This window comes from Triticum aestivum, chromosome 7B (genome assembly GCF_018294505.1).
Source record: "Triticum aestivum cultivar Chinese Spring chromosome 7B, IWGSC CS RefSeq v2.1, whole genome shotgun sequence".
Classification (NCBI taxonomy): Eukaryota; Viridiplantae; Streptophyta; class Magnoliopsida; order Poales; family Poaceae; genus Triticum; species Triticum aestivum.
In genome coordinates, this window is record NC_057813.1 from 687,878,751 (window position 1) to 687,950,839 (window position 72,089).

The 72,089-nt window shown below is 47.7% G+C and overlaps 3 protein-coding genes, 1 non-coding gene and 2 pseudogenes across 4 annotated transcripts; 2 read left to right on the top strand and 4 right to left on the bottom strand.

The window, feature by feature from the left end:
• Positions 1-1,351: 1,351 nt before the first annotated feature.
• Positions 1,352-5,803, bottom strand: LOC123162333 (ent-kaurenoic acid oxidase 1-like; annotated as a pseudogene).
• Positions 5,804-13,509: 7,706 nt separating this feature from the next.
• Positions 13,510-13,582, bottom strand: TRNAA-AGC (transfer RNA alanine (anticodon AGC)). Its single transcript has one exon. It is a non-coding gene; the product is annotated as a tRNA-Ala (tRNA).
• Positions 13,583-19,745: 6,163 nt separating this feature from the next.
• Positions 19,746-20,206, bottom strand: LOC123161286 (uncharacterized). The gene has a single exon (XM_044579134.1). The coding sequence runs from the start codon at positions 20,143-20,145 to the stop codon at positions 19,897-19,899; it is 249 nt and encodes an 82-aa protein (XP_044435069.1). The 5' UTR covers positions 20,146-20,206; the 3' UTR covers positions 19,746-19,896.
• Positions 20,207-34,195: 13,989 nt separating this feature from the next.
• On the bottom strand, positions 34,196-38,775 carry LOC123162221 (ent-kaurenoic acid oxidase 1-like). Its single transcript, XM_044580002.1, has 5 exons — positions 38,182-38,775; positions 35,969-36,118; positions 35,225-35,758; positions 34,525-34,643; positions 34,196-34,435 (listed from the first exon to the last, which is right to left on the bottom strand). Exons 1-5 carry the CDS (start codon positions 38,773-38,775, stop codon positions 34,339-34,341), a joined length of 1,494 nt encoding a protein of 497 aa, XP_044435937.1. The 3' UTR covers positions 34,196-34,338.
• A 7,615-nt stretch (positions 38,776-46,390) lies between these two features.
• LOC123159145 (vestitone reductase-like) lies at positions 46,391-48,052 on the top strand (annotated as a pseudogene).
• A 777-nt stretch (positions 48,053-48,829) lies between these two features.
• On the top strand, positions 48,830-51,077 carry LOC123159144 (putative anthocyanidin reductase). The gene is made up of 5 exons (XM_044576962.1): positions 48,830-49,139; positions 49,263-49,441; positions 49,826-50,050; positions 50,205-50,584; positions 50,761-51,077. The coding sequence occupies exons 1-5, from the start codon at positions 48,995-48,997 to the stop codon at positions 50,918-50,920; spliced, it is 1,089 nt and encodes a 362-aa protein (XP_044432897.1). The 5' UTR covers positions 48,830-48,994; the 3' UTR covers positions 50,921-51,077.
• Positions 51,078-72,089: the final 21,012 nt, after the last annotated feature.

Here is a 72,089-nt window from a genome sequence, read left to right on the forward strand (position 1 = left end):
GAAATTTTCAAGATACCCATCCCGAGAACGGACACAAAAGATTGCACTGCTTGGCATTGGAAGACAAATGGAGTGTTCTTAGTCAGGAGTGCTTACAAATTGGCAACATCCTTAACCCGAAACGAACATCAAAACCCCTCGAGCTCGTCTATGGATGCGGGCGACAGAAGTATTTGGGATCCCGTTTGGAAAGCTAAGGTGCCTGTGAAAATGATAATTTTTGGGTGCAGAGTAGCAACAAATACCCTGGCCACAAAAAGCAACAAATTCACAAGACACTCGACGTGGACTCTGACTTGCAATATTTGCAGAAATGGTGTGGAGGATAAAACATCACTCTGTGGTCACAATGCTCCAAGAGCAGGGCCCTCCAAGATGCCATGATGAAGGAGTGGACTCTACCATCAGAGAAGTCCTTTAGAAACATAGGAAGTGACCGGTTGCATGTGCTTCTGGACAAGGAACCTGAGGAAATGCAGGCAAAGATTTTAGTGCTGCTGTGGAGGTGTGACACCTTGAGCGGGGAGCAGACGACTGTTGGGATTGCTGGTCTGGCAGGGCAGAATATTGCACGGGCTGCCGGACGGATGTTCTTTTGGATTCGGGCATGTAGAAACTAAGCATACTTGCCTCTTTTTGGTTGTGATCAGGCATGATATTCGGTGCTGGTGTGATCCGGCACGCTGTGTGGATCGGACTAAATTTGAATTTCAAATTGCCCTTTACTAGCGGACATATACAACATAGCGTTGGATGGCCGCCTTCTACATCCGAATCCACGGATTGGTCCCCCCCCCCCCCCCCCCCCCCGGTCCGCAGATGGATGCAGAGGAACTTTGCGGGTTGGTTTTGGAGATGCCATTAGCACCATTTTTTACTGCTAAAACAAGTAAATAGGTTTTTTCCAACACTTGCCATTACACCCCAAATGACAATTGTGGTTTCAAGAGCTTAGAGATGCCTCGTGATGGGATCTCTATGACTATGCACAAAGGATGTGCTTCCAACTCTGAAGTTCATTGTGTGCTTACTTTGGATCCTGTATACCATTTCTCTCCATGATCTTGCTATTGTACCTTCACATTGCTATAGATTGCTACAGTATTTTGCAATCAAAGATGGTTGAGGACGCCCCCCATTTCAGGGGTAAATTGTGGTATAAGCACAAATTTCCTTAGAAAAGAAACATAGATAATGCAGAACATAAAGTCCGAACAACAACCTCACGTTCAGAGAAAAGACAGGCTAACTGCAGATCCGATATGATCGTACATTATTGCCAATATTAACATACACACATGCACTACAATAGACTGGTTTATTTTGATCTGATTTCAATTGATTGCGTCGATCATGTGCTAAGCTTACGAAAGGCCATGGCTGCACCATCCGCTGGCCTTGGGTGTGGAAGGTAATTGATCTCTGCATCAGGATTGAGCAACTCCCATCTAAAACAATTAGTAAATATCAATATCTTCTTTGTATCCTGATTATCGAAGGTAATTACTTAAGCTAAACAGAGCTAGTATTCTACTCACTCGTAGCCGACGCAGAGATGATGCAGGATGATGGTGACCTGTAGCCTGGCAAGCATGTTGCCTGCGCAGACCTAGGGCCACCTCCAAACACCTGGTATGTTCCTGCCTTAGCCGGTTCCTGCATACATACATTCATCATTTGATTTCTTCCTAGCCATTACCTCATACACTATTAGTTTGCTTTTCTTTTACTCAAATATTTGTTGGGCTTGCATATTCCTCTTAGAGTATCACATAGTTGAGCACTTCATCCCTAGATAGTTTCTGTAATTCAAAAAAAAAACTGCTTCTATTTTTTTTCTACGAAGTAAAAAATAATAATATATGCAGGACATGTGGTGTGAATTTTATGCACACAACCCTTTTGTTTGGACATAAGCCCATTTATGGAAATTGTGTAAAAAAGGTAATGTAGCTAATTTCTTTAGTTTTACTTAAATAGTCAATGGTCGTATTTTGTAACCACAATTCACAAGCACATACTACATACTGTAACTTGTATGAAGTTTTAAATTTCTAAATATCTTTTTGTGGGATAATATTTTTAGAATCTCGTAGGCATGATTTTGTCTTTCTAGGGACTTGCCCAGAGGAAAAACTGCTCCAAAATGTAGTTGCTTAGGTGATTAAGTGAGCTCAAATAACTAAATAAGAAGAAGAAAATTGAAGCAAGCTACCATTTTAGATAGTTCTACTTACATCCCATCTGTTAGGATTGAAGGAGAGGGGATCCTCGTAGTAATTGGATCAGTGTGCAAGGATCTCAACCACACCAGCCACCAGCCCAACCCTTCGGTATGGTATAGCCGCGGTACTCCACGTCTCTGTTTGCCACGCGGTGGACCATGGGGGCGATGTTTGGCCATCCGGATTGTCTCCTCCACCACCTTGGCCGTGTACTTCATCTTTGGGATGTCGGTGTGGGGTGATCATCAAACTCGTTGACGTCGACCCGCCTTTGCTTTTGCTCATCGCTATATTCTCCTCTCGAAGCTTGGCAAGGACGACGGGGGATTTTGCGAGGGTGGTAGACAGCCCACATGATGGCGATGGTAGTGGACTCGTAGCCGGCGATGACAAGGGAAACAATGTTATCCACCACCTCCCTCATTACTCAACTTCTTTCCCTGCTCGTCCTTCATCTGCATCAGACCGCCCATTAGATCATCGCATTGCCTGTCCACCTTCTTCCTTGCCTCCAGCTCCTCTCGGAAGATCGCGTCTAGCTTCCGGCGACTCTGGCATACCATTAAATTCCTCAGAGGAATGATATAGTTGCACATTTCTCATATCAAAGTTACACATATTTTTGAAAACATGACCTACCCAGCTTGTACTGGTGAAATAATGACAGCCAGAATTCTGAACTTACAAATAAGTATGTATTTGTTTGGTTGGAATCAGAGATATACACTTCCAGAAACATGCAAAAAGGAGCAAACAAAATACCTTTCGAGCGCCGTGAGACGCTGTCCCTGGAAAATCAAAGGGGTATGCCCTTAGACCATCAAGCAAGTCGCCGAACCACCGATCGATCTTGTCTGTCAAAGGGCGATGGCTCCATGCTTATGAACATCTTGCAGATGTTGGCAAACGTCACCTGCACCCCCATTTATTTATCAAACTTGGATTTAGTGTTGCACTGGATTAATTATGATAATATTATATGCCCAAATAGTTTTTTAAATATGCAAATGCGTTTCCCTTTTACAACTAATTAATATATATAATGATATATATGATAATATATATATATATATATATATTATGATATATATAAAATGACACGTATTGTCCCTCCGAAGAATAAGTAGTACGTCTCCCTCCCGAGCCGCCCCCGCGTGGGCGACCGGGAGGCCCCAGATCCCATCGCCGCCGAACCTCCCCCATTCCTCCTCCTCCTCCCACGTCGCCTCCCAAGGGCGCGGCCAAGGCGAAGCCTAGCCGTCGCCGGCGGCGGCGGGGACTCGGGCCTCTCGCTCGGGTGGGGCTGGCGCGGGCCGGCCCCGCCGGGCCGGAGCGTGGCGGCGGGCCGGTCGCCACGGCGGGTGGTGGCAGCGCCTCGGCGACGTCGATTCCCGCGGCAGGAGGCCTTGCGATCTGGTGCGTTGCGGCCGCCAGGGACGGCGGCGGCGTGACCGGATCGGTTCACGGCGGCGCGGCCGGATTGATCGCTGGTCCGGCTGTCGGCCCGGTGGTGGGTGCGACTCGTCGGCAGCTGGGCAGATCCGCGGGATTCTACCCTTGTCTGGCCCTTGACAGCGCGGGCAACTACGGGGAAAACCCTAGATCTCCTTGGGATCGAGCGATGGCGGCGCTTTTGCGTCGTAGTCCCTCTTTAGGGCATTGTTTGGAGTTTGCTCCGGTTGAAGGGACCAGCAACGTCGGCGGCGCACGTCTGGTGGAGCAACTGCCGATGAAAATCGCGCCGACTACGGTCATGGCGGACGATGACGGCGTCTTAGATGTCGTTCCCTTGTTGAGGCATCGTCGTTGCAGTCTATGTCATCAGGCTCGGGATGCTCCTGGGGGAAACCCTAGATCTGCGTCTTCCGGATCGGACGATAATGGACGTTTTATCGCTTTCCCTCCTGGGGCATCGTTTTGGAGTAAGTGCTGGCTGGGGGGATGGTGGAGCGGTGCTTCATCTCACACATCGATGGACGGCGAATATCGGCGGCATGGACACTGTGGAGGCTCAGGCGTCCGATGCACGGAGATGGACTCGCGCAGGAGGAGGTTGCTGTCTGTCGTCATGGTGACGTCGATGGCAGAGTGGCCAGACAAGGTAGAAGCCTCAATATGATCTGAAGACGGACCTGTGGAAGATGGCGGCGACGACACACGACTGCGTCTGACCGGATTGTGCCCCAGACCCGGTATGTGGCTCGGCTGGGGCTTTCGAATATGTTTCGGGTTCCGGCTTTTGATGTTAGGTTTAGGTGAGTGGTTTGGGTAGTGGCCAGCTAGCACCCCTTCATTATTTTGGATAGGAGTAGCGGCATGTGTTGCCAAGATGGTGGATTCAGACATATTGTTGTAATACTTTGTAAGGTCCTCGAGAATAATCAATAAAGTGGCCTATGCATCTCCCCAGATGCAGAGGCCGGGAGTCATCCTCCTTTTCTAAAAAAAAACTAATTATAAAATAAACAAAACTAACATAGTTCAGAAAAGGTAAATTGTGCCTAAATTAACTATGCGAGTGTCTAGAGAACAGGCGAATAACAATATTCAAATTTTTAGACAGTTTTTGCACCTCCTCAAAAGTACAGTTACACTAATAAAAAAAATTGTTGCACAGGCAAAAGTGCAATTACACTTAAAAAATGTATGAGTTGCACAAAAAAGTGCAATTTCAACAAACAAAATACTTAAAGGTGAAAGTGCAAATGCGGCAAAAAGAACAAAGTGCATTTGCACAAAATAAAAGTGCAACTGCATAAAAAACTGACCAACTGAAACAAATACATATCGAACAAAAAAATGTGACTGAAACTTGACCGAAATTCCTAGACGTTATTACTATGAACACCACTAAACAAATACTAAGTGATCTGGAAAGTAGAAAATTTAGGCGGCTATGTTTTGGCAATTCTGAAAAAAGTATTGTGAATTGAGATGAAACAAACACGCATGCATGGCTTAATTTTGTCTAGAAATTACCTTTTTAATCTCTGTGGCGGCGACGATGGTACCCTTATCCGCCCACGTTCGCAGCGCCGCTACGACGCGCGGTTGCACAACGGTTGGCGATGGTCTGGAGCGAGCTGGGCCGGTTGATGGCGGCGAGGATGAACCCACGGAGTCTGGCGTGGCTGCTGCCCTCCACGTTCACCACCGACGTGATTGCCGACGAGCTCCGGCACCGGCCACCTGATGCCGAAGCTTTCGGGTGACTGCAGCACGAACTTGTTCGCGGCCGGCGAGCAGGCGATGATGCTGGGGGAGCCGAACAGATGCGTCCCTGTACATCCCTGCCGCGCTGCCGTACGCGCTCTTCTTGGCGCCGATGAAGTCGTCCGGGCGGCGTGCCAGCTTGAAGTACCAGAGCAGCGAGAGCGTCTCTCCCAGAAAGGGGACACCCATGTGGCCCGGCGGGAGGCGCCGCCCGGATGCCATTGCTCCCATGGCCGCGGTATTTGAGAGCGAACGCGGCGCAGTACCATGCGTCGGTGGAGTGCCCACACGGCGAGGCAGAGCAGCGGGACGGCGCCGAACAGGAGGCCCAGCCACCATGCCCACGCACCCACAGCTCCTTCCATTGCCACCATCTCTCCTAGCTTACCTGCTAATTCTACAGTTCTACTCGATCTATCTTACTTCTCCAGGAATTGAGATGAATAAACGAGCAGTCGAAGGCGATGTATATATAAACGAGTGTGGATACCGAGTGCGCCGATCCGTTGGTGTGCGGAGACAGATGGGTACAAAATCAAGGTAGCTAGCTAGAGAAATAGCTCAGGAGTTGCATGGCTGGTTAGTTAATTAATATGCATCAGCATAATATATGGATAACGTATGTTGATGCTTACACAAGTGATGCTATGAGTACTATGATGTGTGTATATGTGACTGATTTAGCAGTGTTTGGTGGCCCTAGCTCAATTATTCCAGCTGGTGGGTGCCCGTATATAGAATTATAGAGTCTCCGACTCGCCTGCTAAGTTCCAATGCAGCGTCTTGACACTTAATTAGGGGCATCTCTGATGAATATGCTGATGTGACAAACTTAGTTTAGCTGCATGCATGTCATCTCATGGACTATTGTTCGCTGTACAGTATATATCGTCAAGGCAAGCCCGGCCTTGATGCGATGTTTGCGGCGTAATAAAAGAATCCAAACTTTCAATGGGTATCTCTACGGAAAGGTTAGTTTAAGTAAAGAGATTGCAAACCAGAAACACCAAACGGAGTAGTCAGGGTGCACGTGTGTTGTTGTCAAATTTCGCATTACAAGGGAATTTGGCAATCGGCATCAATTTGACAGCATCTCCACAGTGTGTGTGATTCCAAATTTGTGTATATATAGGGGCCCCACCACACCGAATAGAAAGGGTAAAAAACTGGTGACCTCTCTTTATTCGCTCGTGCTAGTTCGCTCTCAAAACATGCAGCATGGATAAAAAAAACTGGCCACCTTTCTCCTGCCAGAATTTTGTGCCTCTCCTTTATGGTGATAGTTGATTTGATGTTACTGAAAACAGAAACTTTGTACTCATTGCAGAATTTAGAAAATCACAGAGGCGTGCTTTAGATCTGAATTTTTTACACAAGATTGATATATAAATAGTCCAGATTGTCTTATTTTTTTCCAGATTTTTTGGAGTTACAGAAGTATACGATATTTCCAGATTAATACAAACTCTTCTGTTTTTGACAGATTCCGCTTTCTATCTGCTGTTTGCTTATTTTGATGAATCTATGGGTAGTATGGGGGGGGGGAGGTATGAACCATGGAGAAGTTGGAATACAGTAGATATAACACAAATATAAATAAAGTGGTGATTTATTTTATTATACTAATGGATCTTACGAGTTTTCTGTTGAATTTTGTGTTGTGGAGTTTACAGCTTTTGGGTAAAGTTTTGATGGACAACGGAATAAGGAGTGACAAGAGACTAAGGCCAACTCCAACGCGCGACCCCATCCTATCCGCTCGCGTCCGATTGGGCTAAATGGACAGATGAGCAGACCCAACGCGCGTCCCCATCCACAAAAACGACCGATTTTCGTCCGGTTCGCCCCATTTCGTGCACATGTTTGAGCCAGCTTTGCGGTCAAGCGGACACTAAACGGACGGTTCGTGTGTCCTCCGCTCCCCTGCAGGTAATGTCCTGGGCTCCTGGCCCATCTATCATCGGACCAGCGGACACACATACCCACCCACCCCCTCCCTCTCCTCTTTTCCTGTATTGCTTCTACCCACCATGCCGGCCATGGATGGACCGCTATTGCTATCACTACCGGACTCGCGGTCTATGCCTACGGCCACGGGCCGTCGGCATAGGCCCCCAGGCCGTCGGCATAGATCTATGCGACGGCAGCCATCGGCATAGAGCTGTCAGTCTAGATTACGTCAGCGTACTCCTGTCAGACCGTCGGCATAATAATGCCGTCGCATAGGGGGGTATGCCGACGGCCCTGGCGCAGCCGTCAGCATAGTTTAGCCGTCGGCGTAGTTTTCCGTCTGACGGAACGGACGGCGCCGTCAAACTGCTGGCGGGTCAGGAGGCGACACGTGGCAGGGCTATGCCTACGGCAAAGCCGTCGGCATAGGTTAAATCTATGCCGACGGCTTGGCCGTAGGCATAGCCCTGTCACGTGTCGCCTCCTGGTGGCTCCTGAGCGTATCTATGCCGACGGCTTTGCCGTAGGCATAGTTTTTTTTATATTCCCTGTTTTCTCTTTTCCAATTCATTTGACAACATTTCAAAACAGAATAATATGAAATATGACAGTTCATCAACATCATTTAAACATAGTCAAGTTCATCATCTAAAGATCATCACCGGCGAAAGTCCACGAACATAAGAGTAGTGCAAGACATGAAACATCATAAAAGTTGAAACATGAAAGACATGGCACAACGGCCGCATACACGGAATCATCATCGACATCAAGCACCACCGAGTCCACCTCCTCCAAAACCACCACCACCACCGAGTCCACCTCCGCCAAAACCACCACCAAGTCCACCTCTGCCAAAACCGCCACCGCCAAGTCCTCCTTCGCCAAAACCGCCACCGCGACCACCATCACTCTGCCAAATCGGAGTGACTGGGGTCGACGGAGCAGGAGTCGAGCCACCGGTCCCTACGGTTCATTCGTTGTATTTGAACGTAGAGCTTATCACACCCGATCATCACGTGTGTCTCAGCACGAAGAACTATCTCAATGGTGCATACTCAGGGAGAACACTTATACCTTGAAATTTTAGTAAGGGGTCATCTTATAAAGCTACCGCCGAACTAAGCAAAATAAGATGTATAAAAGACATCATATGCAATCAAAATATGTGACATGATATGGCCATGATCATCTTGCGCCTTTGATCTCCATCTCCAAAGTACTGTCATGATCTCTATCGTCACTGACACGACACCATGATCCCCATCATCTTGATCTATATCAATGTGTCGTCACATGGTCGTCTCGCCAACTATTGCTCTTGCAACTATTGCTATCGTTATAGCGATAAAGTAAAGCAATTATTTGGCGCTTGCATCTTATGCAATAAAGAGACAACCATAAGGCTACTACCAGTTGCCGATAACTTTAAGAAAACATGATCATCTCATACAACAACTTATATCTCATCATGTCTTGACCATATCACATCACAACAAGCCCTGCAAAAACAAGTTAGACGTCCTCTACTTTATTGTTGCAAGTTTTACGTGGCTGCTACGGGCTGAGCAAGAACCGTTCTTACCTACGCATCAAAACCACAACGATATTTCGTCAAGTTAGTGTTGTTTGAACCTTCAACAAGGACCTGGCGTAGCACACTGGATTCAACTAAAGTTGGAGAAAGTGACACCCGCCAGCCACCTGTGTGCAAAGCACGTCGGTAGAACCAGTCTCGCGTAAGCGTACGCGTAATGTCGGTCCGGGCCGCTTCATCCAACAATACCGCCAAACAAAAGTATTGCAGGTAAGCAGTATGACTTGTATGGCCCACAACTCACTTGTGTTCTACTCGTGCATATAACATCTATGCATAAACCTGGCTCTGATACCACTGTTGGGGAACGTAGTAATTTCAAAAAAATTCCTATGCACATGCAAGATCATGGTGATGCATAACAACGAGAGGGGAGAGTGTTGTCCTTGTACCATCGTAGACCTTAAGTCGAAGCATTAGCACAAGCGGTTGATGTAGTCATACGTTCCTCACGATCCGACCGATCGCAAGTACCGAACATACGACACCTTCGAGTCAGCACATGTTCAGCTCAGATGACGTCCACGAACTCCGATCCAGCAGAGCTTTGCGGGAGAGTTTCGTCAGCACGATGCATGATGCAGTGTTGATGATGCTTACCGACGCAGGGGCTCCGCTAAGCACCGCCACGATATTACCAAAGTGGAATATGGTGAAGGGGGCACCGCACACGGCTAAGAGATCAAGAGATCAATTGTTGTGTCCTTGAGGTCCCCCCTGCCCCCGTATATAAAGGATCAAGGGGGAGGGGTGGCCCGACCAGGAGGAGGCGCGCAGGGAGGAGTCCTACTCCCACCGGGAGAGGACTCCCTCCTTTCCTAGTTGGAGTAGGAGGGGGGAGGAAGGGAGAGAGGAGAGGAAGGAAAAGGGGGGGGGTGCCCCCTCCTTGTCCTATTCGGACTAGAGGGGGAGGGGGCGCGCGGCCTGCCCTGGCCGCCCCTCCTCTTCTCCACTAAGGCCCATTAGGCCCACTAAATCCCCTGGGGGGGTTCCGGTAACCCCCGGTACTTCGATATATGTCTGAAACCTCCCGAAACACTTCCGGTGTCCGAACATAGTCATCCAATATATTGATCTTTACGTCTCGACCATTTCGTGACTCCTCGTCATGTCCGTGGTCATATCCGGGACTCCGAACTACCTTCAGTACATCAAAACACAAAAACTCATAATACCAATCGTCATCGAACTTTAGCGTGCGGACCTACGGGTTCGAAACTATGTAGACATGACCGAGACACGTCTCCGGTCAATAACCAATAGCGGAACCTGAATGCTCATATTGGCTCCTACATATTCTACGAAGATCTTTATCGTCAAACCGCATAACAACATATGTTGTTCCCTTTGTCATCGATATGTTTACTTGCCCGAGATTCGATCGATAGTATCTCACATACCTAGTTCAATCTCATTACCAGCAAGTCTCTTTACTTGTTATGTAAGTGCATCATCCCACAACTAACTCATTAGTCACATGCTTGCAAGGTTATAGTGATGTGCATTACCGAAGGGCCCAGAGATACCTCTCGACAATCGGAGTGACAAGTCCTAATCTCGAAATACGCCCAACTCAACAAGTACCTTCGGGGACACCTGTAGAGCACCTTTATAATCACCCAGTTACGTTGATGACGTCTGGTAGCACACAAAGTGTTCCTCCGGGTAAACGGGAGTTGCATATCTCATAGTCATAGGAACATGTATAAGTCATGAAGAAATCAATGGCAACATACTAAATGACCCAAGTGCTAAGCTAACGGAATGGGTCAAATCAATCACATCATTCTTTTAATGATGTGATCCCGTTAATCAAATGACAACTCATGTCTATGGCTAGGAAACTTAACCATCTTTGATTCAACGAGCTAGTCAAGTAGAGGCATACTAGTGACACTTTGTTTTGTCTATGTATTCTCACATGTACTAAGTTTCTGGTTAATACAATTCTAGCATGAATAATAAATATTTATCATGAAATAAGGAATAAATAATGACTTCATTATTGCCTCTAGGGCATATTCCTTCAGTGCATGCATTCTATGCTACCAAGCATCCCTGGGAAGCCCCTGCTGGCATTCATCACCAATAAACGGGCTGTATCTTCAGCAGTCGGCTCTCTCAAGTACTCAGGGCCAAACACAGCAATAGCAGCCTTGCAGAACTTATACAGGGACTCTAGGCATGTAGACTCGCTCATACGGACGTACTCATTAGTGAGATCACCGGGCACTCCATATGCAAGCATTCAGATGGCGGCAGTGCATTTCTGATAAGAGGAGAAACCAATCTTGCCAAAGACATCCTCTTTGCACTCGAAATAGTCATCATAGTCGACCACCCCCTCTCTAATACAGTTTAAAAGATGCTACTCATACGGAAACAACGGCGGAATTTTTATGTTTGAACAACGGATTTGTTGTATCAAAGTAGTCATTCCAAAGAAGGAAATACCCCGCTCTCTCGGTTGCGATTCAACACCGGAAGGTGTCCCGGAATGGAGCCATGAAACAACAACCGCGGGGTTGTGAGGTGATGATGGACCAACACAGCAGCCAATATCTCCTCCTCGTCAGTCGAACGACGAATCGTCAGAGGTCGCAAAGGAAATTGTGGAAAAAAGAACTTGTCGACGGAGTCCATTTTGTACCTTGGCAAACTGTCGAACAGCTTGCGGGCGTCGACGAAGGAGTCACGGCACGCACGGACCAGCTAGCTGCCTTGCGGCGTCCAACGAGCGTGCCGGTGAGGATCTGGCCGGGGCGGGTGAGGCGGCTTCTTGGTCGGTGGCGGTTGTGTCTTGGTGGTGGTGGTGGTGGGGGGGGGGAAGCAGTCGGCTCCCGGCGACAAGACAACGGTGGCAGGCGACGTGGGAGTGGGCGGTATTGCTGGGCGGATGTGGAGGCGCCGGCAGCTGGCAGAGTCGCCGAAAAAATGGGCGACGACGTCGGCGACGAAGAAGGCGGGCGAGGGTTGCTCTTCGATGGGGAAGGCCAATGTGCCACCGACCAGCAGGCCAGAGGGAGGAGAAGGCGAGCGTGCGTGCGTCCGTCGTGTGTCCGCGCCGACGCAAATCCGGCTCAAAAATGAGCTGGGAATGGGTCGCCCGTGAAAGAAAAACGGACGCACGTCCATTTGGGTCGGCACGTTGGGCCACCTTTTGTGTCCGCCTCGACCCAAACGGACGGCGGCGGACGAAATGGGTCGCCCCATTGGAGTTGCTCTAAGTACTCCCTCCGTCCGGAAATAGTCATCATCAAAATGGATATAAGGGGGTGTATCTAGATGTATTTTAGTTCTAAATACATCTTTTTTATCCATTTTGAAGACAAATATTTTCGGACGGAGGGAGTAGCTTGTTCCACTTCTTATTGTTTATAAAACCAACAGGAAGCATCTGATCCATGATTTTGAGTTTTGCGATGGCATGACGATGTTTTGCAGGGAGACAACCCAGCTTGGAGCTCTCTTTTACCCTGATTGATAAAAATTATGAGAAAAGAGGGTAGTTGCTACTTGCTTCTTGATCTCGATGTTAAGCCCTAGCATCTAAAGAAAAAAAAACTTCAGCCTAGCAAAACAGAAAAAAACACGTCCATTTGGGTCGGCACGTTGGGCCACCTTTTGTGTCCGCCTCGACCCAAACGGACGGCGGCGGACGAAATGGGTCGCCCCATTGGAGTTGCTCTAAGTACTCCCTCCGTCCGGAAATAGTCATCATCAAAATGGATATAAGGGGGTGTATCTAGATGTATTTTAGTTCTAAATACATCTTTTTTATCCATTTTGAAGACAAATATTTTCGGACGGAGGGAGTAGCTTGTTCCACTTCTTATTGTTTATAAAACCAACAGGAAGCATCTGATCCATGATTTTGAGTTTTGCGATGGCATGACGATGTTTTGCAGGGAGACAACCCAGCTTGGAGCTCTCTTTTACCCTGATTGATAAAAATTATGAGAAAAGAGGGTAGTTGCTACTTGCTTCTTGATCTCGATGTTAAGCCCTAGCATCTAAAGAAAAAAAAACTTCAGCCTAGCAAAACAGAAAAAAACACGTCCATTTGGGTCGGCACGTTGGGCCACCTTTTGTGTCCGCCTCGACCCAAACGGACGGCGGCGGACGAAATGGGTCGCCCCATTGGAGTTGCTCTAAGTACTCCCTCCGTCCGGAAATAGTCATCATCAAAATGGATATAAGGGGGTGTATCTAGATGTATTTTAGTTCTAAATACATCTTTTTTTATCCATTTTGAAGACAAATATTTTCGGACGGAGGGAGTAGCTTGTTCCACTTCTTATTGTTTATAAAACCAACAGGAAGCATCTGATCCATGATTTTGAGTTTTGCGATGGCATGACGATGTTTTGCAGGGAGACAACCCAGCTTGGAGCTCTCTTTTACCCTGATTGATAAAAATTATGAGAAAAGAGGGTAGTTGCTACTTGCTTCTTGATCTCGATGTCAAGCCCTAGCATCTAAAGAAAAAAAAACTTCAGCCTAGCAAAACAGAAAAAAAATGTTTGGAGAAGTGGGGTATCGATCCCCATACCTCTCGCATGCTAAGCGAGCGCTCTACCATCTGAGCTACATCCCCAAGTGTTATACTTTTCAAAACATGCTCATATATATACACCGTCTAGAGACCTATTTCTGTGGAAAGAAAAAATATTCTTCTGCTTCCCGTCATTCCGTGATATGTTCAGTCCAGTTTCTGAAACTGAATCCTGTTTGGTTCATTCGATAAGGAACGATGCCAGGCTCTCCTCTTGGCATCAACTGAAGATGCCAATGTCTATCTATCAGCATGAACAAGTTAGCTTTCTGTAGAAATAATATGGCTGAGTGAATAGCCTCCATTCTACAACTACAGAAGAAGTAAACCAAGTCGCCGATCAAACTGACGACCAAAGAGGGGATCGAGAGCGTGCATTGGATGCAGACAAGTCTGGTAAAATACGTTCGTACTCGGTCGGTACTGCTGTATGATAGGTACCCTGGGTATCTTCCTGTGGATCTTGTGAATGTTACACAGCAGAGGTGCTGAACTGACTAATTTTGGAATTTTTTAAAGTTCTTTTATTAGTTGTCAGGTCTCAGGTTTACTTCTGCAGATGTGTGTCATGTGGGGCGCTGCGTACATGCGCGGGTCGCGCGCCCAGGGGCAGCAGCCGACGGCCACAGCTGGCGAGGCATGATCAGGACAAGGAGTCCTGATCCTACGTTGGTTCCTAGAGTCCAGGAATAGTTAGTTTCCTAGTTTGTTAGGAGTCCAGGAGTAGTTAGTTTCCTAGTTTGTTAGAAGCCCATAAGGCCTTTATATATCCTGTAATCTGCACCCTTGGACGCAGGCAATAAATCATTATCTCCTACCTCCTCCTCTACTTCTAATCTCTTCTCCTGCACCATTGAGCAGTTAGGCAAAAACCCTAGTGCTCCTATCAACCGAGACTACGAACTACGTAGTCGAGGTCCTGCTGTCTTGGGCACCGAGGTCCTTGACAACTTGGTATCAGGTTCCAGGCGATCCTCTTCCTCGTCCGCGCTCCATCCGCAGCCCGCCGCCACCCCTGCGTCCGCGCCAAGCACACCTCCATCGCCACCATCCGCCGCCGCCTCGGTCACTTCCGGCATGGCAGAACCAACCACCGCTGATCTGGCCACGATGATCGAGGCCTTGACTGCAACGGTGGCGTCCCTGCAGACGTCCGTCGCCGCGCTCCAGAAGGACAAGTCTACCTCCTCGTCGAGCGCTGCCGGCGCCCACGATGGGCAGCACCACAATGATCGCCCGCCCCGGTTTCAGAAGATGGACTTCCCCAAGTTCGACGGCAAGTCAGATCCGCTCGCTTTCCTCCACAGATGCGAGTCCTTCTTCCATCAACAACGGATCGCCGAGGAGGAAAAAGTCTGGATGGCGTCCTACAACCTTGAGGGTTCTGCCCAGCTGTGGTACATGCAGGTCCAGCGTGACGAGGGCACTCCGCCGTGGCGCCGCTTCTCCGAGCTGCTCAACCTCCGCTTCGGGCCACCTCTACGCGCTAACCCGCTGGGCGAACTAATGGCGTGCAAGCGCACAACGTCCGTAGTCAACTTCCAGGAGCGGTTTGAGGCGCTCCTCCCCCGGGCAGGCATCTTATCAGAGACACAGAAGGTTCAGATCTTCACCGCGGGACTCCAGCCACCCCTCAGCCTCGACGTGGAAATCCACAACCCGCAGTCCCTCGCCGTCGCCATGAGCCTCGCCCGCAAGTTGGAGCTGCGCGACCAGTGCGCGCTCACCTCTGCACCACCGGTGCGTTTTCAGCAGAAGGGCATCCTGCCGGCGCCCGTACCACGCCTCGCGCCCCCCGTACCGGCTCTACTAGCCGCACCCCCTGCACCTAGTCTGCCGGAAGGGCGCCCAATCAAACGCTTGTCACAGACAGAGATGGAGGAACGCCGTCGCCTGGGCCTATGCTTCAATTGTAATGAGAAGTTTGGCAGGGGCCACAACCGCGTCTGCCAGCGCATCTTCCTCCTCGACCTGGCGCCGGACGACGACGACGACGACACGGCCTCCGCCACCGCTGATGCCTCGCCGGCCGACCCTCGGATCTCGCTCCACGCGATCTCCGGCGTGCGCACGAGCGAGACCATGCAGATGCATGTCACCCTCGGGGGTGTCTCCCTCCTCGCCCTGATCGACTCAGGCTCCACCCACAACTTCATCGCTGAGGAGGCGGCCGCTCGTGCTACACTGCCATCCCCCACCACCGAGAAGATGCGTGTCACGGTGGCCAACGGCGAGCGTGTTCCGTGCCAGGGCGCATACCGCGCCGTCTCCTTCCGCATCGACCAGGAGGCGTTCTCGGAGGATTTCCTCGCCTTGCCGCTCGCAGGCTACGACGTCATCTTGGGCACGCAATGGCTGGCGACGCTTGGACCGATCCTGTGGGATTTCCGCGCCCTCTCCATGACGTTCTGGCGGAGGGGCCATCGGGTCTACTGGCGCGGCCTTGCCGGACAGGACGGGCCAGCCCTGCAATCATGCAATGGCCACGATTTCCTCGACGCCATCCTCACCGAGTTTGACGGCATCTTCGCCGAACCCTCCGGCGTACCACCACTCCGCAGCCGCGACCACGGCATCACCCTGCTGCCAGGCTCCGCCCCGGTGGCCGTCCGTCTGTATCGCTACCCGGCCGCGCACAAGGACGAGCTGGAGCGTCAGTGCGCCGCCATGCTCGCCCAGGGCATCATCCGAGCAAGTCGTTCCGCATTCTCATCGCCGGTACTGCTGGTCCGCAAGCCCGACGGGTCCTGGCGCTTCTGCATCGACTACCGCGCCCTGAACGCCATCACCATCAAGGATGCGTTTCCAATTCCGGTGGTGGACGAACTCCTCGACGAGCTCCGGCGCGCTCGTTTCTTCACCAAGCTCGACTTACGCTCCGGCTACCACCAGGCGCGGATGCGTGCGGAGGACATCCCAAAGACTGCCTTCCGTACCCACGACGGCCTCTACGAGTTCCTGGTGATGCCGTTCGGCCTCTGCAACGCGCCGGCGACGTTCCAGGCACTCATGAACGATCTGCTGCGGCCGTACCTGCGCCATTTCGTTCTCGTCTTCTTCGACGACATCCTCATATTCAGCGAGTCGTGGGCCGATCATCTTCGCCATGTGCGCACCATCTTTACCGTACTGCGCCAGCACCGGCTCTTCGTCAAGAGGTCCAAATGCTCGTTCGCCGTCGAGTCGATCTCCTACCTGGGTCACACCATCTCCGCGGCCGGAGTGGCCATGGATCCGGAAAAAGTGCAGGCCGTGGCCGACTGGCCGCAGCCTCGCTCGGCGCGCGCGGTCCGGGGGTTTCTCGGTCTTGCAGGGTACTACCGCAAGTTTGTCAAGGAGTTTGGCGTGGTCGCCGCGCCCCTGACGGCCCTGCTTCGCAAGGACGGCTTCTCATGGTCGCCGGAGGCGGCAGCAGCTTTTACCGCCCTCAAGACGGCGGTCACCACGGCTCCCGTGCTCGCATTGCCCGATTTCACACGGCCGTTCATCGTCGAGTGTGACGCGTCTACATACGGTTTCGGGGCCGTCCTTCTCCAGGATCAGCACCCGGTGGCTTTCTTCAGCCGGCCGGCCGCGCCTCGTCACCGTTCTCTGGCGGCATATGAACGGGAACTCATTGGCCTGGTGCTCGCTATTCGCCATTGGCGACCGTACCTCTGGGGGCGCCAATTTGTGGTAAAAACTGACCACTACAGTCTCAAATTCCTCCTTGACCAGCGCTTGGCAACCATTCCGCAGCACCACTGGGTCGGCAAACTACTGGGGTTCGATTTCACTGTGGAGTACAAGGCCGGTAGTACAAACACGGTGGCGGATGCCCTTTCCCGCCGCGACACGGAAGAGACGGGGGTCATGGTTATATCTGGTCCTCACTTCGACTTCATCGACCGCCTACGGCACGCTTCGTCCACCGACCCAGCACTCGTCGCGTTGCGCGAGGATATCACGGCAGGCGCTCGGCAGCTGCCATGGGCGCTCTCCGACGGCCTCGTCACTTTTAACGGCCGCCTCTACATCCCGCCAACGTCTCCACTACTCCAGGAGCTTCTCACCGCAGTGCACGATGACGGACACGAAGGCGTCCTGCGCACGCTGCATCGTCTCCGCCGCGACTTCCACGCACCTAACCTTCGCAAGACGGTGCAGGAGTATGTCCGCGCCTGTGGTACTTGCCAGCGGTACAAGTCCGAGCACTTGCACCCCGCCGGTCTGCTGCTGCCACTGCCGGTGCCCACTGCCGTGTGGACTGACGTCGGCATCGATTTCGTAGAAGCGCTCCCTCGTGTGGGCGGGAAGTCTGTTATCCTCACCGTGGTGGATCGCTTCAGCAAGTACTGCCACTTTGTGGCGCTGGCCCACCCGTACACGGCGGAATCAGTGGCGCAGGTGTTCTTCGCTGAGATTGTGCGTCTCCATGGCGTCCCGCAGTCCATGGTCTCTGACCGCGACCCCGTCTTCACCTCGGCTTTTTGGCGGGAGCTCATGCGCCTCACCGGGACCAAGCTGCACATGACGACGGCGTTTCATCCACAGTCGGATGGCCAAACAGAGGCTGCTAACAAGATCATTGTGATGTATCTCCGTTGTCTCACCGGGGATCGTCCCAGGCAGTGGCTCCGATGGCTTCCCTGGGCCGAGTACATATACAACACCGCCTACCAGACATCAACCCAAGAAACTCCGTTCAAGCTTGTGTATGGCCGTGACCCTCCCACTATTCGCTCTTACGAGCCGGGCGATACACGGGTGGCCGCAGTGGCCAGGAGCATGGCGGAGTGCGACGAGTTACTCGCAGACGTCCGCTATCGTCTACAGCAGGCACAAGCGGTCTACAAGTCCTACTACGACAGACGCCATCGGGACATTCGGCATGACGTGGGCGATTGGGTCTAGCTTCGTCTTCGCCAGCGCGCCGCGTCCTCTCCCAACCTGCCAACCAGGGGCAAGCTCAAGCCACGCTTCTATGGGCCGTACCGCATTTCAGAGGTCGTCAACGACGTGGCCTACCGCCTTGAGCTTCCGGCACGCTCGCGCCTCCATGACGTGTTCCACGTGGGCCTCCTCAAGAAGTTCTTCGGCACGCCTCCAACTGCACCACCGGGATTGCCTCCGATCCACAACAGGGCGGCTGTTCCAGAACCGGAGCGCGTGACTCGTGCACGACTAGCACGCGGCGTTCGCCAGCTGCTCGTCCACTGGAAGGGTGAAGCAGCATCATCAGCTACATGGGAGGATCTTGACAGTTTTGTCGAGCGCTACCCCGCTTTTCAGCTCGAGGACGAGCTGCTCGTCGAGGGGGGGAGAGATGTCATGTGGGGCGCTGCGTACATGCGCGGGTCGCGCGCCCAGGGGCAGCAGCCGACGGCCACAGCTGGCGAGGCATGATCAGGACAAGGAGTCCTGATCCTACGTTGGTTCCTAGAGTCCAGGAATAGTTAGTTTCCTAGTTTGTTAGGAGTCCAGGAGTAGTTAGTTTCCTAGTTTGTTAGAAGCCCATAAGGCCTTTATATATCCTGTAATCTGCACCCTTGGACGCAGGCAATAAATCATTATCTCCTACCTCCTCCTCTACTCCTAATCTCTTCTCCTGCACCATTGAGCAGTTAGGCAAAAACCCTAGTGCTCCTATCAACCGAGACTACGAACTACGTAGTCGAGGTCCTGCTGTCTTGGGCACCGAGGTCCTTGACAATGTGACTCGTGAGATATTTGGTCCTGAAATCTTGCATTTATGTATAATATTTGGTCCTGAAATCTCGCGCTAGGCCGGTGACTTGAGAATTCCACACCGGCTGCGGTCTCTCTTTAACGCGTCTGGTATATGCAATTCCAGTTAATTTTGACTGATCTACATATGAACTAACGTGCATAACATAAAAGGAATTTGCTGGTTGACACTGGTCTGGATAACCAATACATATTGATCTGCAAAATAAGGATCCACGAATGTGCAATGGAGTATCCACTGCATGTTTGTTAAACTTGGGACTTCCCTGTGAATGTCGATGGTTGCTCGTGCTAGGCACGCCGCTTCTGAATTTCAGACTGGCCACGCTCTCTTTTGAACGCGTCGGATATATGCAATGTCAGGCAATTTTGACTGAAGTAATTTGCCTGCTGACATTGGTCTGGATCAGTACATACTGACAAAGATAAAGGATGCAGTTTCAGTGCAGATACGCGTGCAAAGCTAGCCTCGCAGAGGTAAACAAACCACACTTCTTAACATTGACTGGAGTAACAAATTTCAGATGGAATTATTACAAAAACAAAAATGGCCAGAAGTCCAGAACCTACCAAAATGCAATGCATATAGCCTAGCAATCTTGCACGCAATTAAGCCGCGGTGACCTGGATCAACCGGCGAGGTGCTTCTTCTTGGCCTCGGCCTCGTCGGTGGCCTCCACCTGCGCCTTGGCCGCGCGCAGGTCCGCCTGCGCCGCCTCCTCCTCGCTCCCCGCCATCGCCTGCTGCACCGAGCCGACCACGCTGGCCTTGGCGTGCTGCAGCCCCTCCTGCACGGACACGCCCAACGACGCCGCGCCCCTGTAAATCTGCGCCGCCGCCGCCGTTGTCTCGCGCTCCTTCCTCCCGTCGGCCTCCATCTGTCACTCGTGAGAAGAGAGAGAAGGAAGAGGACAAGAGAAGAAGCGTGTGCGTACACTACACTAAATTGACCAGATCGGGACATTCGCCGGTGACGTGCTGTCCCGGTAGCAGCATCTAGACGGGCCACGTGGCTTGGGAATATGCTCTGCTGGCGCTCTCTGGGGCCTCCACGTTGCCGCCTTGCCGGCCGACGCACGCCTCTGCTTTAGGGCCAGTTTTTTTTTGTCAATTCTTTCCGAATTTACCCTTCCAAAATTGTCACTTCATTTTTTTACAATTCCTAGTTAGTTAAGGTCTAATTAGTTAGGAATTGTAAATAAAATTTGAGTGGCAATTCTAGAAGAAGCTAGGAAGGGGGTCAATTCTGGGATTGCCCAAAAGAACTGGCCCTTGGGGCGAAGCAAAGGAGGGGCGCCGCTGCATCGAAAATGCTGTGCGTCGAAAGGCTGCTGAGGACTGTCGGCGTCGGCCGCACGAACGAGATGTCATGCACCGCCGTATGTCGTCTCGACGCTACGCAGGTGAGCACACATTCCTGCTCTCGTGTCCATCTTCCGAGCCGGTCGATATCTTGTCACTTCACTCACGTGTTTGTTCTCCCCGCTACCTGGCACCTCTGCCGGGGGCTTCCTTCTCGTCCTATAGATGTCTGGGTGATGGAGGACAATGTGGCGAAAATATGAGACCTGAAGTACTGCATTGACGTGTCATCAATACAGGCATCACCGCCACTTAGACTTAGTTAAGATTCCTCAAGAAGGAAAATAAAAGGCAAAAGAAGATGGGAACCCATGTTGCTCCAACCACGACATTTCTCAGTGGGATTGCTATGGTCAGCGAGTGTGAGTTGCTGGCCAGGTTTCATAAACACCTCTCGTCTTGCAACACTGATGGCCAGTGGTTGGGAATGACAAACATTAAGGGATAACATTATGTTGAGCTTACCCCGCATCGCTTCAAACACAACATTTACCAATGCCTTCAAGCGAGATGCAAGAAGATAGGAACTATGCGAGTCATCACATGTGGACCTTGCTGCGGAGAATAAATGATTCATCTAATATGCCTGATTGGTGATTTCAAGGAAACTATGTGGCAGTCCGAACATCTCTCTGCCTCAAAAAGATGGAAGAAGAATATGGAGAATTTTTGCACGGTTCTTGTTGACTGTAACATGTTTGATCTGGGATTCAGAGGGCCGGTGTGGAATTACAACAACAAACAGGAGGGGAGAAAAAAATGTTCTGGCCCTCTCCGGATTGGACTGATCACTTCAGGAACGCCTTGGTGCTTATCCCAAAAGGAGAAGACCCTCAATCCCTGAAAGATTACCAGTCGATTAATTTGCACAATGTCATCTACAAATTTGTGTCGAGGTGCCCAGTAAATCGGTTACGACCTATCTTGGATGAAATCATATCAGAGACCCAGAGTGCGTTCATTCCAGACGGACTGATTACAAATAACGCGACCATTGCTTTTGAGTGCTTTCATAAGATCCGACATAGCAGAAATCCCCGAGATACCAATTCTGCGTACAAGTCGGATCTGGCCAAAGCCTAAGACAGGGTGGATTGGGGTTTTCTGGAAGGCGTGCTGTGTAAGAGTGGTTTCTGTATCAAATAGAAAAATTAGGTGACGCAGTGTGTCCAATTGGTGAGATACTCAGTTAGACACAATGACGAATTATTGGAACCGTTCGACCCCTTCAGAGGACTTCGGCAAGGGGATCCACTCAGCCCTAACCTTTTTCAGTTTGTGGGCCAAAGGGTTGGTAAACCTCATAAATCATGAGATCTCAGCCGGTAGGGTGAATCCCATCAAGATTGCTCGCAACAGTCCAGAAGTCTCTAATCTTCTATCCGCTGATGACAACTTAATCTTCTTCAAGGCTTCCATAGACCAGGCCGGGAACAATCAAGAAGGCAGTGGACACTTTCCAGAAATGCACGGGACAATAGCTAAGTGCAAGCAAGTGCTCGATCCTCTTTAGCGAACAATGCCCAACCGAAACAAGAGAGGGAATCAAGACTATTCTTGGGATACAGTCGGATGTTTTCAGGAGCAAGTACTTAGGATTGCCCACACCTGAAGGGAGGATGAAGGATGAACACTTCCAACCCATCATGGATAGGTTTGGAAAACTCTGTAACGACTGGTCTAAGAGGTTCATGTCTTATGCGCCTAAGGAAGTTCATGTCAAATCAGTAGTCCAAGCCCTCCCAACCTTCACGGTGAGTGTTTTTATGCTCTTGAAAGGATTTATGCGAGAAGTACGAGAGAAGGATTAGAGACTTCTGGTGGGGGATAAGGAAGGACCTAGAAGGGTACATGATACGTCCATTTTGCATGACGTTTTCCTACTATTATTTATAATATTTTGGTCATTATTTAACTTTAATATACAATTCTAATTGTTGGGGAACGTAGTAATTTCAAAAAATTTCCTACGCACACGCAAGATCATGGTGATGGTATAGCAACGAGAGGGGAGAGTGTTGTCCATGTACCCTCGTAGACCGTAAGCGGAAGCGTTATGACAACGCGGTTGATGTAGTCGTACGTCTTCATGATCCAACCGATCCAAGCACCGAACGTACGGCACCTCCGTGTTCAGCACACGTTCAGCTCGATGACGTTCCCCGAGCTCCAATCCAGCAAAGCGTCGGGGATGAGTTCCGTCAGCACGACGGCGTGGTGACGATGATGATGTTCTTCCGGCGCAGGGCTTCGCCTAAACTCCGCGACAATATGACCGAGGTGGAATATGATGGAGGGGCACCGCACACGGCTAAGGAACGATCCGTAGATCAACTTGTGTGTCATGGGGTGCCCCCCTGCCCCCGTATATAAAGGAGCAAGGGGGGAGGAGGCCGGCCCTAGGAGGGGGCGCGCCAAGTGTGGAGTCCTACTAGGACTCCCTAGTCCCAGTAGGATTCCACCTCCCTTGTTGGAGTAGGAGAAGGGGAAAGAGGGGGAGAGGAAGAAGGAAAGGGGGGCTGCGCCCCTTGTCCAATTCGGACCAGAGGGGGGGCGCAGGCCTCCTTCCTTTTGGCCTCTCTCCTCTATTCCCGTATGGCCCAATAGGGCCCATATACTCCCCGGCGAATTCCCGTAACTCTCCGGTACTCCGAAAAATACCCGAATCACTCGGAACCTTTCCGAACTCCGAATATAGTCGTCCAATATATCGATCTTTACGTCTCGACCATTTCAAGACTCCTCGTCATGCCCCCGATCTCATCCGGGACTCCGAACTCCTTCGGTACATCAAAACTCATAAACTCATAATATAACTGTCATCGAAACCTTAAGCGTGCGGACCCTACGGGTTCGAGAACAATGTAGACATGACCGAAACACGATTCCGATCAATAACCAATAGCGGAACCTGGTTGCTCATATTGACTACCACATATTCTTCGAAGATCTTTATCGGTCAAACCGCATAACAACATACATTGTTCCCTTTGTCATCGGTATGTTACTTGCCCGAGATTCGATCGTCGGTATCCAATACCTAGTTCAATCTCGTTACTGGCAAGTCTCTTTACTCGTTACTTAATGCATCATTCCGTAACTAACTCATTAGCTACATTGCTTGCAAAGCTTATAGTGATGTGCATTACCGAGAGGGCCCAGAGATACCTCTCCGACAATCGGAGTGACAAAACCTAATCTCGAAATACACCAACTCAACATGTACCTTTGGAGACACCTGTAGTACTCCTTTATAATCACCCAGTTACGTTATGATGTTTGGTAACACCCAAAGTGTTCCTCCGATAAACGGGAGTTGCATAATCTCATAGTTACATTAACATGTATAAGTCATGAAGAAAGCAGCAGCAACATACTAAACGATCAAGTGCTAAGCTAACGGAATGGGTCAAGTCAATCACATCATTCTCTTAATGATGTGATCCCGTTAATCAAATGACAACTCTTTTGTCTATGGTTGGGAAACATAACCATCTTTGATAAACGAGCTAGTCAAGTAGAGGCATACTAGTGACACTATGTTTGTCTATGTATTCACACATGTATTATGTTTCCGGTTAATACAATTCTAGCATGAATAATAAACATTTATCATGATATAAGGAAATAAATAATAACTTTATTATTGCCTCTAGGGCATATTTCCTTCAGTCTCCCACTTGCACTAGAGTCAATAATCTAGTTCACATCATCATGTGATTTAACATCAATATTCACATCTGTATGTGATTAATACCCATAGTTCACATCGTCATGTGATAAACACCCAAAGGGTTTACTAGAGTCAATAATCTAGTTCACGTCGCTATGTGATTAACACCCAAAGAGTACTAAGGTATGATCATGTTTTGCTCGTCAGAGAAGTTTAGTCAACGGGTCTGTCATATTATAGAGTCGTATGTATTTTGCAAATATTCTATGTCTACAATGCTTTGCACGGAGCTACTCTAGCTAATTGCTCCCACTTTCCATATGTATCCAGATTGAGACTTAGAGTCATCTGGATCGGTGTAAAAGCTCGCATCGATGTAACTCTTTACGACGAACTCTTTTATCACCTCCATAATCGAGAAACATATCCTTATTCTACTAAGGATAATTTTGACCAATGTCCAGTGATCTACTTCTAGATCACTATTGTACTCCCTTGCCAAACCAGGGCAGAGTATACAATAGGTTTGGTCCATAGCATGGCATACTTTTATAGAACCTATGACTGATGCATAGGGAATGACTTTCATTCTCTTCCTAATTTCTGTCGTGGTCGGGTCTTGAGTCTTACTCAATTTCACACCTTTGCAACACAGACAAGAACTCTTTCTTTGACTGTTCCATTTTGAACTATTTCAAAATCTTGACAAGGTATGTACTTATTGAAAAAACTTATCAAGCGTCTTGATCTATCTCAATAGATCTTGATGCTCAATATGTAAGCAGCTTCACCGAGGTCTTTCATTAAAAAACCTTTTATTCAAGTATCCTTTTATGCTATCCAGAAATTCTATATCATTTCCAATCAACAATATGTCTTGCACATATAATATCAGAAATGCTACAGAGCTCCCACTCACTTTCTTGTAAATACAGGCCTTTCCAAAAGTCTGTATAAAACCATATGCTTTGATCAACTCATCAAAGGGTATATTCCAACTCCGAGATGCTTGCACTAGTCCATTGATGGATCGTTGGAGCTTGCACATTTTGTTAGTACCTTTAGGATTAACAAAACCTTCTGGTTGCATCATATACAACTCTTCTTTAATAAATCCATTAAAGAATGTAAGTTTTTGACATCCATTTGCCAGATTTCATAACATGTGACAATTGCTAACATGATTCGGACAGACTTAAGCATCGCTACAGTTGAGGAAATCTCATTGTAGTCAACACCTTGAACTTGTCGAAAACCTTTTTGTGACAAGTCGAGCTTTGTAGATAGTAACACTACTATCAGTGTCCGTCTTCCTCTTGAAGATCCATTTATTTAACATGGCTTGCTGATCATCGAGCAAGTCAATCAAAGTCCATACTTTGTTCTCATACATGGATCCTATCTCAGATTTCATGGCCTCAAGCCATTTCGCGGAATCTGGGCTCATCATCGCTTCCTCATAGTTCGTAGGTTCATCATGGTCTAGTAACATGACTTCTAGAACGGGATTACTGTACCACTTTGGTGCGGATCTTATTCTGGAAGACCTACGAGGTTCGGTAGTAACTTGATCTGAAGCTTCATGATCATCATCATTAACTTCCTCACTAATCGGTGTAGGCATCACTGGAACTGATCTCTGTGATGAACTACTTTCCAATTTGGGAGAAGGTACAATTACCTTATCAAGTTCTACTTTCCTCCCACTCACTTCTTTCGAGAGAAACTCCTTCTCTAGAAAGGATCCATCTTAGCAACAAATCTTGCTTTCGGATCTGTGATAGAAGGTGTACCCAATAGTTACCTTTGGGTATTCTATGAAGACGCACTTCTCCGATTTGGGTTTGAGCTTATCAGGTGAAAACTTTTTCACATAAGCATCGCAGCCCCAAACTTTAAGAAATGACAACTTTGGTTTCTCGCCAAACCACAGTTCATAAGGCGTCGTCTCAACGGATTTTGATGGTGCCCTTTTTAAAGTGAATGCAACTGTCTCTAATGCATAATCCCAAAACGATAGTGGTAAATTGGTAAGATACATCAAAGATCGCACTATATCCGATAAAGTACTGTTATGACGTTCGGACACACCATTAAGCTGTGGTGTTCCAGGTGGCATGAGTTTGTGAAACTATTCCACATTGTTTTAATTGAAGACCAAACTCATAACTCAAATATTTGTCTCTGCGATCAAACTGCAGAAACTTTATTTTCTTGTTACGATCATTCTCCACTTCACTCTGAAATTCTTTGAACTTTCCAAATGTTTCATACTTGTGCTTCATTAAGTAGATATACTCATATCTACTCAATTCATCTTGTGAAGGTCAGAAAATAACGATACTCGCCATGAGCATCAACACTCATTGGACCGTATACATCGGTATGTATTATTTCCATCAAGTCAGTAGCTCGTTCCATTGTTCCGGAGAACGGAGTTTTAGTCATCTTGCCCAAAAGGCACGGTTCGCAAGCATCAAATGATTCATAACCAAGAGATTCCAAAAATCCATCTTTATGGAGTTTCTTCATGCGCTTTACATCGATATGACCCAAACGGCAGTGCCACAAATAAGTTGCACTATCATTATCAACTTTGCATCTTTTGGCATCAATATTATGAATATGTGTATTACTACGATCGAGATCCAACAAACTATTTTCATTGGGTGTATGACCATAGAAGGTTTTATTCATGTAAATAGAACAACAATTATTCTTTGACTTTAAATGAATAATTGTATCGCAATAAACATGATCAAATCATATTCATGCTCAACGCAAACGCCAAATAACATTTATTTAGGTTTAACACTAATCCTGAAAGTATAGGGAGTGTGCGATGATGATCATATCAATCTTGGAACCACTTCCAACACACATCATCACTTCACCCTCAACTAGTCTCTGTTTATTCTGTAACTCCTGTTTCGAGTTACTAATATTTAGCAACCGAACAAGTATCAAATACTCAGGGGCTACTATAAACACTAGTAAGGTACACATCAATAACCTATATATCAAATATACCCTTGTTCACTTTGCCATCCTTCTTATCCACCAAATATTCAGGGCATTTCCGCTTCTAGTGACCATTTCTTTTGCAGTATAATCACTCAGTTTCAGGCTTTGGTCCAGCTTTGGGCTTCTTCGCGGGACTGACAACTTGCTTGTCATTCTACTTGAAGTTCCCTTTCTTTCCCTTTGACCTTTTCTTGAAACTAGTGATCTTGTCAATCATCAACACTTGATGCTCTTTCTTGATTTCTACCTTTGTCGATTTCAACATCACGAAGAGCTCGGGAATCATTTTCGTCATCCCTTGCATACTGTAGTTCATCACAAAGTTCTACTAACTTGGTGATGGTGACTAGAGAACTCTATCAATCACTATCTTATCTGGAAGATTAACTCCCACTTGATTCAAGCGATTGTAGTACCCAGACAATCTGAGAACATGCTCACTAGTTGAGAGATTCTCCTCCATCTTTTAGCTATAGAACTTGTTGGAGACTTCATATCTCTCAACTCGGGTATTTGCTGGAAATATTAACTTCAATTCCTGGAACATCTTATATGGTCCATGACGTTCAAAACGTCTTTGAAGTCCCGATTCTAAGTCGTTAAGCATGGTGCACTAAACTGTCAAGTAGTCATCATATTGAGCTAGCCAAACGTTCATAACATCTGCATCTGCTCCTGCAATAGGTCTGTCACCTAGTGGTGCATTAAGGACATAATTCTTCTGTGCAGCAATGAGGATAAACCTCAGATCATGGATCCAATCCGCATCATTGCTACCAACATCTTTCAACACAATTTTCTCTAGGAACATATCAAAATAAACATATGAAAGCAACAATGCAAGCTATTGATCTACAACATAATTTGCAAAATACTACCAGGACTAAGTTCATGATAAATTAAAGTTCAATTAATCATATTACTTAAGAACTCCCACTTAGATAGACATCCCTCTAATCTTCTAAGTGATTACGTGATCCATATCAACTACACCATGTCCGATCGTCACGTGAGATGGAGTAGTTTCAACAGTGAACATCAATATGTTGATCATATCTACTATATGATTCACGCTCGACTTTTCGGTCTCCGTGTTCTGAGGCCATATCTGTTATATGCTACGCTCGTCAAGTTTAACCTGAGTATTCCGCGTGTGCAACTGTTTTGCACCCGTTGTATTTGAACGTAGAGCCTATCACACCCGATCATCACGTGGTGTCTTAGCACGAAGAACTTTCGCAATGGTGCATACTCAGGGAGAACACTTCTTGATAATTTAGTGAGAGATCATCTTAAAATGCTACCGTCAAACTAAGCAAAATAAGATGTATAAAAGATAAACATCACATGCAATCAATATAAGTGATATGATATGGCCATCATCATCTTGTGCTTGTGATCTCCATCTCCAAAGTACTGTCATGATCTCTATCGTTACCGGCACGACACCATGATCTTCATCATCTTGATCTATATCAATGTGTCGTCACATGGTCGTCTCGCCAACTATTGCTCTTGCAACTATTGCTATCGTATAGCGATAAAGTAAAGAAATTATTTGGCACTTGCATCTTATGTAACAAAGAGACAACCATAGGGCTTCTGCCAGTTGCTGATAACTTCAACAAAACATGATCATCTCATACAACAACTTATATCTCATCACGTCTTGACCATATCACATCACAACATGCCCTGCAAAAACAAGTTAGACGTCCTCTACTTTGTTGTTGCAAATTTTACATGGCTGCTACGGGCTGAGCAAGAACCGTTCTTACCTATGCATCAAAACCACAATGATAGTTCGTCAAGTTAGTGCTGTTTTAACCTTCTCAAGGACCGGGCGTAGCCACACTCGGTTCAACTAAAGTTGGAGAAACAGACACCCGCTAGTCACCTGTGTGCGAAGCACGGCGGTAAAACCAGTCTCGCGTAAGAGTACGCGTAATGTCGGTCCGGGCCGCTTCATCCAACAATACCGCTGAACCAAAGTATGACATGCTCGTAAGCAGTATGACTTGTATCGCCCACAACTCACATGTGTTCTACTCGTGCAAATAACATCAACGCATAAAACCTAGGCTCAGATGCCACTGTTGGGGAACATAGTAATTTCAAAAAAATTCCTACGCACACGCAAGATCATGGTGATGGTATAGCAACGAGAGGGGAGAGTGTTGTCCACGTACCCTCATAGACCGTAAGCGGAAGCGTTATGACAACGCGGTTGATGTAGTCGTATGTCTTCACCATCCGACCGATCCAAGCACCGAACGTACGGCACCTCCGTGTTCAGCACACGTTCAACTCGATGACGTTCCCCGAGCTCCAATCCAGCAAAGCGTCGGGGATGAGTTCCGTCAGCACGACGGCATGGTGACGATGATGATGTTCTTCTGGCGCAGGGCTTCGCCTAAACTCCGCGACGATATGACCGAGGTGGAATATGGTGGAGGGGGGCACCGCACACGGCTAAGGAACGATCCGTAGATCAACTTGTGTGTCATGGGGTGCCCCCCTGCCCCCGTATATAAAGGAGCAAGGGGGGGAGGAGGCCGGCCCTAGGAGGGGGCGCGCCAAGTGTGGACCTCCCTTGTTGGAGTAGGAGAAGGGGAAAGAGGGGGAGAGGAAGAAGGAAAGGGGGGCTGCGCCCCTTGTCCAATTCGGACCAGAGGGGGGGGGGGCGCAGGCCTCCTTCCTTTTGGCCTCTCTCCTCTATTCCCGTATGGCCCAATAGGGCCCATATACTCCCCGGCGAATTCCCGTAACTCTCCGGTACTCCAAAAAATACCCGAATCACTCGGAACCTTTCCGAACTCTGAATATAGTCGTCCAATATATCGATCTTTACGTCTCGACCATTTCGAGACTCCTCGTCATGTCCCCGATCTCATCCGGGACTCCAAACTCCTTTGGTACATCAACTCATAAACTCATAATATAACTGTCATCGAAACCTTAAGCGTGCCGACCCTACGGGTTCGAGAACAATGTAGACATGAACGAAACACGTTTCCGATCAATAACCAATATCTGAACCTGGATGGTCATATTGGCTCGCACATATTCTACGAAGATCTTTATCGGTCAAACCACATAACAACATACGTTGTTCCCTTTGTCATCGGTATGTTACTTGCCCGAGATTCGATCATCGGTATCCAATACCTAGTTCAATCTCGTTACTGGCAAGTCTCTTTACTCGTTACGTAATGCATCATTCCGTAACTAACTCATTAGCTACATTGCTTGCAAGGCTTATAGTGATGTGCATTACCGAGAGGGCCCAGAGATACCTCTCTAACAATTAGAGTGACAAAACCTAATCTCGAAATACGCCAACTCAACATGTACCTTTGGAGACACCTGTAGTACTCCTTTATAATCACCCAGTTACGTTGTGACGTTTGGTGGCACCCAAAGTGTTCCTCCGGTAAACGGGAGTTGCATAATCTCATAGTTACATTAACATGTATAAGTCATGAAGAAAGCAACAACAACATACTAAACGATCAAGTGCTAAGCTAACGGAATGGGTCAAGTCAATCACATCATTCTCCTAATGATGTGATCCCGTTAATCAAATGACAACTCTTTTGTCTATGGTTGGGAAACATAACCATCTTTGATAAACGAGCTAGTCAAGTAGAGGCATACTAGTGACACTATGTTTGTCTATGTATTCACACATGTATTATGTTTCCGGTTAATACAATTCTAGCATGAATAATAAACATTTATCATGATATAAGGAAATAAATAATAACTTTATTATTGCCTCTAGGGCATATTTCCTTCACTACTACCTTTTTTCTCTTAATTTGCAAGATTTACATTGAGAGAAAAATTACAGGCAATTGGAATTCTAAACCTAAAAAAGTTACAACAGAGATACCTATTCTAAGGAGCTCCAAATGACCGAAAACTTCACGGAGTTTTTTTATTAAATTATAAAAAAAATACCAGAGCAAAGAAATGCCGGGGGGGGGGGCACCAGTTGCTCACAAGGCAACATGTCGTGGCCACCCTCCTGGGTGTGCCCTGATGCCTTGTGGAGCCCACAGCTGGCCTTCGATGCCCATATTCTGCTATATGAAGGGTTTTTCCCTAGAAAAAAAATAAGAGGAAGACTTTCGGGACGAAGCGCCACCGTCTTGAGGTGGGACCTAGGCAGGATCACTTTTGCTCTCCGGTGGAGTGATTCTGCCGGGGATACTTCCCTCCAAGGGGGGAGGGGAAATCGACGTCACCAACGACCCTATCGTCGTGGAGGACCAATCTTCATCAATATCTTCATCATCACTATCTCATCTCAAACCCTAGTTCATCTCTTGTATTCAATCTTTGTCTCGAAAACCTCAGATTGATACCCATGGGTTGCTAGAAGTGTTGATTACATCTTATAGTTGATGCTAGTTGGTTTATTTGGTGGAAGATTAAATGTTCAGATCCTCAAGCATATTAAATACACCTATGATCTTGAACATGAATATGATTTGTGAGTAGTTACTTTTGTTCTTGGGGACATGAGAGAAGTCTTGTTATAAGTAATCATGTGAACTTGGTATTCGTTCGATATTTTGATGATATGTATGGTGTTCTTCCTTTAGTAGTGTCATGTGAATGTCGACTACATGACATTTTACATTTGTGCCTAAGGGAAGGCATCGTGGAGTAATAAGTAGATGATGGTTTGCTATAGTGACAAAAGTTTAAACCCTAGTTTATGCGTTATTCGGCAAGGGGCTGATTTGAACCAATATGTTCCATGCTATGATTAGATTTATCTTAAATTTTCTTTCATAGTTGTGGATTCTTGTGAGAGAGGATAATTATAAGTGGGTTTCTTGTTCAAGTAAGAACAACACCCAAGCATCGGTCCACCCACATATCAAGTTATCAAAATAGCGAATGCAAATCAACTAAACATGATGAACGACACTACATGACAATTCCCATGTGTCCCCGAGGATGCTTCCTTACTATAAGAGAACGTTCTGGCTTGTCCTTTGCTATATAAAGGATTGGCCACATTCATGCACCTTTGTTACTATTGTTACTTGTTACGAATTACCCTGCTACCAAACTATTCGTTACCGCTACTTTAGTACTTGCAGAGAATACCTTGGTGTAAACCACTTATGATTTCCTTCTCCTCCTCATTGGGTTCGACACTCTTATTTATCGAAACGACTATGATTGATCTTCTATACTTGTGGGTCATCAACACACTAGATATCTTGGGAGCGCATGATAAAACCTGAACGTGCTAGTGGTATAGGCTTTACAGACATGCATCTCTTCAACGAAGCACTCCTTATCAAGCAGGGATGGTCGTTAATTCAATTCCCAGAATGTCTATGTGCGAGAGTCCTGAAATCGAAGTATTATCCCAAGGGCGATGTCCTGGACACTATTTTTGCCTCGGATGCCTCCCTTGTGTAGAGGGCGATTGAATTTGGTTTAGAACTATTGAAGAAGGGTTTAATTTGGCGGGTGGGCGATGGAAAAAATATTCAGATTCAACGAGACCAGTGGATACCTCGTAAAGAAGGCCTTAAGGCAATCGCGTCTATTAGGAGCCGATGGGTTAACCAACTCATGGACGCGGAGGGGAAGGAGTGGTATGCGAATCTGATCCACCTAATCTTCCACCAGTTTGATGCAGATGAAATTTTCAAGATACCCATCCCGAGAACGGACACAAAAGATTGCACTGCTTGGCATTGGAAGACAAATGGAGTGTTCTTAGTCAGGAGTGCTTACAAATTGGCAACATCCTTAACCCGAAACGAACATCAAAACCCCTCGAGCTCGTCTATGGATGCGGGCGACAGAAGTATTTGGGATCCCGTTTGGAAAGCTAAGGTGCCTGTGAAAATGATAATTTTTGGGTGCAGAGTAGCAACAAATACCCTGGCCACAAAAAGCAACAAATTCACAAAGACACTCGACGTGGACTCTGACTTGCAATATTTGCAGAAATGGTGTGGAGGATAAACATCACTCTGTGGTCACATGCTCCAAGAGCAGGGCCCTCCAAGATGCCATGATGAAGGAGTGGACTCTACCATCAGAGAAGTCCTTTAGAAACATAGGAAGTGACCGGTTGCATGTGCTTCTGGACAAGGAACCTGAGGAAATGCAGGCAAAGATTTTAGTGCTGCTGTGGAGGTGTGACACCTTGAGCGGGGAGCAGACGACTGTTGGGATTGCTGGTCTGGCAGGGCAGAATATTGCACGGGCTGCCGGACGGATGTTCTTTTGGATTCGGGCATGTAGAAACTAAGCATACTTGCCTCTTTTTGGTTGTGATCAGGCATGATATTCGGTGCTGGTGTGATCCGGCACGCTGTGTGGATCGGACTAAATTTGAATTTCAAATTGCCCTTTACTAGCGGACATATACAACATAGCGTTGGATGGCCGCCTTCTACATCCGAATCCACGGATTGGTCCCCCCCCCCCCCCCCCGGTCCGCAGATGGATGCAGAGGAACTTTGCGGGTTGGTTTTGGAGATGCCATTAGCACCATTTTTTACTGCTAAAACAAGTAAATAGGTTTTTTCCAACACTTGCCATTACACCCCAAATGACAATTGTGGTTTCAAGAGCTTAGAGATGCCTCGTGATGGGATCTCTATGACTATGCACAAAGGATGTGCTTCCAACTCTGAAGTTCATTGTGTGCTTACTTTGGATCCTGTATACCATTTCTCTCCATGATCTTGCTATTGTACCTTCACATTGCTATAGATTGCTACAGTATTTTGCAATCAAAGATGGTTGAGGACGCCCCCCATTTCAGGGGTAAATTGTGGTATAAGCACAAATTTCCTTAGAAAAGAAACATAGATAATGCAGAACATAAAGTCGAACAACAACCTCACGTTCAGAGAAAAGACAGGCTAACTGCAGATCCGATATGATCGTACATTATTGCCAATATTAACATACACACATGCACTACAATAGACTGGTTTATTTGATCTGATTTCAATTGATTGCGTGATCATGTGCTAAGCTTACGAAAGGCCATGGCTGCACCATCCGCTGGCCTTGGGTGTGGAAGGTAATTGATCTCTGCATCAGGATTGAGCAACTCCCATCTAAAACAATTAGTAAATATCAATATCTTCTTTGTATCCTGATTATCGAGGTAATTACTTAAGCTAAACAGAGCTAGTATTCTACTCACTCGTAGCCGACGCAGAGATGATGCAGGATGATGGTGACCTGTAGCCTGGCAAGCATGTTGCCTGCGCAGACCCTAGGGCCACCTCCAAACACCTGGTATGTTCCTGCCTTAGCCGGTTCCTGCATACATACATTCATCATTTGATTTCTTCCTAGCCATTACCTCATACACTATTAGTTTGCTTTTCTTTTACTCAAATATTTGTTGGGCTTGCATATTCCTCTTAGAGTATCACATAGTTGAGCACTTCATCCCTAGATAGTTTCTGTAATTCAAAAAAAAAAACTGCTTCTATTTTTTTTCTACGAAGTAAAAAATAATAATATATGCAGGACATGTGGTGTGAATTTTATGCACACAACCCTTTTGTTTGGACATAAGCCCATTTATGGAAATTGTGTAAAAAAGGTAATGTAGCTAATTTCTTTAGTTTTACTTAAATAGTCAATGGTCGTATTTTGTAACCACAATTCACAAGCACATACTACATACTGTAACTTGTATGAAGTTTTAAATTTCTAAATATCTTTTTGTGGGATAATATTTTTAGAATCTCGTAGGCATGATTTTGTCTTTCTAGGGACTGCCCAGAGGAAAAACTGCTCCAAAATGTAGTTGCTTAGGTGATTAAGTGAGCTCAAATAACTAAATAAGAAGAAGAAAATTGAAGCAAGCTACCATTTTAGATAGTTCTACTTACATCCCATCTGTTAGGATTGAAGGAGAGGGGATCCTCGTAGTAATTGGGATCAGTGTGCAAGGATCTCAACCACACCAGCACAGCCCAACCCTTCGGTATGGTATAGCCGCGGTACTCCACGTCTCTGTTTGCCACGCGGTGGACCATGGGGGCGATGTTGGCCATCCGGATTGTCTCCTCCACCACCTTGGCCGTGTACTTCATCTTTGGGATGTCGGTGTGGGTGATCATCAAACTCGTTGACGTCGACCCGCCTTTGCTTTTGCTCATCGCTATATTCTCCTCTCGAAGCTTGGCAAGGACGACGGGGGATTTTGCGAGGTGGTAGACAGCCCACATGATGGCGATGGTAGTGGACTCGTAGCCGGCGATGACAAGGGAAACAATGTTATCCACCACCTCCTCATTACTCAACTTCTTTCCCTGCTCGTCCTTCATCTGCATCAGACCGCCCATTAGATCATCGCATTGCCTGTCCACCTTCTTCCTTGCCTCCAGCTCCTCTCGGAAGATCGCGTCTAGCTTCCGGCGACTCTGCATACCATTAAATTCCTCAGAGGAATGATATAGTTGCACATTTCTCATATCAAAGTTACACATATTTTTGAAAACATGACCTACCCAGCTTGTACTGGTGAAATAATGACAGCCAGAATTCTGAACTTACAAATAAGTATGTATTTGTTTTGGTGGAATCAGAGATATACACTTCCAGAAACATGCAAAAAGGAGCAAACAAAATACCTTTCGAGCGCCGTGAGACGCTGTCCCTGGAAAATCAAAGGGGTATGCCCTTAGACCATCAAGCAAGTCGCCGAACCACCGATCGATCTTGTCTGTCAAAGGCGATGGCTCCATGCTTATGAACATCTTGCAGATGTTGGCAAACGTCACCTGCACCCCCATTTATTTATCAAACTTGGATTTAGTGTTGCACTGGATTAATTATGATAATATTATATGCCCAAATAGTTTTTTAAATATGCAAATGCGTTTCCCTTTTACAACTAATTATAATATATATAATGATATATATGATAATATATATATATATATATATATTATGATATATATAAAATGACACGTATTGTCCCTCCCGAAGAATAAGTAGTACGTCTCCCTCCCGAGCCGCCCCCGCGTGGGCGACCGGGAGGCCCCAGATCCCATCGCCGCCGAACCTCCCCCATTCCTCCTCCTCCTCCCACGTCGCCTCCCAAGGGCGCGGCCAAGCGAAGCCTAGCCGTCGCCGGCGGCGGCGGGGACTCGGGCCCTCTCGCTCGGGTGGGGCTGGCGCGGGCCGGCCCCGCCGGGCCGGAGCGTGGCGGCGGGCCGGTCGCCACGGCGGGTGGTGGCAGCGCCTCGGCGACGTCGATTCCCCGCGGCAGGAGGCCTTGCGATCTGGTGCGTTGCGGCCGCCAGGGACGGCGGCGGCGTGACCGGATCGGTTCACGGCGGCGCGGCCGGATTGATCGCTGGTCGGCTGTCGGCCCGGTGGTGGGTGCGACTCGTCGGCAGCTGGGCAGATCCGCGGGATTCTACCCTTGTCTGGCCCTTGACAGCGCGGGCAACTACGGGGAAAACCCTAGATCTCCTTGGGATCGAGCGATGGCGGCGCTTTTGCGTCGTAGTCCCTCTTTAGGGCATTGTTTTGGAGTTTGCTCCGGTTGAAGGGACCAGCAACGTCGGCGGCGCACGTCTGGTGGAGCAACTGCCGATGAAAATCGCGCCGACTACGGTCATGGCGGACGATGACGGCGTCTTAGATGTCGTTCCCTTGTTGAGGCATCGTCGTTGCAGTCTATGTCATCAGGCTCGGGATGCTCCTGGGGAAACCCTAGATCTGCGTCTTCCGGATCGGACGATAATGACGTTTTATCGCTTTCCCTCCTGGGGGCATCGTTTTGGAGTAAGTGCTGGCTGGGGGGATGGTGGAGCGGTGCTTCATCTCACACATCGATGGAGGCGAATATCGGCGGCATGACACTGTGGAGGCTCAGCGTCCGATGCACGGAGATGGACTCACGCAGGAGGAGGTTGCTGTCTGTCGTCATGGTGACGTCGATGGCAGAGTGGCCAGACAAGGTAGAAGCCTCAATATGATCTGAAGACGGACCTGTGGAAGATGGCGGCGACGACACACGACTGCGTCTGACCGGATTGTGCCCCAGACCCGGTATTTGGCTCGGCTGGGGCTTTCGAATATGTTTCGGGTTCCGGCTTTTGATGTTAGGTTTAGGTGAGTGGTTTGGGTAGTGGGCCAGCTAGCACCCCTTCATTATTTTGGATAGGAGTAGCGGCATGTGTTGCCAAGATGGTGGATTCAGACATATTGTTGTAATACTTTGTAAGGTCCTCGAGAATAATCAATAAAGTGGCCTATGCATCTCCCAGATGCAGAGGCCGGGAGTCATCCTCCTTTTCTAAAAAAAAACTAATTATAAAATAAACAAAACTAACATAGTTCAGAAAAGGTAAATTGTGCCTAAATTAACTATGCGAGTGTCTAGAGAACAGGCGAATAACAATATTCAAATTTTTAGACAGTTTTTGCACCTCCTCAAAAGTACAGTTACACTAATAAAAAAAATTGTTGCACAGGCAAAAGTGCAATTACACTTAAAAAATGTATGAGTTGCACAAAAAAGTGCAATTTCAACAAACAAAATACTTAAAGGTGAAAGTGCAAATGCGGCAAAAAGAACAAAGTGCATTTGCACAAAATAAAAGTGCAACTGCATAAAAACTGACCAACTGAAACAAATACATATCGAACAAAAAAATGTGACTGAAACTTGACCGAAATTCCTAGACGTTATTACTATGAACACCACTAAACAAATACTAAGTGATCTGGAAAGTAGAAAATTTAGGCGGCTATGTTTTGGCAATTCTGAAAAAGTATTGTGAATTGAGATGAAACAACACGCATGCATGGCTTAATTTTGTCTAGAAATTACCTTTTTAATCTCTGTGGCGGCGACGATGGTACCCTTATCCGCCCACGTTCGCAGCGCCGCTACGACGCGCGGTTGCACAACGGTGGCGATGGTCTGGAGCGAGCTGGGCCGGTTGATGGCGGCGAGGATGAACCCACGGAGTCTGGCGTGGCTGCTGCCCTCCACGTTCACCACCGACGTGATGCCGACGAGCTCCGGCACCGGCCACCTGATGCCGAAGCTTTCGGGTGACTGCAGCACGAACTTGTTCGCGGCCGGCGAGCAGGCGATGATGCTGGGGGAGCCGAACAGATGCGTCCTGTACATCCCTGCCGCGCTGCCGTACGCGCTCTTCTTGGCGCCGATGAAGTCGTCCGGGCGGCGTGCCAGCTTGAAGTACCAGAGCAGAGAGAGCGTCTCTCCCAGAAAGGGGACACCCATGTGGCCCGGCGGGAGGCGCCGCCGGATGCCGTTGCTCCCATGGCCGCGGTATTTGAGAGCGAACGCGGCGCAGTACCATGCGTCGGTGGAGTGCCACACGGCGAGGCAGAGCAGCGGGACGGCGCCGAACAGGAGGCCCAGCCACCATGCCCACGCACCCACAGCTCCTTCCATTGCCCCCATCTCTCCTAGCTTACCTGCTAGTTCTACACTTCTACTCGATCTATCTTACTTCTCCAGGAATTGAGATGAATAAACGAGCAGTCGAAGGCGATGTATATATAAACGAGTGTGGATACCGAGTGGCCGATCCGTTGGTGTGCGGAGACAGATGGGTACAAAATCAAGGTAGCTAGCTAGAGAAATTGCTCACGAGTTGCATGGCTGGTTAGTTAAATAATAGGCATTCAGCATAATATAAGGTTACGTGTGTTGATGCTTACACAAGTGATGTTATATGATGTGTGTATATGTGACTGATTTAGTAGTGTCTGGTGGCCCTAGCTCAATTATTCCAGCGGGTGGATGCCGTGTATAGAATTATAGATCGACTCCCCTGCTAAGTTCCAATGCAGCGTCACGACACTTAATTAGGGGCATCTCTGATGAATATGCTGATGTGACAAACTTAGTTTAGCCACATGCATATCATCTCATGGACTATGTTCGCTGTCCAATCTGTGTGTGTGTTGGTCGTAGCGCTCGTGAGTCATACAGTATATATCGTCAAGCAAGCCCGGCCTTGATGCCAATGTTTGCGGCAGTACAAGAATTCAAACTTCCTATTAGTATCTTTACGGAAAGGTTAGTTTAAGTAAAGAGATGCAAACCGCCAAACGGAGTAGTCAGGGTGCACACGTGTGTTGCTGTCAAATTTCCGCATTACAATTTACAAAGGAATTTGGCATCGGCATCCAATTTAACAGCATCTCCACAATGTGTGTGATTCCAAATTTGTGTATAGGGGTCCCACCACCGAATAGAAAGGGGTAAAAAACTGGTGACCTCTCTCTTTATTCGGAACGCTAGTGCTAGTCGCTCTCAAGTTTGAAGCATGGAGCATGCAAAACAAAATGGCCACCTTTCTCCTTATTTTAATGCTTTGGGTAATAATTTGGCATCGCCCCATGAAGAAGCATTGAGTACATTGAGTCCCTCTATTTTAAATTCACAAATGGTAGAAAGTGAGAGCGCGCGATGGAGTGCCCGTGAGCGGCCGAGCGACCGCCGTCCATAGTTTCGTGAGAAGTGGTGGCTTCTTTTGTCGTTTCCATTTCTATTTTTTTTTGCAAGACACACCGCTCACTATTTTCTCCCCAGTCACGCACTCGCCGGTGATTAGCCCTTGGAAAAAGTCTAGAATAAACCCTGAACTCACAGAGAAAAACTAAATCAAATCCTAAATTCTTAATCCCCAAAATCAGCACAATCAATTCATTAATCCCGGTCTAAATTAAACCCTGAGACCATTCCAAACAGACTGGCCGGGATTGCATTTTTTTTCTGAAGCAGAGAGAGCTAGTCGGTTGGGTCCCTACAAGTTGGGCCGGCCCAGTGCCCCAACTCGTCCACCTCATCAGTTGTGAGGAGGAGTCCAACCCATCCACCATAGTAGTCGAGGAGCCGCCCCCCGTCTTCCTCTCTGCTCTGGCGACGGCAATGACGACAGACGGCTGATCGACTCCGGCGGCGACGATCGGGCCGGCGCGCAACAGCGAGCAATGGGCTAAGGTAAGCCCCCGAAGTCCTCCTCCTACGGCGCCGCATTTTGACCTCTCTTAACAGCGGAAGAGCTAGGGTTTTAGGGTGAAAAGGATCATCTTTTCAGTGGAAAAAAGTAGGTTTTCTGTTTAGATTAGTTCTTGAGCTTATTTTGTATTAGCACAAGGTAGTGATCTGTGTGTTCTTTTTTTAGTTACATGATGGATCCAACAGAGATACTAAATGTTAGGTTTCATTTTGGAGGTGATTTCATCCGAATTGGTCCAAAATTGGACTATGTTGGGGGTGATGAGGAGAAGTCAGAGATTGAGAGAGACAAGCTCTCTTTGCAGGAGGTAAAAGGGTCTTTGAAAGATCATGTGCAGCTGAAGGAATCAATGAAAATCTACTTTCATATTCCTGGCATTGAATTGGCTGATGGTTTGGTGTTCTTGGATAATGACAGTAAATGTGTTAAGATGGGGGATTACATTTGTGTTGGAGATGTGGCACATATTTATGTTGAGTACCATTGGGAGGAGGACAATGAAGACAGTAGCAGTTGCAGTGATTTTGAGGATGAAATTGTGCAGTTAAGTGATGCTCCACCTGACATTGTCACTGCTGAAGCTACTGACAGTGAAAAAGAAGTGGTAATTTGTTGAAAATGTCATGGTTGCTGATGACACAGGAGTCATTGCCCAAATCATTGCTAGTCCCGTGACACAGAAAATGGGAACAACTAATGTAGTTGCTAGTGAGGTAGATGCAGATGGATTTGCAGTGTCACAGATTTGCAATCCAAGTCAAGTTGGTCCTGCACAACATATGCCTGCTACTTCACATCATGTGCCTGGTACCTCACAAGCAATGTCTGCTCCTGCATAGAAAAATGCAGATGCTGTCGGTGAAGGTTCAGATGATGACACAGACCCTGAATATATACCACACAGTGAGGACAATGGTGAAAATTCAGAAGTGCTGGGGCTTATAAGGCATGCAAGAAAATTCAAGAAAAGGATGAGAGAAACAAAAGGCTGGATTGGAAGAGATACAACTGAAGCAGTTCCAATAAATTTGATTGCAAATATGGAGGAGCAGTTAGAGGGAGAGGAGAAGGACTGGAACTATGATTCATCTAATGAGGATTACTCCTATGGTGAGGATTCCGATGGAGAGCCAGAGAGGATGAAGAGCCAGTTTCCTAGATTCAATAATGACACTGAAATTCCAAACTTCCAGTTGTTAATGGTCTTCAGAAGCAAGAACCAGCTTGTCAAAGCATTGAAGAGATATGGGCTAGTGACAAAAAGAAGCATTGTGTTCACAAAATCGGAGATAGATAGAGTTAGAGCCAAGTGTGCATGGCCCGGATGCCCTTGGTTGATATATGTAGCAAAAACTAGCAGGACAAGCAGATTCCAAGTCATCACATATAATGATGAACATCATTGTGCCCAAAACAGAGAGAATAGGCTAGTGACGGCAAAGGTTATTGCACAGAGGTATGAGCACTTCATTCTTGCCAATCCAATGTGGAAGATAGAGAGTATGAAAGCTACAGTATTGCAAGATATGTTTGCAGATGTGTCCACCTCAAAGTGCAAGCATGCAAATTAACTTGTGATGGACAAATTGCTATTTGTTCCCATAAAACTTACGGGAAGTCAAAAAAACTGGTTTTAGGGAACGTTTTTTAAGGAAATTGTTGGAGTTGCTCTAACACACTAACTCCAAATAGATCTATTGGCATGTAGAGACCATTTGTTAGTGGGTCGTTTCTTCCTTCTCTCTATTCCGCCCAGCCATTAGCCCAGGGCAATCCCACGCGGCGACAAGCTTAAGGGCTTGTTCGGTTGGCAGGGAAAATGGAGGAGGTTGGCAGGGATTACACCCTCTATAAGTCAAAACCTCCTCCAATCCACCCCAATCCCCCTGTGAGGAGGTGTAACCGAACAAAGCCTAAGGGGGTGGATGGGGCGGTGTTATGTCGTGGAACTAGCGGGATGCGTGGTGCAGGACGTCACGACCAGGCATCAAATGGGCACGGGCAGGTGGACGGCGGTATCTGAGCTCAATCGGGCGTGGCTCCTGCATCGGAAGTTTGTCCAATCATTTTTACCTTGACGATTTTTTCAAACATGGCCAATGCTATTATGTTTTCAGAATTCTATTTTATTTCAAATTTGACTTAACCATCGATGAAACTTTAGGAAAACAATCATTTTATTTATATAGGTTTTGGATGGCTTTCGGTGAGTATATTGTTTTTCTAGTTTGACCACTGTGCATTTGTTTTCGTTTATGCTTGATGAATTTATGTTTATCGTTTGGAACATGCATTCCTTAAATTAGCAACGCCCGAGTACCCTCACGGTGCATGTGGAAAATAGACCAAGATAACGAGATACTCCAAATTACGCCCGTGTAGGGTCTCACAGCCCCACGTTACTCCCAATACTCCTCCCTCCAGTCTGCCATTTCCGTTTTCTCCCTAGCGGCGTCCATCGCCAATCCCGGGAAGACTCCTTCCGGTCCGGCCATCCTTCCCGCCGGACTCCGCCTCCAAGAATCCCTCCAGCCGATCTAATCTGTCGGGATTCGCCATGGCACTACCGATCCCGTTCCCCAGTCCGCCGCCGGCCACCACGAAACGACGCGGCACTGTGCCCAGGGTCAGCACGTGCTGCTTCAACGACCCAGAGATGAAGCGGCGGCGGCGGGTGGTGGGGTACAAGGCGTACGCGGTGAAGGGGAAGGTGAAGGCCTCGCTCCGCCGGGGGCTCCGGTGGTTCAAGCGCAAGTGCTCCAGCATCTTCCATTTCTGACGTACCCGTCCTCGTGCGGCTCGATTTTCGGAAGGTAAACGTCGTCGTCCTATTCTTGGATCGTGTATGATTGATTGCGCAGAATCGATCCATGGATTCAAAGAAAGGGAAGGAGAAAAGACGAGAGGTCGCAGATTACATCCGTAATCCTCCGGGAGGCTAGACAGCATTCTGCAAATTGCCATGTTGCTCTTGAACGATCATAAATGTCAGGACCGGGGTTGTTAATCCACATGTTATTTTATTCTATATTCATAAGTGGATTTGGATTTAGATGCAAGTGTTTTGATCAATGTTACGATCCGTTTATTTTGTAGTATGTCATGTTCGCATGCATGCATGTTTTCATAAATATCAAAGTTTTTTCTTGAAAGAACGATCACACCTCATCGATTTTCATTAAAGAAAACACCAATGTTTTACAAAGAACCACACAAAAAAAAACAGGACTCGCTAAAACGAGGATCCGCCCATGTGCTCTGTTCATGATCTCCAGCATCATCCTTTCGATCTTCACGACTCCCTCATCCATGCTTCCGCTACCGTGGTTTCTCTTTGGTGAGATAATGACGGAAACTGAAGATAATTGCTACAGGATCATCTGGCATTTTCTTAACCAATCACCAGACCGAGTATCTGTTCTTGATGAAAGCAGTTTGGGAATCACAGACAACTTAACCAATCACCAGACCGAGTATGTTTGCTAATATTTTTGTAATAATTTTATAGCACACATTTAGCAGACAAAATGGTCTGAATTTCTGAATGACATTTGCATCTGAACCTTAGGAATCAGGGCAATAATGCCATGATTCAATCTCTCAAGGCCCAAGTTGTCAGAATGGAAAGCATTGATAAGATTCAGCAGGTTGAACTTGATCTTCCAAAATTCTTGAAAAAAATCAATTGGAAGAACATTAGGGAAAACTGTATTATTATGCTTCATTCCAAAGATAGCCTCAAAAATGTCATCCAAAGACAACTTCTTAGTCAGCATCTTCCTGCCACCCTCATTGAACTAAGAACACTCCATACCATCAAGTCTAATGGAGGTGGTCTCAGCGGGGCGAAACAATTTTTTGTAAAGTTATGTGTTCAATAAGATCAATCTCTTCCTTTAACTCAGCCTCATCAGCAAAAGGAGAGGAAATGTAGTTCTTCTTCTTACTTCCACTGGCTTTCAGATGAAAAATGTCTTGTAATACCATCACCTTCTTTAAAATCTTTTTCTGTAGATCTACATGTTATGGAGACAGTGATGGGTTTGTCTTTGGATGCCGGGACGGCGGCCCTGGTCGGTGGGCTACCTGATTGGCCCTCCAGCGAGCTCTATTATGGTGGTGGTTCCTTCAACACTTGATCATGAGGGTGGCGAGGGGAGTAGCGGCAGGGGCTCCGACCTTCTCTCTTCTGGCAGAAATGGCGATGCCCTGGTTTGGACGAGCTGGTCTTTGTTGCTGTGGTGACCTAGGTGTCTCATGGTGGTGCTGGTGAGTTCCCGAGCGAAAGCTTCGCGCTTTAACACTGGCGCCGGCGATGCCCACGGGTGCCACGCTATCCTTATGGGGACGTTGTCGTGGACCTCTTCCCCGTGCCAGGTCTCCGGGAGAAAATCCATGTCTATGGATTCGGTAGCGGGACGCTTGACACCGTCACCCTCCTGGAGGCATTGTCATGGAGCTCAAGCGTCTTCCATCTGGCCACGACAATGTATTATCGATCTATGTTTCATATTGTAACTTCAATATTTGCTTTGTTTTCTAAGGGTAATATATTAATAGCATGGAGATACCAATTACACCCAGTTTTTGCACCAATAAGAAGTCACCGAGACATCCGGATGAACACAACCCAAAAAGAAAACAAAAAGGGAAAAAATGGCCTCACCAAAGTGATCAACTCCTCTCAACATCAACACACAACCACCACCAAAGACAACACCCAAAAAATATAAAACACCTGCAAAAGTGACGCCTTCAAGAAGGAAACAGTGCACAAGCATCGTCGTCGCCCTATCCAAGAATATAGGTTTTCATCTTGGAGAAAGACCAAACTCTCAAAACAACACTTTCAACAAGGCAATTGCGAGGTGTGAGGCACAACCAATGAAGACCAGACCTTAGGTTTTCACACTGAAAGTCACGACTCGGCACCCAATGAGCACCACCAAAAATGAAATCATCCTGTGTTGCCGCCCCCACTTGACACTGCTGCTACTGAAAGTTATCAAACACCTGGCTAACTCCATTGCCTTCAAGGCCCACTTCGCGTTACTGATCCTCTGGTCTTAGCCATCAAGAGTTTCTCCGCTGCTGCTTGTGCCATGGAAATCAATATGCAGACATGTCCCATGGTGTCAACAAACAACAGAGCTTTGTGCCGAGCCCTCCTGGAGCCATGCAGGTTGATATGGACGCGCACGGCCGGATACTCTCCGATCTAGATATCCTTGGGCAAGATCTTCGGCAGTAGTTTTGGAACACATCGATGGCCAGATCGAGGAGGACCGATCATGCAAATCGTTGACGTGATGCGATGAGAGCACAAGGACCGCCACCACACCGCTGCCTCCACCACGCCGACGCCATGGCCCCACGACGGAGGACACCGGCCCTCGCTGTCCACAGCCCACGACTCCAAGCACCAGATTTGACGGAACCGGCACCAGCCGCCCCGCCACCTTCGCCACACAGCCGCCGTCGTGTCCGCGCACCGCCGCGCCCAAGGCCCGGTTGCTCGAGATGCCGCTACAACGCCCTGCGACAACGTTGCGCTACCTGCCCGCTCACCACGACCCGCGCCATAGCCACCAGTGGAGGAGGCATGAGGGCCCAGCCTCCGCCGACTCCAGCTGGGCTTCGCCCGGCGGCGGCCTTTGTCAGTGGCGTGGAAAGGGGGAGGCTAGGAGGAGGTGCGGGCGGCGGTGGCTAGGGTTTCGCCCAGCTGCCCGCGGGAGCGACTAGGGTGATCTGTTTTCCGTCCATACGTCTCACACGGCGACTTCGATGCATTGTCTATTACGAATAGGAAATGATGGTCTTCTCACAATCTTATATCTTTTGGTCGTGTACTTTGGTTTATTGTGTTTTATCTATATAAAACGGGACGAGAACCTGTTTGAAAGAGATCAACTCTACCACAAAACCAGTCAACCCACTGGTGAAGATAGGAAGAAATATATTTTTATTCCTTATGGCTTGGTCTTTTTCTCGTGGCCTTTGTCCTTGTTTTCCAAAAGAAAAGCAAACACACAAGTTATTCTTCTCTCTCGCGGTCAACAGTCAAACCCCTCTTCCCTCATGGCCTTCTCCGTCGCGGCATAAAAATGGCCAAGAAGTGCCGGAAGCGCCGGCCCAGCTCCTCTTCCTCGCTTCACCTCACCTCAGGTTCATCTCGACCCCGTCAGGCGGCAGCAATGGCGGAAGAGGGGAACAGCGCGGGCCGGCGCGGCGTCCGGGTGTGCGTCACCGGTGGAGCCGGGTTCATCGGCTCCTGGCTCGTCAGGAAGCTGCTCCAGGCAGGCTACACCGTCCACGCCACCCTGCGGAGCGTCGGTACGCCGGTGATGTGATTTGTAGCTGCGATTCGTCGACTCTGGCGCCGCCGGGCTGATCCGATCTGGTTCTTGTGGCAGGGGACGATGGGAAAGCGGGGCTGCTGCGGCGGCTTGTCCCCGGCGGCGCGCCGCCGGAGCGGCTGGTTCTCTTCGAGGCCAACCTCTACGACGCCGCCAGCTTCGCACCGGCCATCGCCGGCTGCCAGTTCGTCTTCCTCGTCGCCACCCCCTTCGCGCACGAGGCCGCCGCCTCCAAGGTCAGTCAGTCAAACTGAAACTGAAACTCAATCTCAAACTCACATCCCGCGATTCGATCTCAAACTGAGAGAGGCTTGTAGCGTGGATAGATACGATTGATCTGCAGCTGAATCATCCGGGATTTGAGGTTAATGCTTTACATGTAAGAGCGGGCGAAAGCCTCTTTCGTGAGCATACGTCTGTGTACAAATACAGTTTCAGAATTCAGAATACAACTAGTCGATGTTGATCGGGTCATTTTAGTACCATTTTGGCTGGCAGTACAAGACTTCGGCAGAAGCCGCCGTGGACGCGGTGCGCGTCATCCTCCGCTATGCGCGGAATCTAAGACGGTGAAGCGCGTCATCCACACCGCATCGGTGTCGGCCGCTTCGCCGCTGACAAAGTCTTCCGCCGACGCCTCTGCGGTGTACAGGGATTTCATCTCTGAATCTTGTTGGACTCCGCTGGAAGTCGATTACCCTCTTCGTAACGCGCACTTTGATGTAAGTAGTAGTGATCTTGTCCTTCAAACTATAATGGATTCATGATCTGTACATCAGATGCAAAATGCCAATCTTAGCACCTACAGAAGAACAAATTCATACCAACATCATCATGGAGATAGTGTTGGGTACTCATCTGCAGAAGTACATAGAGTCAAAGGTCCTGTCAGAGAAGGAGCTCCTGAGCTACAACGATGGCAAGAGCCCGGCGTTCGAAGTGGTCACCCTTCCCTTGGTGTGCAGGGCAAGTGATCATAGTATGCTGTTTAACTGTTCATCATTTTACAGTAGCACATGTACCAAAAGAAGTAAAACGACGCATAAATAACAGCATGTACCAAAAGAAGTAAAACTATACATAAATAACAGAGAGGTTTTGTTATTATTTACTGGCAGCTTAAGGTTAGTTTGTTCTTCGACTTCTGCTCTGGAAATCGGTATCATCGCTGAAATCTTAGGATTTTTCTTGTAATCTAATGCACGAGTTAAACGCACAAAGGAAACATTCTTTATCATGGCAAAAAACTAGTATTAACCAACACATTTACCAAAAGCCATGCTCATCTTCAACTTGTTTGTACCCGAAAAACGGAAAGCCCTGTGTACAAAAAAAAAAAAAAACAGGAAACAGAGGCCCATGCAATACTCCCAACTCAGGACCAAAGTACCAAGGTCCTTTCTTCAGTCAAAGGGAGTAGTACTGAAGTAACAAGCATACACGTCAGACAAAAATGCAATGGGTAATTTTTTAAGGAAATGATGAACTGCATTCCTGTCAGATAAAAGAATTCCTTCACTCAAAGAGCATCACCAAGGCTGAACAACGCCATCCGTAGTAGTAATGATACTAGCATAATAGACACATGCTCCATAGATCAGAACATTGCCTATCTGAAGGCAAATTTGGGCAAAAGGAAGGAACACGACAAATCATTATAACAGCATGCTACATCGGAAGTGGAGTACTGGCTTCAACTCTTACCGGCTCTCTTCTAGCAGAAGTGGAGGCGCCCAATATCTAGTTTGGACGGGTCGGTCATCGTCGCGGCGGTGACCTAGGTGTCTGATGGTGGTGCTGGCGAGTTCGCGAGCGAAAGCTTCATACTGTATCTTAACTTTTTATATTTGCTTTGTAACAAAGTTTCCTCACTACATTCCCTCTATATCGAAATACTTGTCGCTGGAGTATAGTTGTCTGAAGCGACAACTATTTCGGTACAGAGGGAGTATTATGGGGATAACAGCCTGTTTCGAAAGAGAACAACTCAACCACAAAATCAGTCAACCGCTTCACGTAAGAAAAGAGGAAAAATATACTATTTTATTCTTTATATTACGGCTTGGTCCTATTATTTTTCCAGGCCTCTCACCATTTTCTCCTTGTTTTTCCAAAAGAGAAGCGAAGTTATTCTTCTCTCTCGCGGTCAACAGTCAAACCGCCTTGCCCCTCACGGTCATCTCTCCCGCGGTATAAAAATGGCCAAGAACCGCCGGAAGCAGCAGCCCAGCTCCTCCTCCTCACTTCACAGCAGGTTCATCTCCACCCCGTCAGTCAGGCGGCAGCAATGGCGGAAGAGGGGAACGGCGCGGGCAGCGGCGGGCGCGGCGTCCCGGTGTGCGTCACCGGCGGCGCCGGGTTCATCGGCTCCTGGCTCGTCAGGAAGCTGCTGGAGGCAGGCTACACCGTCCACGCCACCCTGCGGAGCGTCGGTACGCGCATTCCACTAATTAACTCGCCGTAGGTCATATGGCTTGTGGCCGCGTGTCTGATTCGCCGGCTCTGGCGCCGCCGGGCTTATCCGATCTGGTTGGTGTGGTTGTGGTTGGCTGCAGCGGACGAGGGGAAAGCGGGGCTGCTGCGGCGGCTCGTCCCCGGCGGCGCGCCGCCGGATCGGCTGGTGCTGTTTGAGGCCGACCTCTACGACGCCGCCAGCTTCGCGCCGGCCATCGCCGGCTGCCAGTTCATCTTCCTCGTCGCCAACCCCTCCGCGCACGGGGCCGCCGCCTCCAAGGTCAGTCAAACTGAAACTGAAATTGGAAATCCCCGCGCTTCGATCTGTCATCAGTGTTTGTAGCGTAGAAAGATTCGATTGATGTCCGGTATCAGTTCTTGATCCGGTTGCTGATCACGAACTGAATCACATGGAATTTCTGAGATCAATCGGGGGGAAAAGCATAGGGCTGTGCACAAATACAGTTTCAGAGTTCAGACTGTTAACTTATTCAGAGTCCACCAGTCGATGCTGATTGAGTCATTTGCAGTGGCGGAGCTTCATGGGGGCCAACCTGGGCGGTGCCCCCCCCCAGCCCAAGAAAAAAACACCTACTACTCATTAGTTTTTCTGTCATATGTTCATTAAAAACAGCCTAAATCTCATAGTTTTGCCCCTCCTTAGTACAAGACTTCGGCGGAAGCCGCCGCGGACGGGGTGCGCGTCATCCTCGGGCTATGCGCGGAATCTAAGACGGTGAAGCGCGTCATCCACACCGCCTCGGTGACGGCCGCTTCGCCTCTAACTAAGTCCTCCAGCGCCGCGGCCGCGGTGTACAGCGATTTCATCTCTGAATCTTGTTGGACTCTGCTGGATGTGGATTACCCTCTTCGGAGCGTGCATTTCGATGTAAGTGGTAGTGTTCTTCTTGTCCTTCAAAGTTCAAACTGAAGCATGGATTCATGATCTGTACATCAGATGCAAAATGCCAATCTTATCACCTACAGATGTATAAATTCATAGCAACATCATCATAGTGACAGTGCTGGGTGCTCATCTGCAGAAGTACATAGAGTCAAAGGTCCTGTCAGAGAAGGAGCTCCTAAGCTACAACGACGGTGAGAGCCCGGCGTTCGAGGTGGTCACCCTGGCGTTGGGCCTTGTCGGGGGCGACACAGTGCTCAGCCACCTCCCAGAGACGGTGGAGAGCATGGTGGCCCCGGTAACCAAGCAAGGGCCCTACTTCATGCTGCCGAGGATCCTGCAGAGGTTGCTGGGCTCGCTGCCGCTGGTGCACGTCGACGACGTCTGCTCCGCGCTCATCTTTTGCATGGAGCAGCCTGCCCTCTCCGGTCGGTTCCTCTGTGCCGCCGCCTACCCGACGATCCACGACATCCTAGACCACTACAGCAGCAAGTACCCCCACCTTGAAGTCCTCAGAGAGTAAGTACCGAGTTCTTCCCCTGCAACAAAGAATTATTATACCCCGGCAAAAAAGAAAAAGGAATTATTATGCATTCCATGGGTTCATCGTCGAGCTTCACATGAAATTCGGCGACATCCATGATCATGTGTTGCGCTGCTGCAATCGGCTGACTTGCTGAATTGGTGCATGACAGGACTGATGATGTAGCCAGGGTGCAACCCGAGAGGAACAAGCTTGGGGAGCTGGGCTTCAGGTACAAGTACGGGGTGGAGGAGATACTAGACGAAAGCATCGACTGTGCTGTGAGGCTGGGCTCCCTGGATGCATCCAAGCTCATCGTCCAGCAGGAGTGATGAACTCAATGGTGTGTAGGGCAAGTGATCATAGTATGTTCTTTACTTGTTCATTATTTTACAGTACCACATGTATTACTAAAAGAAGAAAAACGATATATAAATAACAGAGATGCTTTGTTATTTACTGGCAGCTTAAGGTTAGCTTGTTCTTTGATTTTTGCTCTGGAAATCTGTACACATTCATATCATCGCTGAAATCTTTGGATTTTCCATGTAACCTAATACACGAGCTAAGCATATAAAGGCACAAGTATTTATCACGTCAAAGAGCTATAAACCAGCACATTTACCATGCTCATGTTCAACTTGTTTCTACCCGAAAAATGGGAAGCCCTGGACACGAAAAACAGCAGGAAACAGAGACCCATGCAATACTCCCAACTCCAGATTCTTTCTTCAGTCACAAAACTGTGTTAATTGGTAACAGGTATAGTAGTATTACTTTAGGAGTTATTATGGCCGAAATGCACACTGAGCAACTCCAGTTGGCTGACTGGCAATGCGATATAGCTCCTGATCTTTTCCTGCTTGCTCGCAAGAAGAATATCTCTGTTGCATCTGCCATCGTCCAGGGGACTTGGATGGTTGGTCTGCGGTGCATCTCCAGTGCTTTGCAGCTTCGTCAGTTCATTGGCTTGTGGACTGCCAACCTGCAAATACAGCGCTAGTTCTGCCTACCTCCAGCAATACACAGGATGCTATGCGGCTACAGAGTTTCAGAAACTGTAAGCCTAAATGCCGTTTCTTCATGTGGCGATGGCTTTGGGAGAGAAACCTCACCACCGACAACCTGCAAAAGAGAGGTTGGCCAGACAATGGGGAGTGTAACCTTTGCGATCGAGAGGAAGAAACCCCAGGTCACCTGATCCTGCACTGCACCTTTGCCCATCAGGTATGGCTACTGATCACGGACTGACTGGCTCTGCCGGCGGCGTCCCTCCTGCAGAATGACTCCAGATGCTCCCAGGCATCTTGGTGGCATGATGTTGCCTCCCTGCTCCCCAAATACCACACTTCAGTGGCAATCTATGGTTCTTGGCACATCTGGAAAGAGCGGAATTGGCGTGTTTTTGACAACTCCTCCTGCACTGCCGAGCAGGTTCTCGGCATGATCAAGGCTGTTATGGTAGAGGCTCATTCCTGCATCACATGGGACACCTTTGGCGAAAATGAGCCGGATCCAGAACCGGATTAGATTTGGCAGTCTCAGTTTTTCCCTTTGGCATTTGGGAGCCACAATCCCATCTCTTTAACTGAACTTCATTGCTTCTCTTTCTGAAATGCATCGGCAGTACACCTGAGCACCAGATATGAAACTAACATTTGGACAACAAAAAATGCAATGGCTAACTTTTCGGAAGTGCATTCCTGTCAGACCACGATTGAACAACAGCGATCCGTAGTACTAATACTAGCATAACAGACAGATACTCACTGTTCAGAACATTAGCAAACTGAAAGTAAATTTGGGCAAACAGGAGGGAACATTACAGAAGTTATGGTAGTAGCATACTAGATCGATACTCCATATTTCAGAATATTAGCATGATATGATGTTCCAGATGACGGTAGTGCTGATGCAACCATCCAAAATGTCCGGTTCAACCGCTAGTAGTAACAAGTAAGTACCGAAGTTCTTTCTTTGGTCATAGGGAATACTGAAGCAACAAACATACACAAAACTGTGTTAATTAATAAAGTGCTAGATACATCTATTTGAGCGACAAGTAATTCTGGACAGACGGAGTATTACTTTAGGAGTTACAATCGCATTGCACATTGAGCAGCAGAGATCAAACTAACAGTCTATGAATCAAGGAAGAGATCCAGAATAACATTTCTACAACAAAAAATGCAGTGGTAAGTTTCAAGGAAATGATGGAGTGCACTCCTCTCAGACAAAAGAATTCCTTCACTCAAAGAGCATGACCAAGACTGAACAACGCAATCAGTAGTGATAATACTAGCATAACAGACATATACTCCATATATCAGAGAATTGGCAATCTGAAAGCAAATTTGGGTACAAATTTGGGCAAGAACACTACAAAAGTCGTTGTAATAGTAGCATACTAGATAGACACTCCATAGTTTAGAACATTAGCATGATATGATATTCCAGACATGATAACAGGCACCAAAAGATGACGGTGTGGTGTTACTGCGACCATCCAAAATGTCCGGTTCTACCACAGTACCACTAGTAGTAACAAGTAAGCGGAGCTAAGATATACTTCAACGTCGTAGTGTGACACATATTCATCGCAAAACTGGACCAGCAGTTCACGGTCGTTGAGCACGTTCATTCCACGGAATATTGCTGTAGTTGACTCCGGTGGGTGTGTTGTTTCCTTTTTCTTCTCCTTCATGATCCGGTTTAACACAAATGGCCGTGATGCCGCCATCGCTGCCGCGTCAATCCGGTACTTGAGGTCCCAGATTTCGGCCTCGTAGTCCTCCATTGCCCAGACATCCAGGGCAGTGAATCGGCAATCGTAGATGCACAAAGCAAGATTCCCCTCCATGTCGAACAACTTCTCGAGATGCCCCGGACTGCGCATACACCGGAACGACTCGGCTGCTGTGTGTCAAACACAATGATGTCTGTGCCGCCTCCCATCACGTCACAGACACCGTCAGGGTTACAGTGCATGTTGCCCCGGTGGTCGACCAGCGGACGGTAGAAGCACAACTTTTCCTCTTGAAAAAAGAATTTTTTTCTTCCATAGAAGTATAAATTTGCTTCTCGTGGAGGCACATATTTTCTTTCTTCCATAGAAGTACAATTGTGCCTTTCGAATAAAATACGTATTTTTTCTTTCTTCCACAAAAAGTACAAATTTGCTTCCGCAGGAAGCATAGTCGTGCCTCTCGAAAAAAAATGTTTTTACTTCCATGAGAAGCACATATTTCCTTGTCGCGGAGGCACAAATTTCCATCCGCGAGAAGCACTGAAATTTTCTCAGCGGAGGAAAAAACAATTAGGCCTGGGGAGCAGCCCTGATAGGTGTTAAATATATCCAGTGATGGTGGAGCTAAATCAGCAGGTTTTATATATGACCCAAGGTATATACTTATACCAGACAGTACAAAATAATCTTGCGTATTCTAGAAAAGCAAAAAAACCGTACAGATACGACTTAGAATTCTCATCAGAAAATGGTATTACTACTTCAACCAACTTGTTAGTGGCTTTCTCTTTTTAGAAGTTGAACTCTAGACCTGGCAAAAGTCATACCCTTTCTTATAACAGGGCTACGTCCTAATCGATTGTATCATGCTCTTTCAGATTGAGGCACCTCTAATGTAATCCCTGTCCACAGGAAGGAGGACTTTCACAGAAAAACAGAAGTGTCAGCCAAACCAAGCTAGTACACCATCCAGCGAGCATAAAACAAAGGAAAAGAAGTAGGACGTACCTCTCTCTTTAAATAAATATCCCACCTATCAAACTCAAGCAAGAGTCGAACAGCTAGTTTTTTATGGCCATGGAACCGGCTGGGACAGTCAAATGAGCTAAGCTCCTATGAATGAAACACCTGTCCTGCTAAGCCCAAACTCTAATGTGCTTGACTTGGAAGTAGGCCACTCTTTCACTGTGAGGGTCCGCATAATTGTAGGATTATATGGATATCAGTGCTTTGGTTAGATGCGTGGGGCAGAGGGCTCGTAGTACCCCCTTTTCTTGGCTTCGGTAACTAGTCGGTCAGTACGTGCCAACTGCAAAAAATCGGGGTACGACAAAGGTTCCCTGATGGCAGTTGTTGTAAAGTTGCAACAGTCAAATGAGCTAAGCTCCTGTGAATGAAACACCTGTCCTGCTAAGACCAAACTCTAATGTGCTTTTTTTTTAGAAAAGGAGGATGTATCCCCGGCCTCTGCATCTTAACCATGCATGCAGCTATATTATTAATTATTTACAAAGACCATACAAGGTGATACATTAATAATCCTGAAGCCACCATCTTGGCAATGCTATTGCTACTCCTATCCCCTTAATGAAGGTGTGCCGAATGTCCGGGCCTAATACCAAACGGACATCGCACTAAAACCTAACATCTAAAGCCGGGTGTCTCATCCAAGCCACTACCCGGATTGGGTCCCATCCCGGTCTGGCACACTCCAGTGAGCACCACACGCTGCAAGGGTCGTCACCGCCATCATCCCTTGGTCCATCCTCAGAGCAGAACTGTTGTACCAACCTTGCCAGGCCTCTCCGTCATCAACGCCACCATGGCGCCAGATAGCTTCCTCCTCCTGCGCACGTCCATCCAGACACATCCGTAGTCGAGAATCAGCTACACCATGCCGCCAATACTCGCCGTTTTTCGACGCGGTAGATCCAACGCTGCTCCACCTGCCGACCTCCACACTGTCGCCGTTGCAGGAACTGTCATGCAGAGCCCACCACCCACAGTAGCTCTCCCCCGAACACCCAAGCCTCCCAAGACGGCGCCTCCATGGAGGACACAACGCTAAGGGCGCCGCCGCCGCCCAATCTAAGACGGATTTTGGACTTTCGTCCGGGAGTGGGTCAGAGGTGGATCGGAGGGGACCTCAGCTTCACCTCCAAGGAGGGTAACGACGGCAAAGCTGTCGCCAATGCCAAGTCAAGCTAGCCGACCAAAGTTTCCTCCGGTCCCAATCTGTACCACCAACCTCTCTCTGCTCCGGATCTGGCCAAACCGAAAAACCAAACCATCCGGAGAAGAAAGCACCATGGGGCGACTCTGGTGCAGATCCGTCCGGGCTCTAGATCCAGAGAATCCAACCTGGGCAACGACGAGTACCACCACCCCGCACTGGCCGCTGGCGTCCAAGCGCCAGATCGCAAAAGATCTGACCCAAACGCGACAGCTCACGCAGCCACCAGTTCCTAGCGCTCCCGCAGCCTCCAATCCGCGTTGCAAGCGTGGACTCTAGCCATCGGCGCGTCATGCACGCCGCCGCCAGGATCCGCCTGCAGCGCCGCCGAACCCCACGATAGTCCGGCACCGCTTCACGCACAGGCCGTCCCGTGCCAGCCAGATCGCGCGTAGGGGAGAGATGCCCCGCCGCCGCCCTTGCCGGCCAGGCTATGCCCGACGGCCCTGCTGGCGGCGACGAGGGTGAGGGAGGCAGGGGAGAGACACCCGACGGCGACTGTTGCTAGGGTTTCCCCCTGGCCGCCCACTGGGGCGGACGAGGGGGTTACAGGGGTTGCCCTACTGTGCTAACTCTAATGTGCTTGACTTGGAAGTAGGCCACTGTTTCAATGTGAGGGTCCGCATAATTGTAGGACTATATGGATATCGGTGTTTTTATTCAATTCCCGCTGGTTAGATGCATGGGGCAAAGGGCTCTTAGTACCCCCCCCTTTTCTTCATACAACCTTTTCTTCACTTCGGTAACCCGTTGGTCGGTACGTGCTAACCCCAAAAGATCGGGGTACAACATAGGTTCCCGTAGATTGCTTCAGAGGTGCCATCCCAATGTTAGACTGATGGCAGTTGTTGTAAGCAAACTCGACTAATGTATCTCTATGCCTATTTAGTAGGCCTGCTCATTGATGCTCTTTGGGCCGATTGTATCGGAGCGAGCCTCGGCCCAGGTCAGCATAGAATGGGGGGGGGGCTAATGTTGTGTTGGCCGGGTTGCGGGCGGATAAAAGCGGACATGGGGACTTGGGTCGGGGCACATCGTAACTAAGAGAGCCTTTCCATTTAGTGATTCTTCCTACAGAGGGAACTACTTGCAAAGAATAACCTTTCGACCGGCGAGTAAAAGAGACAAAGGTCCCTAGCTCGGCTCTTTTAGAACCAATTTTCATCTTTCCATTGACAGCAGCAGCAGCGAAGAGCTCCCCTTCACTAGGTATGGCTTTTTGGGTTCATAATGGTCGTCTAGGAATCGAAGGGAACTACTATAGAGAGTGGAATAAGCTAAAGGCATAACAACTACGAGCTTTTCTTTGGATAACCTTAATCACACCAGCTTTTCCTCATGACCAGCTAGCGACAAGAGAAAACGAACAACCTCAAAAAAATATTTGAGTTACCATGTTTAATTGTTATTTTAATTTTCAAAGTAGAGAGTGGAATAGAGATGCTCATAGTCTAGCCAAGTTTGCATATTCTGTATGTCAAGGACGCCATTTGTGGCTCGGTCAGCCCGTGATCCGAGATGTATTCCACTATGTGTGGTTTTTTTATCAATAAACTTCGTTCTACCCCTAAAAAAAGATTTGTCTAAAAAAAGCTAAAATAAAGATTAGAGAAAACGAACCGGCTGCCCCTTTGCTTGGATGAACCTGACGAAGAGGAACTGTACCTGCCGACGCTGTCATGCCCCACTGGCTCCTTCCCGAGGCGACCCGGCAACCCTGTTCGCCCTACCCAGCTTGTCCCCTGCGATCCCCTTCTGCTGCTGGCAGCCCATCCCTTCGCGGCTGCCCAACCATGTCCGACGAGGGCGCGCGGCGACGACCCCGGTGAGGCTGCAGGAGTGCAGGCTGCACCGTGGCGGGCGGGGAGGTGACCCCGACAACGCGACCTTACACGCAGAGGAAGAGCGGCAGAGGCAGTTTACGGCAGAAGCAGTTTCTGTCAAAGGTACCCTCTATCCAAATCCTAATTTTTCTTTCTAGATGCCACTGTATGTTTGATGATAATCTTTGATTCTTATTGCTTTCCGCTTTTCAGCATATACATGGAAATTAATTTAGGCATTTAGTAATTTTTGTTGCTATAGAAGCAAGACATTGACATCTTCTTTTCATGTTCAAACCAGGAGATCCCGGGAAGTAGGTCCTTCAACTCGAACAACTGATAATATCCTTTGTATTGCAGCTCAACTCAAGTCAGGTGATATTGAACCAGACTTGGTAAGAGAATATCAATTGATGATTTGGACGCTGAAAGGATTGATATAGTGGGGTGAATAGGCAACTAACACTTTTTATTCTTTTCTTTACCAATTTAAACTTTGCATCAAAGTAGGTTGTCTAGATATGCAACTATGTGAGCAACCTATATGATGCAATAACAACTAGCACATAAGCAAGCAAGGGAAACAATACAAATAAGCTTGCACAAGTAAAGGCACGAGATAACCAAAAGTGGAACTGGTGGAGACGAGGATGTGTTACTGAAGTTCCTTCCTTTTGAGGGGAAGTACGTCTCCGTTAGAGCGGTGTGGAGGGACAATGCTCCCCAAGAAGCCACCAGGGCTACCGTATTCTGCTCACGCCCTCACACAATGCGAGATGCCGTGATTCCACTATTGGTGCCCTTGAAGGCGGCGACCGAACCTTTACAAACAAGGTTGGAGCAATCTCCACAACTTAATGGGAGGCTCCCAATGACACCACGAAGCTTCACCACAATGGACTATGGCTCCGAGGTGACCTCAACCGTCTAGGGTGCTCAAACACCCAAGAGTAACAAGATCCGCTAGGGATTAGTGGGGCGAATCAAATTTCTCTTGGTGGAAGTGTAGATCGGGGCCTTCTCAACCAATCCTGAGCAAATCAACAAGTTTGATTGGCTAGGGAGAGAGATCAGGCGAAAATGAAGCTTGGAGCAACAATGGAGCTTAGGGTTGGAAGAGGTAGTCAACTAGAGGAAGAAGACACCCCTTATATAGTGGAGGGACAAATCCAACCGTTATCCACTTAACCAGCCTGTGACTTGCGGTACTACCGCTCCAGACAAGTGGTACTACCGCAAGGGCTCACAGTACTACCGTGGCAGGCCGCGGTACTACCGTTGCTACGGCAGGCGCTAGCCCAGGCCAGAGCCGCAAGGGCTAAGGGCGGTACTTCCGCTGGCGCGGTACTACCGCTCCCCCTTGCGGTACTATCGCAAGGCTGGAGTGGGCTAGTCCTGGGAAGGGCACGGATGAAGAAAAATACATCCGCGCCTACTTCCGCGGAAAAACAAATGGAGCAAAAGTCCGACACGGTACTACCGCGCCTGGCGAGCGACCGCGTAGGGAGCAGATGTAAAAAATTACATCCGCCCCTACTTCCGCTCGTGTTGCGGAACTAGGTCTGAGGCCACGGTACTACCGCTCCTTAGGAGCGGTACTACCGTGGGCACCTACGGTACTACCGCAACGGCGTGCGATACTACGGCGGGTGCCTGCGGTACTACCGCTTCTAGGAGCAGTACTACCGCATGCCACAGACCAGCAACACTAGGAATCCTTCTTTTTGCAAAAAGAAGATAACAGAGGATGCTCCACAGAGCAAAGGGATAGGCGGGAGAAGGAAGAAAACGTGTACGTGATGATTCCACCCGAACCTTTCCAACACGGACCCTCTCTTAATAGTACGGCTATCCTATGACTCAAACCACCGAAAAAGAATCGTAGAAAAACACCGTCTTCAGTAGTCTTCGAGGGGCACCAAACCATCTTGTGCCTAGTGACGAATAATCTGAGATACTCAGGGCACACGATTAGTCCGCAAAAGCATTGTCATCAATCACCAAAACACCTTAGGGATAAATATGCCCTTACAATCTCCCCCTTTTTGGTGGATTGATGACAATACGGGATTTGCACATAGAACAAATGCAAACCCCACAACTTCAAAATATAGACGAGCTCCCCCTAGATGCATGCTCTCTAGATAAGTGCTTTGGACTGCACGTCATGTATACTAGGATCAACACTCCCCCTATATTTTGTAAACAAGACATATAGACAACAAGATAAATATGAGCATAACATAAGTAGCACAAGATAACATAAGCTCAAGTAAGGTACGATAGGGAGTATATGTCTTACACCATATGATAGACCAGGTCTCACGGGCAAACTAAACCAAAACAAGCAAAGTTCAACGGAACAAACGCGAGCAAAGCAAACACAAGCACGACACAAGACTCGCAAATCCCTACACTCTCTCCCCCTTTGGCACCGAGACGCCAAAAAGGCAGAGAGGACACCTAAAACACAAGTGGTGACTCAAGCGGAGTAGTCAGACGCACGCTCCTCGTCAGACTCGGCAGTGGGAATGGTATCCTCGTTGTTCTCCTCAGAATCGGTCCACACGAGGCCTTGCTTGGCCATCCAGTCAGCCTCGGGAGTGATGTGCCTCTCAGAACCGCTAGACACCTCCTCGCCAAGCTTCCTCAACATCCTCTTGTCACAACGGCGATTCTCCTTGGAAGCAACGTGAGTCCGATATTGCCCCTGAGCTTGCATACAGAACAGAGCCTTCATCTTGTTCTTCAGCCTCTTAGCCCATGATGGCTCAGAGGTGGGAGAGATGAAACCCTTAGAGATGACCTCGTCCTCTGCCTCCTCCTCCTCCTCATCTGCATCCACATCCATGGCAGCCGCGGCCTCAGCACGAGAAGTGGTGTTAGCCCACCGAGTCTTGACCCGGAGCTTGATGGAATCGTGTCAAATCTAACCAGGGGCCTCAAACTCCTTGTCGGTGTCAAAACCGGCGGATCTCGGGTAGGGGGTCCCGAATTGTGCGTCTAGGCGGATGGTAACATGAGACAAGGGACACGATGTTTTACCCAGGTTCGGGCCCTCTTGATGGAGGTAAAACCCTACGTCCTGCTTGATTGATATTGATGATGTGGGTATTACAAGAGTAGATCTACCATGAGATCAAGGAGGCTAAACCCTAGAAGCTAGCCTATGGTATGATTGTTGTTCGTCCTATGGACTAAAGCCATCCGGTTTATATATGTTGGGTTTCGTAGTAATTTCAAAAAAATTCCTACGCACACGCAAGATCATGTGATGCATAGCAACGAGGGGAGAGTGTTGTCTACGTACCCAACGCAGACCGACTGCGGAAGCGATGACACGACGTAGAGGAAGTAGTCGTACGTCTTCACGATCCAACCGATCAAGCACCGAAACTACGGCACCTCCGAGTTCGAGCACACGTTCAGCTCGATGACGATCCCCGGACTCCGATCCAGCAAAGTGTCGGGGAAGAGTTCCGTCAGCACGACGGTGTGGTGACGATCTTGATGAACTACAGCAGCAGGGCTTCGCCTAAACTCCGCTACAGTATTATCGAGGAATATGGTGGCAGGGGGCACCGCACACGGCAAAGGAATAGATCACGTGGATCAACTTGTGTCAACTTGTGTGTTTAGAGGTGCCCCTGCCTCCGTATATAAAGGAGGAGAGGAGGGGAGGCTGGCCGGCCAAGGGGGGGGAGGCGCAGGAGAGTCCTACTCCCTTTGGGAGTAGGATTCCCCCTCCAATCCTAGTCCAACTAGGATTCCTCGGAGGGGAAAAGAGGAGGAGGGGGCCGGCCACCTCTCCTAGTCCTAATAGGACTAGGGGAAGGGGGGGGGGGCGCAGCCCATCTAGGGCAGCCCCTTCTCTTTTCCACTAAGGCCCACTATGGCCCAAATAGCTCCCGGGGGGTTCCGGTAACCCTCCCGGTATTCCGGTAAAATCCCGATTTCACCCGGAACACTTCCGATATCCAAATATAGGCTTCCAATATATCAATCTTTACGTCTCAACCATTTCGAGACTCCTCGTCATGTCCGTGATCACATCCGGGACTCCGAACAACCTTCGGTACATCAAAATGTATAAACTCATAATATAACTGTCATCGTAACCTTAAGCGTGCGGACCCTACGGGTTCGAGAACAATGTAGACATGACCGAGACACGTCTCTGGTCAATAAACAATAGCGGGACCTGGATGCCCATATTGGCTCCTACATATTCTACGAAGATCTTTATCGGTCAGACCGCATAACAACATACGTTGTTCCCTTTGTCATCGGTATGTTACTTGCCCGAGATTCGATCGTCGGTATCCAATACCTAGTTCAATCTCGTTACCGGCAAGTCTCTTTACTCGTTTCGTAATACATCATCTCACAACTAACATATTAGTTGTAATGCTTGCAAGGCTTATGTGATGTGTATTACCGAGAGGGCCCAGAGATACCTCTCCGACAATCGGAGTGACAAATCCTAATCTCGAAATACGCCAACCCAACATCGACCATTGGAGACACCTGTAGTACTCCTTTATAATCACCCAGTTACGTTGTGACGTTTGGTAGTACCCAAAGTGTTCCTCCGGTAAACGGGAGTTGTATAATCTCATAGTCATAGGAACATGTATAAGTCATGAAGAAAGCAATAGCAACATACTAAATGATCGGGTGCTAAGCTAATGGAATGGGTCATGTCAATCAGATCATTCTGCTAATGATGTGACCTCGTTAATCAAATAACAACTCATTGTTCATGGTTAGGAAACATAACCATCTTTGATTAACGAGCTAGTCAAGTAGAGGCATACTAGTGACACTTTGTTTGTCTATGTATTCACACATGTATTATGTTTCCGGTAAATACAATTCTAGCATGAATAATAAACATTTATCATGATTATAAGGAAATAAATAATAACTTTATTATTGCCTCTAGGGCATATTTCCTTCAGTCTCCCACTTGCACTAGAGTCAATAATCTAGATTACACTGTAATGATTCTAACACCCATGGAGCCTTGGTGCTGATCATGTTTTGCTCGTGGAAGAGGCTTAGTCAATGGGTCTGCAACATTCAGATCCATATGTATCTTGCAAATCTCTATGTCTCCCACCTGGACTAGATCCCGGATGGAGTTGAAGCGTCTCTTGATGTGTTTGGTCCTTTTGTGAAATCTGGATTCCTTTGCCAAGGCAATTGCACCAGTATTGTCACAAAAGATTTTCATTGGACCCGATGCACTAGGTATGACACCTAGATCGGATATGAACTCCTTCATCCAGACTCCTTCATTTGCTGCTTCCGAAGCAGCTATGTATTCCGCTTCACATGTAGATCCCGCTACAACGCTTTGTTTAGAACTGCACCAACTGACAGCTCCACCGTTTAATGTAAACACGTATCCGGTTTGCGATTTAGAATCGTCCGGATCAGTGTCAAAGCTTGCATCAACGTAACCTTTTACGGTGAGCTCTTTTTCACCTCCATATACGAGAAACATATCCTTAGTCCTTTTCAGGTATTTCAGGATGTTCTTGACCGCTGTCCAGTGATCCACTCCTGGATTACTTTGGTACCTCCCTGCTAAACTTATAGCAAGGCACACATCAGGTCTGGTACACAGCATTGCATACATGATAGAGCCTATGGCTGATGCATAGGGAACATCTTTCATATTCTCTCTATCTTCTGCAGTGGTCGGGCATTGAGTCTTACTCAATTTCACACCTTGTAATACAGGCAAGAATCCTTTCTTTGCTTGATCCATTTTGAATTTCTTCAAAATCTTGTCAAGGTATGTGCTTTGTGAAAGTCCAATTAAGTGTCTTGATCTATCTCTATAGATCTTAATGCCTAATATGTAAGCAGCTTCACCGAGGTCTTTCATTGAAAAACTTTTATTCAAGTATCCCTTTATGCTATCCAGAAATTCTATATCATTTCCAATGAGTAATATGTCATCCACATATAATATCAGAAATGCTACAGAGCTCCCACTCACTTTCTTGTAAATACAGGCTTCTCCGAAAGTCTGTATAAAACCAAATGCTTTGATCACACTATCAAAACGTTTATTCCAACTCCGAGAGGCTTGCACCAGTCCATAAATGGATCGCTGGAGCTTGCACACTTTGTTAGCTTCCTTTGGATCGACAAAACCTTCTGGTTGCATCATATACAACTCTTCTTCCAGAAATCCATTCAGGAATGCAGTTTTGACATCCATCTGCCAAATTTCATAATCATAAAATGCGGCAATTGCTAACTGTTGGGTTTCATAGTAATTTCAAAAAATTTCCTACGCGCACACAGGATCATGTGATGCATAGCAACGAGAGGAGAGTGTTGTCTACGTACCCAACACAGACCGACTGCGGAAGCAATGACACGACGTAGAGGAAGTAGTCGTACGTCTTCACGATCCAACCGATCAAGCACCGAAACTACGGCACCTCCGAGTTCGAGCACACGTTCAGCTCGATGACGATCCCCGGACTCCGATCCAGCAAAGTGTCGGGGAAGAGTTTCGTCAGCACGACGGCGTGGTGACGATCTTGATGAACTACAGCAGCAGGGCTTCGCCTAAACTCCGCTACAGTATTATCGAGGAATATGGTGGCAGGGGGCACCGCACACGGCTAAGGAATCGATCACGTGGATCAACTTGTGTCAACTTGTGTGTTTAGAGGTGCCCCTGCCTCCGTATATAAAGGAGGAGAGGAGGGGAGGCTGGCCGGCCAAAGAGGGAGGCGCAGGAGAGTCCTACTCCCTCTGGGAGTAGGATTCCTCCCCCCAATCCTAGTCCAACTAGGATTCCTCGGAGGGGAAGGGAGAGAGGGGGGCCGACCACCTTCTCCTAGTCCTAATAGGACTAGGGGAGGGGAAAGAGGCGCAGCCACCTTGGGCTGCCCCTTTCTCCTTTCCACTAAGGCCCATGATGGCCCATATGGCTCCCGGGGGGTTCCGGTAACCTCCCGGTAACCCGGTAAAATCCCGATTTCACCCGGAACACTTCCGATGTCCAAACATAGGCTTCCAATATATCAATCTTTACGTCTCGATCATTTCGAGACTCCTCGTCATGTCCGTGATCACATCCGGGACTCCGAACAACCTTCGGTACATCAAAATGCATAAACTCATAATATAACTGTCATCGTAACCTTAAGCGTGCGGACCCTACGGGTTCGAGAACAATGTAGACATGACCGAGACATGTCTCTGGTCAATAACCAATAGCGGGACCTGGATGCCCATATTGGCTCCTACATATTCTATGAAGATCTTTATCGGTCAGACCGCATAACAGCATACGTTGTTCCCTTTGTCATCGGTATGTTACTTGCCCGAGATTCGATCGTCGGTATCCAATACCTAGTTCAATCTCGTTAACGGCAAGTCTCTTTACTCGTTCCGTAATACATCATCTCACAACTAACATATTAGTTGTAATGCTTGCAAGGCTTATGTGATGTGTATTACCGAGAGGGCCCAGAGATACCTCTCCGACAATCGGAGTGACAAATCCTAATCTCGAAATACGCCAACCCAACATCGACCATTGGAGACACCTGTAGTACTCCATTATAATCACCCATTTACGTTGTGACGTTTGGTAGTACCCAAAGTGTTCCTCCGGTAAACGGGAGTTGCATAATCTCATAGTCGTAGGAACATGTATAAGTCATGAAGAAAGCAATAGCAACATACTAAACGATCAGGTGCTAAGCTAATGGAATGGGTCATGTCAATCAGATCATTCTACTAATGATGTGACCTCGTTAATCAAATAACAACTCATTGTTCATGGTTAGGAAACATAACCATCTTTGATTAACGAGCTAGTCAAGTAGAGGCATACTAGTGACACTCTGTTTGTCTATGTATTCACACATGTATTATGTTTCCGGAAAATACAATTCTAGCATGAATAATAAACATTTATCATGATTATAAGGAAATAAATAATAACTTTATTATTGCCTCTAGGGCATATTTCCTTCACTAACATGATTCGGACAGACTTAAGCATCGCTACGGGTGAGAAGGTCTCATCGTAGTCAATCCCTTGAACTTGCTGAAAACCTTTTGCGACAAGTCGAGCTTTGTAGACAGTAACATTACCATCAGCGTCAGTCTTCTTCTTGAAGATCCATTTATTCTCAATTGCTTGCCGATCATCGGGCAAGTCAACCAAAGTCCACACTTTGTTCTCATACATGGATCCCATCTCAGATTTCATGGCTTCAAGCCACTTTGCGGAATCTGGGCTCACCATCGCTTCTTCATAGTTCGTAGGTTCATCATGATCTAGTAGCATGACCTCCAGAACAGGATTACCGTACCACTCTGGTGCGGATCTTACTCTGGTTGATCTACGAGGTTCAGTAGTATCTTGATCTGAAGTTTCATGATCATTATCATTGGCTTCCTCACTAACTGGTGTAGGTGTCACTGAAACAGTTTTCTGTGATGAACTACTTTCCAGTAAGGGAGCAGGTACAGTTACCTCGTCAAGTTCTACTTTCCTCCCACTCACTTCTTTCGAGAGAAACTCCTTCTCTAGAAATGATCCATTCTTAGCAACGAATGTCTTGCCTTCGGATCTGTGATAGAAGGTGTACCCAACAGTATCCTTTGGGTATCCTATGAAGACACATTTCTCCGATTTGGGTTCGAGCTTATCAGGTTGAAGCTTTTTCACATAAGCATCGCAGCCCCAAACTTTAAGAAACGACAACTTTGGTTTCTTGCCAAACCACAGTTCATAAGGGGTCGTCTCAACGGATTTTGATGGTGCCCTATTTAATGTGAATGCGGCCGTCTCTAAAGCATATCACCAAAATGATAGCGGTAAATCAGTAAGAGACATCATAGATCGCACCATATCTAGTAAAGTACGATTACGACGTTCGGACACACCATTACGCTGTGGTGTTCCGGGTGGCGTGAGTTGCGAAACTATTCCATAGTTTTTCAAATGTACACCAAACTCGTAACTCAAATATTCTCCTCCACGATCAGATCGTAGAAACTTTATTTTCTTGTTACAATGATTTTCAACTTCACTCTGAAATTCTTTGAACTTTTCAAATGTTTCAGACTTATGTTTCATTAAGTATATATACCCATATCTGCTTAAATCATCTGTGAAGGTGAGAAAATAACGATATCCGCCACGAGCCTCAATATTCATCGGGCCACATACATCGGTATGTATGATTTCCAACAAATCTGTTGCTCTCTCCATAGTACCGGAGAACGGTGTTTTAGTCATCTTGCCCATGAGGCACGGTTCGCAAGTACCAAGTGATTCATAATCAAGTGGTTCCAAAAGTCCATCAGCATGGAGTTTCTTCATGCGCTTTATACCGATATGACCTAAACGACAGTGCCACAAATAAGTTGCACTTTCGTTATCAACTCTGCATCTTTTGGCTTCAACATTATGAATATGTGTATTACTACTATCGAGATTCAATAAGACAAGGGTGCATGACCATAAAAGATATTACTCATATAAATAGAACAACCATTATTCTCTGATTTAAATGAATAACCGTCTCGCATTAAACAAGATCCAGATATAATGTTCATGCTCAACGCTGGCACCAAATAACAATTACTTAGGTCTAATATTAATCCCGAAGGTAGATGTAGAGGTAGCGTGCCGACTGCGATCACATCGACTTTGGAACCGTTTCCCACGCGCATCGTCACCTCGTCCTTTGCCAGTGCCCGCTTATTCTGTAGTCCCTGTTTCGAGTTGCAAATATTAGCAACAGAACCAGTATCAAATACCCAGGTGCTACTGCGAGCTCTAGTAAGGTACACATCAATAACATGTATATCACATATACCTTTGTTCACCTTGCCATCCTTCTTATCCGCCAAATACTTGGGGCAGTTCCGCTTCCAGTGACCAGTCTGCTTGCAGTAGAAGCACTCAGTTTCAGGCTTAGGTCCAGACTTGGGTTTCTTCTCTTGAGCAGCAACTTGCTTGCCGTTCTTCTTGAAGTTCCCCTTTTTATTCCCTTTGCCCTTTTTCTTGAAACTAGTGGTCTTGTTAATCATCAACACTTGATGCTCCTTCTTGATTTCTACCTCCGCAGCTTTCAGCATTGCGAAGAGCTCGGGAATAGTCTTGTTCATCCCTTGCATATTATAGTTCATCACGAAGCTCTTGTAGCTTGGTGGTAGTGATTGGAGAATTCTGTCAATAACGCAATCATCCGGAAGATTAACTCCCAATTGAATCAAGTGATTATTATACCCAGACATTTTGAGTATATGCTCACTGACAGAACTGTTCTCCTCCATCTTGCAGCTATAGAACTTATTGGAGACTTCATATCTCTCAATTCGGGCATTTGCTTGAAATATTAACTTCAACTCCTGGAACATCTCATATGCTCCATGACGTTCAAAACGTCGTTGAAGTCCCGATTCTAAGCCGTAAAGCATGGCACACTGAACTATCGAGTAGTCATCAGCTTTGCTCTGCCAGACGTTCATAACATCTGGTGTTGCTCCAGCAGCAGGCCTGGCACCCAGCGGTGCTTCCAGGACGTAATTTTTCTGTGCAGCAATGAGGATAATCCTCAAGTTACGGACCCAGTCCGTGTAATTGCTACCATCATCTTTCAACTTTGCTTTCTCAAGGAACGCATTAAAATTCAACGGAACAACAGCACGAGCCATCTATCTACAATCAACATAAACAAGCAAGATACTATCAGGTACTAAGTTCATGATAAATTTGAGTTCAATTAATCATATTATTTAAGAAATCCCACTTAGATAGACATCCCTCTAATCCTCTAAGTGATTACGTGATCCAAATCAACTAAACCATGACCGATCATCACGTGAGATGGAGTAGTTTTCAATGGTGAACATCGTTATGTTGATCATATCTACTATATGATTCACGCTCGACCTTTCGGTCTCCGTGTTCCGAGGCCATATCTGCATATGCTAGGCTCGTCAAGTTTAACCTGAGTATTCTGCGTGTGCAAAACTGGCTTGCACCCGTTGTAGATGGACGTAGAGCTTATCACACCCGATCATCACGTGGTGTCTGGGCACGACGAACTTTGGCAACGGTGCATACTCAGGGAGAACACTTCTTGATAATTTAGTGAGAGATCATCTTATAATGCTACCGTCAATCAAAGCAAGATAAGATGCATAAAAAGATAAACATCACATGCAATCAATATAAGTGATATGATATGGTCATCATCATCTTGCGCTTGTGATCTCCATCTCCGAAGCACCGTCATGATCACCATCGTCACCGGCGCGACACCTTGATCTCCATCGTAGCATCGTTGTCGTCTCGCCAATCTTATGCTTCCACGACTATCACTACCGTTTAGTAATAAAGTAAAGCATTACATCGCGATTGCATTGCATACAATAAAGCGACAACCATATGGCTCCTGCCAGTTGCTGATAACTCGGTTACAAAACATGATCATCTCATACAATAAAATTCAGCATCATGCCTTGACCATATCACATCACAACATGCCCTGCAAAAACAAGTTAGACGTCCTCTACTTTGTTGTTGCATGTTTTACGTGGCTGCTACGGGCTTAAGTAAGAACCAATCTCACCTACGCATCAAAACCACAACGATAGTTTGTCAAATAGACTCCGTTTTAACCTTCGCAAGGACCGGGCGTAGCCATACTTGGTTCAACTAAAGTTGGAGAGACAGTCGCCCGCAAGCCATCTCTGTGCAAAGCACGTCGAGGGAACCGGTCTCGCGTAAGCGTACACGTAAGGTTGGTCCGGGTCGTCTCGTCCAACAATACCGCCGAACCAAAGTATGACATGCTGGTAGGCAGTATGACTTGTATCGTTCACAACTCACTTGTGTTCTACTCGTGCATATAACATCAACATTAATAACCTAGGCTCGGATGCCACTGTTGGGTTTCGTAGTAATTTCAAAAAATTTCCTACGCACACGCAAGATCATGTGATGCATAGCAACGAGGGGAGAGTGTTGTCTACGTACCCAACGCAGACCGACTGCGGAAGCGATGACACGACGTAGAGGAAGTAGTCGTACGCCTTCACGATCCAACCGATCAAGCACCGAAACTACGGCACCTCCGAGTTCGAGCACACGTTCAGCTCGATGACGATCCCCGGACTCCGATCCAGCAAAGTGTCGGGGAAGAGTTCCGTCAGCACGACGGTGTGGTGACGATCTTGATGAACTACAGCAGCAGGGCTTCGCCTAAACTCCGCTACAGTATTATCGAGGAATATGGTGGCAGGGGCACCGCACACGGCTAAGGAATAGACCACGTGGATCAACTTGTGTCAACTTGTGTGTTTAGAGGTGCCCCTGCCTCCGTATATAAAGGAGGAGAGGAGGGGAGGCTGGCCGGCCAAGGGGGGGGAGGCGCAGGAGAGTCCTACTCCCTCTGGGAGTAGGATTCCCCCTCCAATCCTAGTCCAACTAGGATTCCTCGGAGGGGAAAAGAGGAGGAGGGGGCCGGCCACCTCTCCTAGTCCTAATAGGACTAGGGGAAGGGGGGGCGCAGCCCATCTAGGGCAGCCCCTTCTCTTTTCCACTAAGGCCCACTGTGGCCCAAATAGCTCCCGGGGGGTTCCGATAACCCTCCCGGTATTCCGGTAAAATCCCGATTTCACCCGGAACACTTCCGATATCCAAATATAGGCTTCCAATATATCAATCTTTACGTCTCGACCATTTCGAGACTCCTCGTCATGTCCGTGATCACATCCGGGACTCCGAACAACCTTCGGTACATCAAAATGTATAAACTCATAATATAACTGTCATCGTAACCTTAAGCGTGCGGACCCTACGGGTTCGAGAACAATGTAGACATGACCGAGACACGTCTCTGGTCAATAACCAATAGCGGGACCTGGATGCCCATATTGGCTCCTACATATTCTACGAAGATCTTTATCGGTCAGACCGCATAACAACATACGTTGTTCCGTTTGTCATCGGTATGTTACTTGCCCGAGATTCGATCGTCGGTATCCAATACCTAGTTCAATCTCGTTACCGGCAAGTCTCTTTACTCGTTCCGTAATACATCATCTCACAACTAACATATTAGTTGTAATGCTTGCAAGGCTTATGTGATGTGTATTACCGAGAGGGCCCAGAGATACCTCTCCGACAATCGGAGTGACAAATCCTAATCTCGAAATACGCCAACCCAACATCGACCATTGGAGACACCTGTAGTACTCCTTTATAATCACCCAGTTACGTTGTGACGTTTGGTAGTACCCAAAGTGTTCCTCCGGTAAACGGGAGTTGCATAATCTCATAGTCATAGGAACATGTATAAGTCATGAAGAAAGCAATAGCAACATACTAAACGATCGGGTGCTAAGCTAATGGAATGGGTCATGTCAATCAGATCATTCTGCTAATGATGTGACCTCGTTAATCAAATAACAACTCATTGTTCATGGTTAGGAAACATAACCATCTTTGATTAACGAGCTAGTCAAGTAGAGGCATACTAGTGACACTTTGTTTGTCTATGTATTCACACATGTATTATGTTTCCGGTAAATACAATTCTAGCATGAATAATAAACATTTATCATGATTATAAGGAAATAAATAATAACTTTATTATTGCCTCAAGGGCATATTTCCTTCAATATAGACACCAGAGAGGGCTAGGGTTACACAGAGTCGGTTACAATGGTAGGAGATCTACATATCCGTATTGCCAAGCTTGCCTTCCACGCCAAGGAAAGTCCCATCCAAACACGGGACGAAGTCTTCAACTTGTATCTTCATAGTCTTGGAGTCCGGCCGATGATGATAGTTCGGCTATCCAGACACCCCCTAGTCCAGGACTCCCTCAGTAGCCCCTGAACCAGGCTTCAATGATGACGAGTCCGGCGCGCATATTGTCTGCGGCGTTGCAAGGCGGGTTCCTTCTCCGAATAATTTATAGAAGATTGTGAACACCAGGATAGTGTCCGGCTCTGCAAAATAAATTCCACATACCACCGTAGAGAGAATAATATTTACACAAGTTCAATCTGCTGACGTATTTTGTGGCGTGACGTCACACCACTACCAAGCCTTTACTCGAATTGTTTTTATTGTACCACCTCAGCGCGTTTAGCGAAGCGGTTTCCTTGGCACGTCTTGTCGAAGCAGAGATCGTGTTCCCCTTATCCCGGGATTCCCATTAATACGGACGTGGGTAACCCAACCGCGCCCGTTGCCACGCCCCCTCCATCGAAGGCGGGTTCCAAACGGTCACGGGGACGGCTCTTGGTATTCTCCCTCTTTATAATGAGACCAAGGCCCGTTCTTTTTCTTCAACCCTCAATCGAATCCGCCCCTCGCCCCGAGTTCCAACACCCAAGGCTCCAGATTCGGGTACTTTCGACCTTCGACAATGTCCGGCTCCGACCTACGAGGCCGGTGGATGCCCTCCTCTGTCACGGAAGAGGACGTGCTCAAGCTGAGAGACGCCAGGTACTTAACCTACGAGATCTCGCATAGGTTGCCTGCCCAAGGGCAAGTTATTCCTACTCCCGAGCCCGGCGAGAGTGTTGTGTTCGTGTCTCACCTCCGTCGGGGTTTAGGCTTCCCAATGGATCCCTTCGTGAGGGGGCTCATGTTTTATTATGGGCTGGAATTTCACGACTTGGCTCCG

Excerpts from the sequence above, each read along its gene's own strand:
- LOC123161286 (XM_044579134.1), bottom strand. The coding sequence starts at position 20,145 with ATGGAGGCCGACGGGAGGAAGGAGCGCGAGACAACGGCGGCGGCGGCG.
- LOC123162221 (XM_044580002.1), bottom strand. The coding sequence starts at position 38,775 with ATGGAAGGAGCTGTGGGTGCGTGGGCATGGTGGCTGGGCCTCCTGTTC. Across the intron at positions 35,759-35,968 it reads CGTCTCACGGCGCTCGAAAG|AGTCGCCGGAAGCTAGACGC; the intron begins GTATTTTGTTTG and ends AATGGTATGCAG. Across the intron at positions 34,436-34,524 it reads CATCTCTGCGTCGGCTACGA|ATGGGAGTTGCTCAATCCTG; the intron begins GTGAGTAGAATA and ends TAATTGTTTTAG.
- LOC123159144 (XM_044576962.1), top strand. The coding sequence starts at position 48,995 with ATGGCGGAAGAGGGGAACGGCGCGGGCAGCGGCGGGCGCGGCGTCCCG. Across the intron at positions 49,140-49,262 it reads CGCCACCCTGCGGAGCGTCG|CGGACGAGGGGAAAGCGGGG; the intron begins GTACGCGCATTC and ends GGTTGGCTGCAG. Across the intron at positions 50,051-50,204 it reads TTCGGAGCGTGCATTTCGAT|AAGTACATAGAGTCAAAGGT; the intron begins GTAAGTGGTAGT and ends GCTCATCTGCAG.